Source organism: Thamnophis elegans, chromosome 1, assembly GCF_009769535.1.
Source record: "Thamnophis elegans isolate rThaEle1 chromosome 1, rThaEle1.pri, whole genome shotgun sequence".
Classification (NCBI taxonomy): domain Eukaryota; kingdom Metazoa; phylum Chordata; class Lepidosauria; order Squamata; family Colubridae; genus Thamnophis; species Thamnophis elegans.
In genome coordinates, this window is record NC_045541.1 from 134,853,225 (window position 1) to 134,925,313 (window position 72,089).

Consider the following 72,089-nt stretch of genomic DNA (forward strand, 5'->3'; position numbering starts at 1 on the left):
CTGTTTCTATCTCAGATATACATTATGCTCTGTAATAATTTTGTAGTTTTAAAATTAAATGCCTTTCATATGGGAGGCCAGTTTGCTTTTTCCCATGATTACATTATACAATCTTGTCTTTTGATTGCTCCAGAAGGCATTGTGAGCCCTTCTTTTGACTGAAATTAGAGTAGTAGAAAGGTAAACATAAATAAATGAATAAAAAGGAATAGGAAATTTTTCAGACTTGAACAGCTGTATTTTTAAAATGTTTATTCTTTTAAAAATGTGATGCAACCTTCTATGAAACAAGTGTTAATCCCATCAAATTTGATTGGGAAAAAAATCTAGGGCAGTGTTGTAAGGACGCTGAATATTCCCCTAAGGGTGTGTCTTTGAAGAATAATCAAGCATTTCTATCACAAAGACCACTGTTTTGATTATTACCAGAATTCAGGAATTATCATACACAAGAAATAACCAATGGTCAAATTACTATGGTTACCTGTGATGGACACATTCCATTTTCTGAATGTCAGAAACATTTCTGTAAAACACAAGGTCACATTATTCATTTTATTCCAGGATGATACAATTGGCCATTAATAAGACCACTAATCTATGTTGTTGTTACAGGAAATGCTCGGGTGATTTCACAGTCAAAAATGGTCCCAAAAGATTCTGGAGCCACTGCCCAAAAGGTTAATTAAAAACAATGTATGACGGAACAAGGAGAGAACAAAATATTTACCAAAAACTTGCATAGAAATAATATCTCATAAAATATGTCGACAACAGAAAGACAGCCAATTATTTATGAAACAGAAAGAATTGGACTGGTATATATATTTGTGAATGGAGACCTCTCAGGAACAGTTCCACTGCTGAAATCAAATGAAAATGAGAATGAAAATTACTTTAAGTAGTAATGCTCAAGAATGAGACAGTGTGGTGTGGTGTGGCTGGCCTGTAGACTTTGGTGGTGAATAAAAATGATTTATTCCCTCCCTAGATAGCTCTTCAATTTTTAAAATAGTATATAATTTATCAATTTCTTTTTAAGATATATTTTATTTGTCCCTTGGGGTGAAGGTAGCAGTGGGATTCTCACATTTTAAAATAAGGTTTTGCACACTGCATAGATCCACTCATTTGTTTCCTGTATCTTAATTTCTCCATGTGTGTTTGCTTTGGTTCACTCCTTGTGGCACCTAGAAACAGGAAGATTTTATTTCCTCTTTATCATTCTTTCTTTCCTGGTGCATTTGCCTAACTTCTTACTATACAATTTCTTAATTCCTCAGTGACATTAATGTATGGCTTCTTAATAACTCAGCGACACTGAAAGAAGAATTGGAAAGCTGGGTGTGTTTGTATTTTTTCCACTTGCATCACTACTATGTAGCAGTTATTTGTTTGTTTTAGAAAGAAAGAGAATCCTCCATCATTCCTGTAATGAGAAAATCAGATCCTTTAAGTCACCAGATTTATAATCAAAGGGAGAACACTTAAAAATCAATCAATCAGAATAAAACAGGAAGGGATCTTGGGGATCTTCAAGTCCAACCCTCTGCTTACAATTTAAGACTACTAGCTGTCCAGTCTTGTCTTTAAAAAACCTCAAGTGAAGAAGCACCCACAACTTCTGAAAGTAAGCAGTTCCACAGGTTAATTGTTCTCACTCTTAAGAAGTGTCTCCTTTTCTTTGGTTCCAATTAGCTTAAATTTTAGTGCAGACCGTCTCTCTTTGAGTAATAAAATCAGCTTACCAGTTGAATCCATTCATACCATTCTTAAGGGCAACCTGCAGTTTCGGTCAGCATATAGCTAATCCAAAAGGAGTTGGCAGGAGGGGTTAATTCCACGCCCCCCAGAGACTTGGTGATCGTCTCTGAGGTCACTGGATCTCCCCTCACCTTTCACTGTCTTCTACGGGACAGCTAGGGTCCAATGACCCGTCCAAATTCCTTTGGAATAGGGGAATTTCAGGAATAGCCTGAAACTCCGTCTTCTCACTGCTAAGCCCCGCCTTCTTCCTGTCCTGGGGGGAACAGGAACAGAAGAATCTAGCGGCGAATTGGTCTTTTTTTTTTTAATGGATTTATGGCTGGTGGTTACTCTATTTCTTAAACGCTTTAAGGAATTCTTCAACATCTCCCCCTGACTCTTTCTAAGTGGGCTGTAAAACTAACGATCTGACACTTTTATTGCTTGGCTGTGTTGGTCTAAGATCAGATAAGATCGCACAGTTCCCAGCGTATTTTTACTTGCAAATATCTTAGAGTCTTTAACTACGACACAACATGGCATCGAATTATATTTCCAAGGGCTCGCTTTATACACTTTTTTCTGCATTTCGAAAACTGTTTGATTCTTATCAAAGATTTGAAAAAAAATTGGATTATTTGACATTAAAACTTGAAGGAAAAGGTGAGAACGCTGAATGTTTGGATGTTCCTGAAACACAAATGAAAAATGTGAGAAATGACGTCTGTTCTATCTCGGAGGAAGGAAGAAACGCTATGCTGGAAAGGGGGAGAGCTAAAGAAACTACACTTTATGAAACATCATTGGCAGATTCCATAATTCCACCTTCGAGAATTAAAGTTAATTTGAAAAGTTTAACTAGCTTGGGACAACATTACTATTTCATCAGAGACAATCTGAGCAAAAAGGTGCGAAGATATCCCTGTTTGGACTTGCTTATAAAAGCATTTGGTAAATCTATTCATCGAATGGCAATAGGACTGAGAAGGTTTTGCTATTGAAGAGACATAGGCTGACAGATGGAAGAATACAACTTAAAATTAGGTAAATCTAATTACTTTTATTTGTAATAGATATAGCTGAATAATAACTGATATTGATAGTAATGTATATAATGTGGAGTTGATATGATACATAATAATTGGATATGAGAAAGGAAGGTTAGAAATACTTTTGGACTATATATAAAAGTTATTAACTACAATAATTACCACTATTAAAAAATAAAATAAAATATATACAGTTAAATATTAATTAATATGGGGAAAATGTTATGATATATGATATAACTACATAAAGAAGGGAGAATGATAATAAACTACACTGCATGGAAGATGGACTTTTTGGTATTAAATATTATGGATGCTCAGCTAAAATAGGATATGAGGATTTGATGTTAATAGAGGATTTTGCAAACAAGTAAATGAAATGTCAGCATGTGGTTATGGACTAAATCTTTGGCATAGTTAAGGTTGAAGGATGTTTGAATAACTGTAGTTAACTAAAAGTGGAGGTATAATGATGGCAATATGGTAAACATTTGAGTTAAGATTTTTGAATTAATATGAATTAATGGAAGAGATGCACCAAAACATGTTGTAACCAGCTGATATACATTTTTTTTATATAATATATACCTGTGTTGTTTTTTCTTTTTTTTCCTTTTTTTTGCTTTTTGTTTTTTGTTTTTTCTTCCCTGCCTTGTCCTTTGTTTTTTTGTTTTTTTTTTGTCTTTTTTGTCTTTTTTGTTGGTCTCTTTTTTTTTTCTTTTCCCACTGGTCTGGGCATGTATTGTTTAAGAGTATTATTATTATTAATATTTTAAAATAATAATTACAGTCAAATGAAAATGGATATATGACGATGGTGATATGTATGAATATCTGAGTTAAAACACTTGAGTTAACATGAGTTATGTTTGTTGATTGTGGAGGAGATGTACGAAAGTTTATTTGTGATCGACTGATACACTTTCTATAGCATGTAAAGAAGGATGTTGTACTTGTTTTAAATTAAAAATTAAAAAAAATTAATAATAATAATAAAAAAGAAGTGTCTCCTTAATTGCTTCTTGCCTTGATTATTTCCATCCATTGTTTCTTGTCTTGCCTTCTTGTGCTTTGGAAAATAAGTTGACCCCTTTTTATCAAATATTAGCATACTGCCATCATGTCACCCCTAGCCCTTCTTTTTTCTAAACTAGCCATACCCAATTCCTGCAACCATTATGTTTTATTTTCCAGGCCTTTAAGCATCTTAGTTGCTTTTCTCTGCACTTGAAAAGAGAGAGGTTAGAGCACACATCCCAAACAAGAGAATTAAATGGCCTGTGCACTTCAAGATGATGCAGGGAGCAGGATCATCATACATAGCCACAACACTGCAATGAAATTGAGTCTAATGAAATATTTAGGGATGCATGATAAATAATCCATACAAAGCACTTTATCATAGCATTGGAAAAGAAGAACAGAAAGGAAACATAGGTAAAGGTTCCCCTCGCAAATATGTGCTAGTTGTTCCTGACTTTAGGTGGAGATACTCATCTCTGTTTCAAAGCTGAAGAAAGTTCAAAGTTTCAAAGTTTAATGAATTTATATGCCGCCCAATCCCGAAGGACTCTGGGCGGCTTACATAAAAACAGTTTTAAAAAAATACTAAAAGAAATTAAAATAGAGAGACAAAGCAAGTTAAAAAGATGCTACATGCACTCAACCTTAGTGGGGCTGGACCTCATTCAAGAGGTCAACAGCCCCAGGCCTGCCGGAATAGCCAGGTCTTAGTAGACTTTCGGAAGGCCGAGAGAGTGGGGAGGGTCCGGATCTCTGGGGGTAGATCGTTCCATAGGGCCGGGGCAGCTACAGAGAAGGCCCTCCCTCGAGGAGCTGCCAGACAACATTGTCAAGTCGATGGCACCCGGAGAAGACCCATCCTGTGTGATCTTATCGGACGCTGGGAGGTATGTGGCAGAAGACGGTCTCGTAGATATCCAGGTCCTAGCTATCTGAAGAAGCTATCTGAAGAAGTTTTCCTGGTCATGTGGCCATCATGACTAAACATCAATTGCACACAGAATGCCTTACCTTCCCCACCAAAGATGGTTTCTATTTTTTCTACTTGCATTTTTACATGCTGTCAAACTGCCAGGTTGGCAGAAGCTGGGACAAGTAACAGGAGCTCCCTCCGTTACGCGGGGCTAGAGATTTGAACCACCGAACTTCTGACCTTTCTGATCGACAAACTCAGCATCTTAGCCACTGAGCCACTGCATCCTTAGGAAACATAAAGGAAGACAAATGAATACCCTTCTTAGAAATGCCTGATCAAAATCTTAAAGAAAAAAAGAAAACAGAATTGGTTCTGTAATGCAGTATTTTAAAAAATTGCCAATTTTCTGGGTGCTATACCTGCCTTTCACTTTCAGAAATATTGATCTGAAACTATGACAAAGGTGAGTGACCTTTTTCAGATGAACGTTACTGAATAATTTATAGGAAACTCCAATCCAAAAAAAGCATATACAAATACATATGACATAAGCATACATAAGCATGCTACCCACATGCATCAGACCTAAAAAGGATGTCGCAACCCTTACAACAAGTTTCAGTGGTTCTAAGAAGAGAGAGTCTTCAGGCTACACAATGGTATTTGTGGTTTCTATTTAGACCTGGAGTGTAGTTTGCTCAGCTCTATTAGCATTTAGATCACTACCAAACACGCTTGTAGAAATAGTTAACAACATTGTGATCCTAGATACAGGCAGAATCACTGCTGACATTCCCTATACAGCCAAGTCTCCTTACAGTGAAAATGCCTTTGTTTACAAAGGGAAGCAATATTTTGAAGCAAACACTGTACAACCTGATAGTCGCAGAGCCAAGATGTTACTGCCTTTTGATGCTCATGGGAATCTCTGCACACCATCTGCCTTAACCAGGCTCCCCAGCTCACCCTGTTGCTTTTTCAATGTAGCAATACCTGTTTTAACAACTTTTGTTCATATATTATGCCCACATGGAGGGAATATACAGTGATGTACTTCCCTTAAATAGTCTATTTCTTCTCTCCTTGTACCTGTCTGTTTGCTTGTTCCAGACAAAATTTTAGTTCTACTTTAAAAAAAAGGATTAGGGTTAGAGTTAAGGTTATGCTAGAAAAACAAAATTCTGGCCTAGCATCATCTTAATTTACAAAAATGATCCAAGGCCCTGAATAGCTCTCCACAAGCAGTTTTAGCAATTGAAGGGGGAGAAATCAATAAAGCTTGAGGGGGTGGATTGTTTAGAAAGCATTCTGGGGAGTAGAAAATAGATTCATAAGGGACAAGATGTTGATGGATAGAACTGGAAAAGGAAGACTTGAACAAAAAGCTAGGGAAAATAGAATAAGGACTATTAGAAGAATGAAGATAAGAAATGCAATAAGAATATTTCTTATCCAATTAGATAAGGAACATAACACAGGAACATCGAGGGGTGCAGATAACTAACACTCTGAACTGGTCTCTCCAGAAGTTATCCTTAGTGAAGTGTGCAAACCAGTGCTTCCATTTCTTGCATTGGATGAGACAGCATATCTTTCTCCTTCCGTCCTTTTGGCCACTTTTTACAGAGGCACAATTGAGAGCATTCTGAACAAACTGCATCACTGTTTGGTTTGGTGGTAGCAGTGCCTCAGATAGAAAGTCCATACAGAGAGTGGTGAGGACAGCCAAGAAGATTAGAGGAAGCTTGCTTTACATTATTCAGAATATTGCTTATTAGTGCTATGTGCTTAGAGCTCAAAGCATCGTTAGAGACCCTACACACCCACTTTGCAGTCTGTTTCTATTGCTCTCCTCTGGGAGGAGGTGTTGAAGTATTTCTAGCAGGACTAACAGTTTCAGTAACAGCTTTGTTCCCTATGGCATAAGTCTGATAAACTCACAAGATTAGTTTTTCTTGTATAAATCTGAGCCAGTCTGTGGTGTTATTTATTTTGAGAGCTGTATGCAATAAAATTTCATTTTATTATATGCTGATTGGTGTACATTTAAAGTGATAATAAAGTTATTCTATGTCTAGGTCTAAGTTCTAAATCCTTTCTTTCTTTGACTCCAGCAAAGAAATTCAAATGTTACTGCCCAGTTGAGACAATTTGCAAACCCCAACAATCTGAATGTATCAAAATGTAATATAAAGCTCAGCATCTATCCTCATAGATTGGAGAGTCCCCACAAAACTCTTCGTTGTAATTAAGGGCCCTGTCAATCACTACAATTTCTTCCGGCGTGTCCTGTTTTCAAAGCATATCTTGCTTTGAAGACATGAGAAAGCTTTCAAAGATATAAGCTGTTACTTGTTTGTTCCCATATTTAAATGGCTAGTAAGAGAAACTTGCTTCCAGACATCTGCAAATAACTTTCTGATGCTACTGCTCATTGGCAGCTCTAAGTTTGTCTGTTTGTTTTGCTTTGTGAGAGATTTGCATTCTGAGGAGCCAAAAAAGAAAAGAAAGAAAGAAAAGAAGAAACCCCTTGGGCTGGCTCTCATTTTTGTTATCCACGTTATTTTGAGAACTGTTAATATGTTTATGCTGTAATAAACAGGAAAGAAAAAAGATTTAGGTTTGAAACTCTGAAATCAAACCATCCCAGAGAGCATGTCTTTTGTCTACAACATGCTGTAACATGTCAATTTACCAATCACATAGTCCTGTATGGCACATTTTCCTTAGCCATGCTGAAATAAACATTCTTTCAATCTGCTATGGATATATACAACTGACCATAAAGGGTCCATACTCAAGACAACTCTCCTGAAAGGTGTCATTAATTCCAGTGATTTTCTCCCTGCGGGCAGTGATTCATGTTTCTTCAAGGATTCAGAAGTAGTGGAATTGAGAAGTATCACACTATCATTCAGACCAGTGGTGGGATTCAATTTTTTTTACTACAGGTTCTGTGGGTGTGGCTTGGTGGGCATGGCATGGCTTAGTGGGTATGGCTTGGTTGAGCATGGCAGGGGAAGGATACTGTAAAAGCTCTATTCCCACCCCGCTCCAGGGGAAGGTTACTGCAAAATCCCCATTTCCTCTCGATCAGCTGGGACATGGGAGGCAGAGAATAATGGGTGTGGGACCAGTCAGAGGTGGTATTTACCGGTTCTATGAACTATTCAAATTTCCACTACCAGTTTCCAGAACTGGTCTGAACCTGCTGAATACCACCTCTGGATGCAGTGGATCAGTGGCTTAGATGCTTAGTTTGTCGATCAGAAAGATTTGGTGTGCAGTTCTGGGTCAGCTGAACAAATGGTTGAATGAGTGGATGGATCTTTATAGGTTTCTGTGACTTTGAAGTTTTAACTATTCTGGGGTCTGTGTGCAACGAAGGGGCTTATTTTCTGAATGGGTATTGGGCAATTCCTATTGTGGCTGTCTTTTGTCCTGTGTTGGATCTTGGCTGCTTTTTAGACCTACAATTCATCTAAGGAGTTTTGAAATACCCTGTCTTGAATGGATTTCTGCCTGCTTTGCTTTGTATTTGCTTTGCTTATGAATAGAGCTATCTAGATATGTGTCTTCCTCTTTCAATAAGCTCTTTATCTCTTAACTGCTGGAATCTACTGTAGGCTATTAAGGTGTTGTGTTCTGCCCCCCTAAGTTCAACCTCATTTTCTGGTCAGTAGATCCTCAGAGGCCTGGGCTTTCACATGCTACTGTGAAAGTCTGTAATAAAGCTCAGCCATAAGTGATCATAAATGAGAAGTCTGGTCTATGTGAATCTATCTGTCTGTCTATGCTGCTGATTTGGGAATATTTGCTTTCAATGAAAGTTAATGCAAAAATAAATCAGTTGAGAAATAGTGATTATATAGACTGCAGACCTTAGTTAATTTATTGATCTCTGGGATATGATAATTTAGACCAGACTACAATAAATTTTGTTTATGATACAAGTGAATATGTGCAAAGATCAAAACAGCACTTTTTCAAATGTTTTCCAAAAGTGCTTTGATTTTTATTATTTAATATAATACTAACTAGAGTGATGTTTTCTAATGTTCTTTAAGCAATTTTAATAATGTAATCACCACAAGACAATTTGGCAAATAAATCCTCCCCAGAAGCCATGGGATGGGGTGGGGAGTAGAACTGTAGTCATCTCTGTCCAATTTTTGAGAAGTTTGGATAGTGAAGTTTGAATGGAAAAAGATCTATATTACATATATGTTGCTAGACCTATATGGATATATATATATATCCATTACCTTTTTCTATTACTGAGACAAATTGTACAAAAAAATAAAATAAAGGAGACTTCAAAAAAAGAAAATAGCAGAGTAATAAAAATGAAGGAAGGAAAACTTTCATTTTTATACACAGAAATTGTTTTATCAATTTCTGCTATTTCAATGTTGTAAATGGTAACAATAACATATTTAAATTACGCTTGTAATGGATTTTTCTTTAGAACAAGCACTAAGATTATGACATTTAAGTTATAATTTCATGGTTATTTGGTTAAGAAAGAATTGTAGACACCAGGACTTTTGAGATGATTAAGTGTTACAGGGAAATCAATAAAGGGGGTTATGGAACTATGAAGAGTAACAAATATAATTATACCTTAAATCAGTCTTGCCTACTCTGGTATTTTTGAGATGGCCTAGGTCATGTTAATTGGGATTATAGGGCTTGTTGTCCAACTATATCCAACATAATTTTTAAGTTTATATTATAATAATTTTTCTTCATTTATTTCCTTATGTTGCCTTATTTATTAAAACTAATAATATAGTTTTAAAATATGTAGTATATTAAAGCTAATCTCAAAGAAGAATGCAATCAAACAAACAAACAGGGCTACACAGCAGTAATAAGAATTTGTCATGTTCATTAAAATGATGAAAGTAATGCCATAACATTATTTCTCAAGCTCTGTCCCTTTTGTATACTTGTTATGTCATGGCCTACATAGGAAAGGAGTAGAGCTTTCATTGTGAGTAACAAACTTTAAACAGAACCATAACAATAACAACATGCTACTCAAATGACCAAGCTCAAATACTTTAGATACATGCAGTATTCAAAGACCTAACTTTCTAAAGAAGGCTATAATGATAGGTAAAGTGAATGGAAAAAGAAGATGATTACCAGCAAGGCATATGGTCTTAATTACTTGGGGGGCACGGTGGTGGTGGTGAATGCACCAATGAAAACCTGAAGGGACAGATCATCCTGGAGAACATCTGTCTATGTAGTGCTAAAAAGTTGGTGTCCATTTGATATATTTTTTAAATCACAATATTTTGCTTTCAGCAGTCTAGATGTATGATTTTCCATTATCTACTGTTTCTAGATTAGAAGGTTGCTGTGGCTCAACCTTGAGATTATGAGTTTATGCATCTCTATGCCTAGACTGCCCTGTACAAGGAGGAAATATTGTAGCTGGCAATCAAGACTGACTTTGAGAAAGACATACAATAAATGTAGAAGTTCTTAAGCAGCCGTGGGACTCTTTTGCTTTCTCTACAGGATTGCATTCTCATCGGCCAAGCCTATACATGTCTGCTGAGGAATAAGTTGCAAGGTTCATTCCTTTTGTCCATTTAACATGGAATGAATTCTCTGTGATATGCCATCAATCTGGAGTGAGTAAATATGCTGATGATGATGTGAGGTGGTAGCCAAAAGTAATATTATTTATTATTACTCTGACTTTCTGGAATGTGTTTCCCCAAAATCCAGGTAACCCCTATTATAATCACCTTTCAGAGTTATGAATTGCATTGAAAATGCAATTTATTTTCTTTAAAATATTTCTAGGTTACCTTTCAGAACTATTGTTTCTCAGGGCAGATTCACTTCATAATCTAGACCAAATAAATGTAAATGAAGGATACACTTTAAAAAGATGTAACCCAGTATCTGCAAGGGAGAGGTCAAAAAACATGAATTGACCGTTATAGTGACAGTGCAGTTAAAACATAGCAGATAAAGTTGACATAAGTACGACAAGGCAGGGCTTTGAACTTACTGTGGTGCCTGCTGATGACCATTTTGACACATGCCACCTCAACAGATATGGAAGCTGCCACTGCAGCACAGGAAAGTTAAGGATAAAGTACAAAAAGTCCCAGGAGAACAAAAACATCTTTGCCTGGTGCCAAAAAGATAATTGAGACAATGTCCACCGGTGACAGATTTTCTGCTGGAGGATCTCTACAAGCCTCTGGTAGACTAACAAATAGCAAACAGTGGACATTGTCTGACGAAGTGAACTGTAGCTCATGAAAGTTTATGACTTTTAATAAAATGTGTTAGTTTGAAAAGGTACTACATGACTTCACCTAATTTGGGAGAACCATAAACTCACACAGCTCTTCTCATACAATGCCCACAAGTAGGATTACCAATTTAGAATGGGAGCAGAGTAGAAAACCTGATGACTATGATGAGTAGATTCTTCTCCCTTCCTGACAGCACTGATGAGTCCAGGCAACATAGCCATTCATTATTTATATCTGTCAGAGACATATCAACTCTCACCAGCTGTCATGGCCTCTTTCTCATTGTCCTTTTCCTCCCATCTTCTCCAGCCATTGGTAAGACAATCTGTCTTAAAAGGTAACAAGGCCATTTCAATAGAGCTCATGTCTGGTGATTATATTTAATTAAAGACTTATTGTTGATTTAATAGATTGTGAGTGACACCTGATTGTAGCTGAGACAATTTAAAAAGGGGTACCTGACTTTCTACGTATCTGTCAAGTGGACTGATTTATCTCATTAACCATAAGTGAGCATCTGAGGTAATTTAATGACAGCTTAATAAGAGGAGGCTTGATAAAATAACAGCAGATGGTATTATGGGTAATGATCCAGCCCATAATGATTTTAGTAATGACTTGTCTTATCTACTTACCTGGCCTGGAACAAAGCACACTAACAAAGGAAAAATTAAAGAGTTCAATTGGATTAGGTTGTCCCAGAGACAGAAGAATTTAAATCACTGAAGCACTCCATTTGCTTCTGCTGCAAAATAAAATGTGAAATTGATTAAAACCCTTAAAGTTTTACCCTTGAGGGGCCAGCCAGCTGCTTTTGCAAGAAGGCAAGTGGGTTTTTCATTTTCTCTACTATGGATATCTTAAAGCCCTGCAGCCTTAATGAAGTAGGGACTGTGGGAGAAATAGTTAAGCAACTAAGTGCCAAACTATGAAGTGGCCACTGAATGGGTGAGGCACAAATCTTTCAGAGAAACATAATCTAGTTATCTGACTTTTGCTTTGCCCAGTTCTAATGTTTTTTAAAAATGGAGAAATTCTAGCTGGCTGCTACTATTAAAAGTATATACGGCATTGTATTTAAAAAGCCAATTGCTGGATTCTATCTTGCTTGGTACTGCATATCCATTTAAAAACTAAAAAACAAGGATAAAGTTAATCTTACCATCTGAACCTCTGGAATCTGGTCTATGCCAAGTTACCTTCAGAGACAACCTGGAAGCTACAGCTGGGATAAATATGGCAGCCAGTATCCTGGTGGAATAACCTACCAGTAAATTATACATATATTAAAGTCATTGCATGGGTTTCTAGACACAGTTCAAAAAGCTGGCTATTATCCAGACAACTCTAAAAAGTACGGCATTAGGATATATCAGAGAATACTTCATCAATGTCAGATCTGCTCTTCTGGACCAGTCATTCACAGAGGGCCTTTTGTAACTCCCCCTATCCTATTGTAGTACCTAGATATGGCTGAGATGGCAAGATTTATAGAGTATCTTCTCCCAGAACTGAATGCCCACTACTTTGCTAATGTTTTGGACATAACTCAGTGTAATTCTATTCCAATGAGTCTTTGGCCTGGTTAACCAACTGTGGGGCACCGATCTTGAGTTTTGCCTTGTGAAGGAGATTTGTATTGTATTTGTAATTGTTAGGAGGATTGCATATGCTTTCTATGTATTTATTGTATATGGCAAGAGACCAGTTTATACATATTTGGAATAGTTTATACATATTGTGAATACATATTGGTGTTTGAACTAGCTCAGTGCAGCTGAACAGAGAACTTGAGGGATTGAGCACCTGCCCCATTTTTCTTATTCTGCTCCTCAGGGTGCAAACTTGAGTTGGGGACTCTGCAATCCGTTGGCAGTTATGTGAAGAAAGAATAGAAGCTGGAGACACCAAAAGAGATGCTGAAATGCTACTTGGTAATATTTGGTTTATCAATAAAAAAGGGGAAAGAATGGTCATAAGTATTGCTTTGTGTTTTGATGACTTGCAGAGATATGAAAGAGGAGTGGCTTCCTTGGGTCATAGAGTCAGGAAGGCTGTAGAAGCTTGTATTAATAAAAGCAAATTATTTTATAAAAACTGCAGGTTTGCTGGAGTCTTCAATCAATCAGCTAACAATACATAGGTAGGAGCAGTGTGAAGGCTGTTCTACACCCACAGTCTTGAAAAGAAAAGGAATCTCTTAATCACAGGAGAAGTGAATACAGCCCCTTATATTTCCAGTAACCAAAGTGTTTTTCCTCTTGCAACTCCAAAAAGAGTGACTTAAATAGAAGTGCAGATTTAAGCATTTATCAGAAGCACTGGGATTACAAAATTTTTGTACTGAAGGTTTTTAATCTTATGGAAGCTTTCCTGGTCAGATTTGCAAGATTGGTGGCCATACAGTTTGGCTGAATGAATAGATGCATGTAAAATTGGTACACTTTCAAAATATATTATATTGCACTGTAAAGATTCAAAAGACTCACTTTTGTGAATCAAAATATAGTATGCTTTTTTTGTGTCAGACTCTTTGCAACCCCATGGAGCATAGCACATCAATCCCAAACATCAAAATATAGTATTTGAGACAGTAAATTTTAAGTCAAGTATAAAAAGCCAAAAATATTATTTCATTTGTTCACTGTGTTCAAGAGAACACAATGAATATGATCCTGTGCATGATAAACTGATGAGACATTAAATTGTGATGGGGTTTATAAGCCCCATGCCTCAAACTTTAGAAAGTCTTCATTTAAATAAGAGCTTAGTGCTAAAAAATCAGCTATGATACATCTTCTCCCATGCTGACATAATTTGACATCCTGTGGAATCCTATATCCATGAGGTGGAGTTGAAGGGCTTTAATCAAGCTATTTATGCATCCAACTTCTAAAACTAATATTAGTGGGCCAGTTATCTGTTCTGTAGAGGTGCTGTGTGGTCAAGCAACTGAAGGCAAATGTAGGACAAACTAACAGAGTAAGTTGATAGATTGATACATTCACACCTTAGTTTTAGACAGATCTCTGAAACAAACCTAGGCTCCTTGAAGTTTCAATCAAACCATCAGACCAATTTATAGAGTCCAATTTAAAAGATAAGCCATCTTGGCAGAAGAATTTTATGTCCTTTGCTTTGCCCTCACCCCGGTTCACAGGGAAATCTGGAACCAGCCTCAGCTGAGGAAGGGTTAATTGTTCTTTTTTTTTTTACTGTAGACAGTTTTTTTCCTTGCACTTGATGTTTGTTTCTGAGGGAACAGCTTGACTCTCAGTTGTATTCAGGGAAGCCCCTGGTTAAAAAAAAAACCCTTCTCACGATTTTAATATGTTTGATTGAACTCATGAGAAGGTTTTTTTTACCAGCCACTTCCTTGAGCACAATGGCGAGGAACGTGATAGAGCTGGAAAGGTAAAAGGCGTGCCTCGCTTCTCACCTGCCCCAGAAAATAATAAGCCCTCCCCTATAATAAGCCCAAGGCCATATTTCATGGGGCAAAAGAAGATGTCTTATTTTGGGGAAAACACGATAGAATTTGTTTTATTAAGAAAGCAAGAGATGATACTTATCCATCTATTACTCCTTTATTCATTAATGTATCAATGAATAAAATATTAAGATCAATTTGATCCATACTTAAATTAACTGAATGAGCTAGTGGCCAATAGGATCACTACCTGATTTCTCAAAAGTATTTAGCTGACAGGAAAAAAAAATCCTAATGAACATCTAATGTAGGTTGGCAGCATTTATATCCTCTTATTTGCTCCTTATTCATTTACATGAACCTTCATCTCCAGTAATAATGAATGATGGTACTCAGTATTAAGCTTCCTTTGATTTTCTGTCTTTGTGCCAAGGTAAGGAAGTTCAGTGGAATTTATTTTTGTATACTTAAGTACATCTAATTGAATTAAGAAATCTGGTACCTTTTTCATTTGAGGGGAGGAGAGAAGGAGGTGGAATAGTATATTCAAAGTGCAGCATAGCTATATTACATATAAGCCACTAGATTAAACTGCATGGTTGTTTAAAAGTCACTTGTGCTGGATATCATGGTTCAACCAATTTAAAACATTTTATGCTTTATTGGTTGCAATTGGAGTATTAAACATGTGCTTAAATCTCTCCCAGCAGAATCAGTGATACTGAAAATGTAATGGGCTTGGTGTCAGTATGTATCATGGAAAGCCCAAGCATTTGATACTGAACTTCCCATTTAATAACAACAACAACATTTTATGCTCTAGTATCACCCAGAATTTTAGTTTAGGTCCATGATGGCGAACCTTTGGCACATGGAGCCCTCTCTGTGGGCACATGAGCTGTCACCCAGTTCAACTTCACCATGCATGCGCACATGCCTTCCGCTGGCCAACTGATTTTCAGGTCTCTGCCATGCATGTGGGAGGTGCATGTGCATGTATGGATGGTGGGGGAAGCACGTGGGTGTGGCACACCCCCTGTGCCCCGTTTTTAGTTTCAGGGAGGGAGGCCTGCTAGACCCTAAAAGGGCACCAGGGGGTGTCACACACATGTGGGGGGGATATGCATGGGTTGTGCACATGTATGAGGGGTGGGGGAGTGCAGGGAGATCATGCATACATGTTCAGGGTGCAGAGTGCATTGCATTATGGGTGTGGGCTGGCACATATGTGATTTTGGCACACAAGGAGAAAAAGGTTAGCCATCACTGGCCTAGGTAATTGCTCCCATTATGATCACAGGCCTTGGGGTCATTCATGTTGCCTTAGGGATCAAACCCAAATGCATTATAGATAGAAACAATAGTGGTTGTTACTGATACTCCTAGACTCATAATACTAAACTAAGGAAAGATTGAGTAGCCAAATTTATATTTGAAAGATCACCAATCTCCTCTGCTGTCTTCTTGTCCCTCTAGCCCAGTGTTTCTCAACCTTGGTGACTTTAAGTCCTGTGGACTTAAAGCTGGCTGGGGAATTCTGGGAGTTGAAGTCCACAGGACTTAAAGTTGCCAAGGTTGAGAAACACTGCGTCTAGCCCTTGATAGAGACATGTAAAGCCCTGTCCCCCTCTACTCACATCAATTTACCCACTATGGCTCCAATCTTGATTATTAAATCTGAACGAATTGGCCTTCAGCCAACTTTATATTTTCTTTTTTCATTTACATTAAATGAATCTATAATACCACTTTTGGATCATCCCAAATCAGGTTACTGCAAAACTTTTCATCTTGTCTTCAGAAACACATCTCCTACAATAATTTTAAAAAGGAGAGAGACAGCATGTATTGTTTTTCTTCCACTTTTATTAAAATACAAGGAGAAAAAAACAGTTCTATAAAGTATATGGTCCACACAGCACCAATATTGTAACATGTTTTGCTCATTTTTCTACAAAGAGTATTTATGACATTTAAGAATAAAACAAGCATACTCATAAACAAATATTCTCCACCATATTGACCCAGGACTCATATCAAATGGATTTCAAACTCATCCACATTTCTAAACCCAGAAATATAAGAAGAAAAAAGAAATGCCAGTATAGAAAGCATCTGATCACCAACTGAGCATGGTGCTCTTTTGTTAGTGGTCTTCATGAAAACACCAGCATCTCTGTTTCATCCAAACTTCTGCTCTTTGCAAACCAAATCTTGGGTCCAGATAAAATTTGGTCAATATGGATTCAGAATTGATTATGGTAAAGAAATGAATATGACTGGCCTGTATTCCCTACCTGATACATCTTTTATTGCTTTGGTTATATTATTGAATGTAGATTTTAAAGATCTAAAGCCAACATCTGCCAACACAAAAGATCACACAGAATACCAAATAAGCTCACAAAAATGTACTTTACCAGATACCCTTCATATAAGTGATCTCACCTTAAGCCTTCTCACAGATTTATAGTATATTTTATTTAAAAAAATAGTATGAATCTGATTCACTGAAGTGCCTTGTCGTAAAATATAAGCAAAGTATACTGCTAGTCTAATGTTAAGATGCATGAAATCCATTTTACAGAGTTTATATTTTCACAGAGCTCAAAATACAAGACAAAACAGAGCTGGTTTTCTAAGTGGCATCTAAGACTAAGTACTAGATCTGCCATTGTGTAGAATGGTTTGGATCTAGCTCTGATCATACTTGATTTCAAGTCAGACTCTTCTGGATAAGACTGGGGTCTCATCTACACACTTTTCCTGTCTCAACATTGAGATGGCCTGTTAACTATATATTGAGGACATGTCCTCCCAATGGAATCTCCATCTTGGTGTCAGACTGAGACTGAGACAGACTGAAACTGGATCAGTGATCTGACAGAGAAGACATCTTTTCCATTGGAAAATGCAATGCAATTTCCCAAGTGAACATTCTGATTTTAGCAGGAGGAGCCTGAGAAAATTTGACAACTTGCATGGCTCTAATAGGTCCACTGCAGGAGAGCCCTGTCCTATCCAAACACAGAGCCTTGTGCTTCATTGGCCATGTCTACTGTAGCTATGGAGGGAAAATAACTTCCCATCAGCCCACACTTGTTTTTTTTTCTTTTTTCCTAGCTTGAATCAGTATAGCGATCTGGAAGGCATCCCAGAAGGTCAGAATTCCTACCTATATTTTTTACTTGCTGGAAAGGAAAAAAAATCTAAGGAGACAGAGATCCTTTCACCTTCCCTCTTTCCTGCACTTATTCCTATCACCATGTTTTTCCCATATTAGCTCCCACAGCCACATGTGAAGGCAGCCACTCATTTTGGAAGTATGGAGGTAGTGATTTTTCCAAAGAGACATGTTTTCCTCCCTTCCTGTGGCCAGAAGGAAAACACATCACTGTAGGGTGTGGAAAAGAACTAAATCTCCTTGGACTACACTGATCTTTTAAAGATTGGCCAAGCTCAATGCCAACTTTGAGTACAAACTTGTAGCTTTGCAAGTTTTTGATGAGGTGAAGGTAAGTCCCATAGTGATGTCTGGGAGGTTCTTTGAACCCAATTGAATAATGAAATGGAATGCAGGAACACCATTCTATGCCTACCCTGCTTATACATATGTTGTTTGAGAAACATTTAAAGCACATGTTAAAGTTTAACTGTCTAAACTTTGAGAGCTGTATATTTTATTTTAAAGTCATGATAATCCAAGGGCTACTTTTTTTCAATGTGGGTCTAAACCCCTCAGTATTTCATTCATTAATAGCTTTGTCTGGGATAGAAATATATTTTCCCTTTCTTTTTCACAGGGAAGGGAAGAAAAGAAAGTGCTAGAAAACACAGAGCTTTAAAATATTAGTTCTAGGTTGCTAATTAAGGAGAGAAGCAAACTAGAATCAAGGAGATAAATTTTCTGACAGTTAGAACAATTAGTCAGTGGAACAACTTGCCTCCAAAAATCATGAGTGCTCCAACACTGGAAGTTTTAAGGAAGAGAATGGATAACTATTTGTCTAAATGGTATATGGTTTCCTGCCTGAGCAGGGGGTTGGACCAGAAGCCCTCCAAGGTCCCTTCCATCACTGTTATTCTGTATCTTTATCACAATTATGGTACTGATTGATATACCAAATCATAATTTCTGAATGTTTTTAAATGTGCTAAATTGTATTAAAAGTTAGTCATTTTCAGCCCTTTTGAGTTAAGGCATATTCCAGGAATCAAAAAAAAATGTTTTGGTCTTTCTGTCTTATCAAACTCTCATATAAAAGAGAGTTAATGGGGAGGAAGATAAAAGTTTGCAGTGCTCAAAAAGAAAAAAAAAACATTTTGCAATAAATAATGAATACAAAGAAGAACATAAAAATTAAACTGCTTTTTGTCTCTATCCAAACAGTGCTTTCGGTTTTGCTTATTTCATTTCCATCCCAGGTTTGAAAACAAAGCATATATACTGGGTATGTATATGAATAATTTGAATCATTATTCAAAAACAGAATGATTTACATGAACAATAAGGTTTAAATGGTATAAATCCATGGAAAAATGACATGTGCACTTAATGTCTTCTTTTTCTTAAAAAGATGGCAACATTCTATAATATAGTTAATATAGATGTAATCAAATAAATAATTTGGGTTTTCTCAGACTACTGTATCAATTGATCGGAGAGGTACTTGCCATTTTGAGATGTGTAAATGCAGCATCAATAAACATAGTAAATATGCAAAGAATGGGATTTCAGAAGCAACCAGGAGTCTTATGGCACCTGGATGACTAACAAATAAATTCAGTTCAAGCTCTAAATTGCCATTCTGGTTTAAAAGTTAATTATTATCAGACATACAGGAGGGGAAACATTTACATAATTGTATTTTGGGCATTGGGGAATTTGCCTGCATTATGACCATTTGTCCCACCATCACGCAACTGTGATTTATACATTTTTTTTGGCCAGAAATCAGCATTTACGACTGGTTTCCAGCAAAAAAAAAAAAAAAAAAAAACCCTGCCCATTGCAATGGTTCACCTAACAACTATGGCATCCACATACTAATTGTAGCATTCACTTAATGGTTTCAGAGTTTGTATTATGACCACCACATTTACTTAATTACTGCCACAAAAATGGTGTTAAAATTGGCTCTGTTCTATGGTGACCTTGACTTACAATCAACATGTCATATTGCAAAAATTCCAGACTCCATTACAGTCATAAATCAAGACTGTATGTATGTCATAATGGCAAAGTAAGGAGAAGTTTAAAAAAAACAATTTAAGACAAACAAATTATTTGCTAATAAATGTTTTGCATCCCTGCCAACAGGTTACTATTTGAAAAGATGAGCACTTCACTTATATTAATAATTGCTTATTTCATATTTTATCAATGCTCCCCCATCCTAAATTAAAATACTACTTTCCTGCAACTGTCTGCCTCTATACCTTCCCCAAGTCCTTAAATTTTTCAAACTGTAGCAACATATGCCACCTCCTCACCCTCCGTCAGCTTTTTAGTACATTCATTCTCAACTCCTCTGACATCTTTCTGTATAATTGTGTGCCCATGTGTTGTATACCTGTAAAAGAGAAGCAAAGAAAAAAGTGGACATAGAAAGAATAGCTTTCATAACCCACTGTCAAGTTTGTATCATTTCATTGGAGGGGAACATAATCTAAAATATGTGTTGAGTATGAGAAAAGTCTTAACCAATATCAGAAAAATGGTTCCTTAAGGAAGCAGTGAAAACTTAAAGGAATTTTAAGTCTTTGTGGAATTTAATTGGTTGTTAATGCTTTCTTGCCCTTCTCTGAGTTTTGTCCTACTCACTGTGCTTGTTTCAATGCATTTTGTACAGAACATCTTTCAGGAAAATACCACCCAGCCTTTCTCTCAAAACCATTCCACTTTGTGTTCTTCTTTCAAATTCAAACATCCCAACCATTTCATTAAAACTTCTTCCATTTTTGTCACCCATTTAATGGGTGGGGTAGAGAGACAGGCGGATGAAGAGGGATGGTAGCTATGATGCCAGAATTAATATTTAAGAGGAAATTATTATTATTTTTAAAAAAATGGAAATTGGACAAAGGATTTGGCTTTCTACTGCTTTTCAGGTCATCGGTTCTAAAGCTGAAATCTGTTTCACATTAAATTAATGTGAGTAAAAGCTAATTTCAGGTTATTGGGTAGAAGGGCAAACAATGCATCAACAAGAATTGTATCTAGCAATTTATGAGTAAAATCTCAGTCCCAATAAAGTAGTATGTCTTCCCCTTTTCATTTTCTCTTCTTTATCTTCACAGAACGATACACCACTTGCACTATTTTCAAATGCAATAAATTATTTTTTTAAAAAAAATAACAGCTAATATTAACTGCACTGTTGTTGAATTTGTTTTTCAAACAAAGGCAAGTAAACCTGATAGTTTCCATCCATGCATCCAGGCTTAACATAAAATAAGTTTGTTTCTATATTGGATATGATTCTGGGCATTCTCCCATCAATGTTCCCAAAAGATTGTGATACACACAATATTTTTTTTTCTTACACAGAGATAACCTTGCAATACATTGCTCAGACATTACTTCAGTGCAGAAAGAATGCGAGGTAATCTTCTCATGATTGTTCCTTATGTGATCCAATACCAAGTACCAACCCATGCCACTTCCAGGATCCCAACCACTTTTCCCACATGTAAGGATCCACCAGTTGAAAGCTTCATGTGAGATCAGCAAAGGATGAAGATTTACAGGTAGTTTGCACCTTCTGAAATCCTTGTGTTTTCCCCCCAAAATAATGTGATAATGAGAAATGAGTTGCCATGAGATGAGTCTTAAAAGGCTAAGTTTAAGTTGAAAGAAAATACTTCAAGTGTTAATGTTTTTCACCTGAAGAGCTTGCTTTCAAAAATTAGTTTATGCTGGCAGAAAGCGCAGGTTTGTTTGGGGTTTTTTTTGCAATAAGTGATATTTACTGGAGCATGCTTTTCACAAAACAGTTATAGGAATTGGATAGGAGAAATCAATTGCACACCTGATTGCATAACTCTCCTGGATATATCCAGGGTCAGACATAATAAGTCTAACAGTGAATTTTCACAACAAAATTCTGAGAATTGGGTTTAGGGCAGACAAAAGAAACTGTCAGTTGATTGAGACAAGTTTTTCAACATAAATTATTTCTTTTATAGACAACGAATGGTAGAAATCCATTAGATGCTGGATTCTCTGAATTGGCTCAAAACACAATAGTCTTCACTACTTCAAAATTATTAAGAAATTCACTTTGGGGGATATAAACTAAGATTCAGAACGGCCCAAGTAATTTCTATGATGATTGTTGCTAGGAGATGTTTCAGCTTAATCATGCAATGCAGAGTTAGGGTATAACCTGTTCTTGCAGAATTCTTTATCTTTGAAGCACTAAAAGAGTTAGAATCAAAGTAAAAGATTTCCAAATTGCAAGCTATACTACATTGCAAAAACAAAAAGCATTAAAGCAAAGTGAATACCAGTTCTTATTTTCAGCAATTAAGAAGGCAATTAACTATCCAATTTATAGAAGATGCTGGAATCTGGAATATCTACCAAATGGTACCTCACTATAACAAGCTAAAATAATTATTTCATGATAACTGGCAAGCTTTAGATTCTGAACATGCTATGATGGAATGTAACAGGATGATTTCTGAAGGACAAAGTGATTTTTATCTCAGGGTGTGATGTATCATTCATAAACCTTATGGAAATAATGGTTTTGGGTGCTTCTACTATCTCATGGCACAAAAATCTCAGAATTCTTATTCTATGAAAAGAAAAAAATCTCAGCTCCTTTTGCAGAGAGCTACTGAGAATTCATTGTTGTTTGCAACCACTTTGTGCATTTAAACTTTTTACTAGGCCTGTTTTGTCCCAAAAGGCAGAAAAATCCTATTCAAACAAAATGTGACTTGTTTTCTTTTTAAATTATTTTAAAAGGACAGTCCTCTTGAATTATCTGGTACATTTGGATTTCATCTTTTCCTGAAGTTTTGCTCCAGCCAAAGTCGAACCTCTTGAAGATTGTAGAAAAAAGGGCCTTTCCCCCCCAGGTAAGCAATTTTTTGTCTTTGTATAATGCATACACGCTCAAAAGAAACCCCATAAGCCACATTGGCATTATTGTCCATGCAATCAGCCACTATCTGGCACTGTGGTGGCAAAGAAAACTTCTTTAGAAGCTGGTGAGCAGCAGCACATCTGTCTTCTTGGTTCCTATGTTTCTTGACTTCAAATGAAGATGAGATACCAGGAGCAGCCCAGCCATCTGATGGGTGAGCCTCATCAATGTAGACTAACAGAAAGTCAGCCACACTAGAGAACTCTTCCACCAACTTGCCAAAGGCAGACAGCTGGTTTGTGAAGGGAGGTCAGGTAGCTGACCCAAAGTTGATTACAAGTGGACGGTCTGATTTCGCAAAGTCTAAGAGATGGCATTCACTACCATATTTTCCCATGGAGCTTTTCCATCTGCAGTTGCTGCTGCTTTCGGCAGTGCCATTAGGTATGTGGATGACATTGGAATTAGGAGCATCTCCACCCAATTTCACCTATTAATTAAAACAAAAATATAATCAATTATTATGACTTGCTGCCATTTACCTTGCATTGTCCCCCTTATTAAACAAAAACTGTTAGCTTCTCCACCTCTGAGCCCATTCAGAAATAAATTCTAGCACTTCCTGTCTTCCATTAGTTATGACAATAATTATACTGTACTGTTGCATAGATATTAATATCAATAATAGATTAAGAATCAGACTTTAAAAAAAGTAAGTCTAGTATTTCCAAGACGTCTAATTGGAACATTTCATTTCTTGGCTTTAAAAAAAATCAACTATTGATGCTGACTAGGGTGGATAATATCCATAAAATTATTTGCAGTATGGGCTCCACCAGTCCACTGTCAGGCAGCTCAAGCACAAATCATTTTTCTCAATAAATAAATTGTGATGGTATTGAGTATTTCACATTATAGTAGGTATTAATGAGCAAATAAAAATGAAGTATAATGTTTTTGATTCATATGCTTAATTGGGTCTTCTTTTTCTAGTTTTAGAACTTGTGTGGAGGACATGACACATTTTGGGCCACATTAATGTAAAAATATTGAAAACTCACATGTGGTCCTAATAGAATCTGTTTTTAATCATTTTTAATGGAATTATATAAAACAGAGTGTGACTACTCTTTTCATTTACGACTGCTATCATGAATCCCCTTAGTTTTCTGAAGACTAAATACTTTCATTTCTTTAATTCCCTCCCTAGGGTTGAGTTTCTAACTCCCCAATTATTTTCTTTGCCTTTCTTTGGTCCCATTTTAATTTGTCTGAATCTTCTTAAAGTATATTCAAAACTGGACTGTATAGGTGAGGTGAGGTGTGACTAATTCAAAATAAAATAGAAAGATTATCATGATTAATGTATTGTACTTCTATTGATGCAGCCTGAAATGTATGCATATATTTATTTATTTTGCAGACACTTTACACTGCTGACTCACATTTAGGTTATGATAATCTACAATCTCAAGGTTGTTTGGAAATGGACTGCTGCCAGGCCAGGTATCCGTGATCTTATTGCTGTGCATTGATTTCATTTTCCTAGGTTAAAAAAAAACCTTTCCCTTTTTGGTCTATTTTTTAAAATCTATTTTTCTCAGTTCTATCAAGATCAATTTGAACTTCATATCTCTTCAAGGGTTTTAATTATCCTATCCAATTATGTGTCATAGTCATATTTAATAAGTATTTTCACCACCTTGTCATTCAAGTCATTAATAAAACTGGTAGAAAGTATCTGGTCCAGGACTGCACTCCTTGCCATCTCATTTAAAACTTCCCTCTAATTTGATGAGGATATGACAAACATTTTAAAGTATCCTTTGCAAACCAGCTGTGGATCCACTTAATAGATGTATCATTCAGCTCATACTTAACTAGCATGCTAATTAGAACATTGATGTATTCTCTCTCTTTCTCTCTGTAGTATATATATGGCTAAAATGAAGATACTATTATCCATATGAAATTCAGCTCTATATTCTGGCAAAGCTATTGATATTTAACATATCTTGTTTATTTTATTGATTTCTATTGAGCTTTTTGCTCAAAATACCGTATATACTGTAGTTTCCTTCTATTTTCCCCCACAACTTTGTTGTGGCTAAAGAAAACCTATTGAACCTAAGTCATCCTGTGAGCTTCTATACCAGGGCTGTCAAATTTCTGGCCATGCATCATGCTCTGGCTATGCCCATGCCCGGTTTGGGGGGGAAAGTTTCAATACATCATGTTACACCGCCAGGACGACGTGAGTTTGACACCCTGGTTCTAGACCATGCTACATGGATATCCAAGACAATATACCACTCCATGCAATCAAAACCAGAATTGTTCTATAGTTATTTCTTTATTTTTATCCCACCTTTATTATTTTTATTACTAACTCAAGACAGCAAACCACAGATGAGTTCCTACTGGTTCGGACTGGTTCGGCTGAGTAGGTAATAACTTGGCCTGCCATGCCCCGAAACAATTTCTATCGGAGGCACCATAGGCACAGTCATCTTGTTCTTTGTTTCTGCACATGTGCAGAAGCATTTTTTACTAATGCACATGCGTGTGTAGCGCACATCATGCAAAACACATCCCTGAGTCAACCAGCAGTAGCAGAAGCCAGAACCAATCCCTGCAGCAAACATAACTAATATTCCTTCCTCCTATTTTCTACACAACAACAACATTGTGAGGTGAGTTGGCTGAGAGACTAACTGGTCCAAAGTCACCCAACCAGCTTTCATGCCTCAGGCAGGAGTGGAACTCACAGTCTTCCTGTTTCTAGCCTGGTGCTTTAATCAGTAGAACAAACCGATAAAACTAGTTTTGTCAGTTGTGACTTCCTGTTTGTTTTTCCAAATTATAAAAAGCAAGATTTGTATGATAGTACTACCCTGTTGAAGGTTTCCCTAAGCAATATTTAATGCCATTCTTTAAAAATTGGGAACTTAAAATATGGAAGAAGAAAAAGAAGGAAAACCCCTATATCCAGGATTTTTGCTATTATTGTTCTTTCATTTATCAAACCCTCTTAGTGCCGAGACATTGGTTTAATTAAGTTCTAACAAAGGAATATTTAACAAGTGCCTTCCAATCAAGGGCTCACAACTGACTCAGGAATTAAATAATACTAGTTTTACGTCATCACATATCTGGAAAGAAACCAGGACATCCCCCAGTATGGATTGCATCACTGAGTTTCCCACATCAGCAAAAGAAATCTTGTGGCCACAGGTTATCATATTATTTATTTTTTTTGCTGTTAGAAGTCCTTGTGTTTGTTTGGAAAAATTGTCCTTAATGAGACAGGCTTGCCAAACAAGCATTCACAAGGCCTCCTCTGCTCTTGCAACAGAGTAATTAGGTCGGTGCCTTGTTCTGTGCTAGCATTAGCCACTCCAAAAAGCCAATCCTGACTAGTAGTTAATGCTTAGACACAACTGGCTGCATCTCCTGCTAATTGGTCTTGATGAAGCTGTAACATTCCCAAAGGTCATCTTTATTCTAGCAGGTTGAGAGATGGGATTGACATCCATTTCGAGGGACTGTTTGGTTTCTTTGTTGTTGTCATTCATTACTGAAGAGGGTGGAATTAACTCTTGGAAAAATACCTACAACGCGCCGCAGTGAAATGTCATCCAAAATAAATAAATTAAAAAAAATATTTCTCTGCCAAACTTCTTTTGAAATTACAGACAAGGCAGCAAGAGAGCAGTTTGGAGAAGGAAACCCAGGAAATTTTACTCACACGCAATATTTCTGGCTCCGGCTTTCTTTTCCTATACCATGGACTTCTTTTCTAACAAGCTAGTTCCATAGTCTACCATGGAGCTCTATGAAAATGGGATTGAATTTCTGTCTGACCAAGTTCTCCTCTGTAGGGAATATAGGATGCTGCTCTTCCACCACTAGCTCTGTTGAACTGAAAGCAGCAGTTATCCATGCTTTCTTTGACTTCTCTCCTTCTGTCCACTGAAGATTGTACAGTGAAAAGGATGAATGCATAATTGATTTATTGATTTTATTGCTTCAAGGTGAGCTGTGGTCACATCGTTTAAAATTGTACTGGGACACATTTAGCTTATACTGACAGCTTCTGGTAAATTGCTCATTTTTTTCATACATCTAAATATCATCAGATCTAGTGGCAGTGAATTCTATAAGCCAATTACACATCAATGAAGTCACACTATCATTTATTTGTCTCAGGACTAATTCAATTCATATCAAACCCCAGTGAATCTTACCTATTAGCAGTGGATAATTTCCCTGCCTAAATCTAAGTTTTCCAATCTTGGCAACTTGAAGACACATGGACTTTAAACTTCAGAATTCCCCAACCAGTTGGTTGGGAAATTCTGGGAGTTTAAAGTTCATGTGTCTTCAAGTTCAGTGGTAGGACTTGAATAACTTAACTACTGGTTTTCTAGTTGGGTAGGTGTGGCTGGTTGGTCATGTGACTGGGGCGTAACATCACTCATCATACCCAGCCCCATCACCCAGTCACTCACCTCAAAGGGAGAGGTAGGATTCAGCCGGTTGGGGCTAATGCCACCACTGGCTGGCTCTACCCCGCCCATTTTTTAGCCTGGGTTTTTTTGCCATTTTGGGCTGTTTTCAGGTGGTTTCCAGGCCATTTGAGGGGCTGTTTTCTGGACCATTTTGGGGCCGTTTTCTGGGCCATTTTAGGCTATTTGTTGGGCTACTTTTGACTCGAAAATCTGCCCAAAATGTCCACAAAATGGCCCAGAAAACAGTCCTAAAAATGAGTGAGGGTAGGACCAGCCAGTGGTGGGCTTTGCATAGAATTTAACTACCGGTTCGCCAAGACCAGTGTGAACCAGCAACAGCCCACCTCTGTTCAAGTTGCCAAGATTGGGAACTTCTGGCATAGGTCATTGTCATTACCTTCCTAGATGAAAGTTGTTTTGTAAATACAGTTCAATATGCAGTTTTATTTAATACTCTAAGTCTAAGGAATCCCTCTTTAATATTATATTCAGGAACAAGACCATGATTGGCTTGCTTATGCAGGCAAAGTGAAAAATGAGGTGTCAAAGGCAGGAGACAAGAGTCTGATTCATAAATCACTGACTGGAATTAGAATTACCAGCATAGCATCATGAACAAAATATTCTACCCTTTGCACAATTTTCTCCCTCTTTAAGGAGCAACTTTAAGTCTTTTCAAATTCTCCATAGGGGTTAGACTGTCAGACTGTGTCAGTTCCTTGCAGAAAAGAGATGTTGCCAAATAATCAATGGGCTCAGGCACCAGTCATTTAAACCCAGACATAATATATTAGAGTTATATTCAGAATTCCTTTGAGCAGTCAGAAATATTTGAAGATTTACTCTTTTTATTTTGTTCCATTCACAGACATCCAAAATTCTTAGTAGTCTGTCATTTCACAATGATTCATCCAAATCTTCACAGCCACTGCCACGAGAACAGTTCATAGCTGCTATTGTATTGTTGTTTTTCTCTGACAGGACCCACAATTTTGCTGTGCTCTTCAGTGGCCCTATTCATTATATACAGTTCCTGGAAAGCCACACCTCTAAAGCGCCAGATGCTGGAAATATACTTTTTCCAAAATGGCATTTCCTTGATCTTACCAGTGCTGGAATCAGTCCATCTCTTTTTCCCCCACCCACAACTGACACTTCCCAGTGGTTCAAATAATTCATTATGGTAAACACTTAGTGGCCCTAAATGCTAACGTTTCTTATGCTTCATCTAGAAGAGCAAACGGTTTTATGAAGATTTCAGAACTTTCTTGACTCAAATCAGAGAGGGATATTTTTTAATGGCCAGAAGCTGCAGCTAACATTTTTATAGAGGATGAGGGCTTAAGTGTAAAGAGATGGTGAAGTTTGGAGTTTGGGGACATTTAAATAAAATTAAGACTATCTCAGAATCTTTACAGCAGTTTCTGAATTTTTCTTGCTTCCAAATGATGGGGAATTTTTCTATTGTTTTTGGTACCTGACTGAAAATTGCATTGAGGATTTTAAAAGACCAGGAAGCACTGGAACTTCAGGTTTTTGATTCCTGGCTTAGATATAATAATTATTTATTCATAGATTCAATAATTATATCAGCGAAAAATGAGGTTGAAATGGGCACTGTCATTTTTAAGTTAGGAATTACATTATTTTGTCAAAAACAGTATCAAAGAAACTCAAGCAAGTTGTGAATTATTTGAAATGACATTAACTGATCCCCTTCTACATCAAAGTAACATGAAAAACAATCTGAGATCTTGTTTTTCAGAAACAGTTTGTGCAAATTTTCACCTGAATATTCTACTAAGATCAATTCTCATGCAATATACATTGTTCATGACTCTAAATGTCATTTGTTTAAAAGTTAGCCACTATCAACTAAGCATCCAAATATGGCTATTTTGGACTTAGAACTATTGGAGCAGATTTTTTAAAAATAGAGAGTTTTTTTCATAAGTTTCTCTCATGAAATGCAAGGAAAGATACTTCTTTGAATTCCATGCCAAAATAAGCAAAGATGATGAAATCAAATGGGTATAGGCTGAAAGGCTATGTTCTACTACCCCAAAAACCTGCCAAAATATCTCTGACCAGTATGTCAAACAGACGTGTTAAAAAAAATCCCACCCACTCTTCTTTACAATATTTCTTCTGTCTTTATACATATTGCTTCTACAATGATTCCATAATATTTCATATTAGTGAGATTTAGTGAGATGTCATTTAGGAAAGTATTGCAGAGACATTCACTGTAAAAAGCAAATCATGAATAGACATTAACCAAGAACTATTTCTCAGACTTGTACATTCATACAGACTTTCCAAAAGTACAAACTTACACAGAACCTCATGTGAATACATGGTTATGATCATATATCAATTTAAGGTACTGAAATGCTTTACATTTCATTTAAAAACATAGAAAGTGTTGCACAGGGGAGAAGTTCTACAAGGTTAACATTGACAGCTGAAATGATCCTTCCCCCACTGTTGGAATAATTTACTGATTTTATTTACAGTTCCTTAAATACTTCCCAAGTTCCAGAGACCACTCTTTTCTGAAAGCAGCAGTTATGGATTGTTGAACTGAAAGAGGTAAGGGGACTGCTAAATTAGATTATAAAAACATGTTGGCTTGCCCCCCTGCCCACCTCCAACAACATTCTTTACATATACCAGCACCTGGAACAAGAGTTGCCCTTTGACAATTTGATGGGGATGTTCCAAACCAGGGCAATTGCTCTTGGCTGCTGGATTTTTCTTCTGTTCTGATTCATAGAGAGTAAGTGCCTTGAATAGCTATGCCAATTGACACAAAAGAAAAGATCTAAGGGAAATAGAGTTCAGAGTAGAGTAGAACTCCTGTTACTAGGAGTTAATGTTTTCTCCTGATGTGGAGAACACACATACTTGATGTGTACAAATATATTATTGTCTTTTGGACCTTCAGACATTTTTCTCATAAGAACGTCCTGATCTGAAATACAGGTTAGTATTAATCAGTAGTATCTGAAATACTGGAAGCCTTACAAACCATGAAAGAAAAAAGTACACCCATTTAAGTAAATTTTGCTGCAACCTTTCACTGACTTAATGCCCTTTAGGTTAAATTTCAGTAAAAGGCTTCTTTGTACCTTGAGAACAGAATGCAAAATGATTCAATTCCTGATCTATAAAGATGAGACTTTGGTCAACTTGATCTTGTGCTAACAAGCCCTCAAGTAGCATTTCTGTCTCTGATCTCAGAGATTGTTTGAGGTATCTTCAATCATTGTAAGGCTTTCAGTAAACCATGAAAAGCTGTAAGAAGAGTCATAGTAACCTCTAATCATATATAAACAAAGACATACACTGCATATACTGCACTTTCTCTTCACCCAGCTGCATCAGGTTTCTTGACCTCTGGCTCTGGTTCTTAAAATAAAACTATAATTTAAGATATCACTTTTTACTTCAGAAATCCTCAGAACCTTTGCACTGACCCACAAATGTCATCGACTGCCATTTGAGAGCTAGTCTGGTATAGTCATTAGTGTGCTGAAGTTGTAACAGAGAGCTACATTCTACTCCACCATCAGCCATGGAAGTTCACCTTTGGGTCAGTCATATTTTCCCAGCTCAATCTACCTATTGTTGTGGGGAAAATAGCTTTATGTACAATGCCATAACAAAATATAAATTTAACAAATACCATAATTTCTAGTTAAGTTAATTAGTGCTCCCTCTGACTAATATGGAACCATTAAAAAGTGGCATCTAGCTAGTGCCTATCTTCAATTACTCCAGCACAACAAATTAATAAATATAGTGGAGCTTTTTCTCTTTTAAAAGCCTTGATATGTGATATGGTGCAATGGCACCTTAATTTGAAACTCTGGATGATAAGAGAATGCTAATGCCCATCCCCATGTTCCTGGGTTTCCTCTACAATGATTTACAATAATTCCTTGTTTACTTTAGCCCTCCGCAGTATCACTGAACCAGAAATAAAGTGACTGTACTGCCAGATATTGCCATGGGACCATAGTATTGATTAAAATCTATTAAAATTTGTTGTGTAGTTGCAGTATATAGCACATGCTTTGCAAGCAGAAAATCATGGGTTCAATTTCTGTTACTGTGCTTCTACTTTCAACTACAAAGTCAGCTTCTGATGTCATGCTGACCTTTACAGAATAGTAATATAGCCAGAGTCCTATTTTTCTACTTTTATGACTCGAACACTAGTTGCTCAGAGATGAGAAAGACAAAGAGCTTTGACTTCTCTTCTCTTTGGTGGATTTCCCAGAGATCCCTGACCAAATAGGGCACTAGAATAGATAGGCCTTTTATCTGGTCCAGAAAAAAAGATCATATTTTATATTTCATATTTATATGAAATTACAATTTAAGCCTGAGTGACCCTTTCTTTGCAAAGGAGCAAAAAAATATGTTTGGGACTTCAGGAAAATTCATACAGACCTGAGATCAAACAAAGGAGATTTCAATGTACTGTATATTGCATGAACCTTTGGATTCCTTCCATTTTCTACTAAGAATCACATCCTTCCCATAATAATAAACTCATCCTATACTTTTATTTTTTAACCTCCCACTTAGCGGAGAAATCTGCTTTGCAAGTAAAAACTGCCTTATAAAAAAATTATAAAACTGGACATTTATATGTGCCAAACTATTTATGCAATCGCGGAAGGATATCCCTGAAAATGAAGTTTTGCTGAATATTATTCCTATCTTTATTCCTGGAATTTATAAAGTGAGATTCCAGGCAAGGTTGAAGCTCTGTCTTATGAAAAGGGTGGCATTACCTCATCTACACCTCCCACAAAAGTCCAGCAATGACTTGAATATTGTTTGTATAGTTTCTATACATATATTCTACATACAGGTCAAACATGGTGGCACTAAGCCTGTATTGGATGACCTATAGAAATGACAACAAGTCATTTGCACATACATTAGCTGGGGTGGGGTGGGAAGCATTATGTTTTCATAATATATGATGAAATAGAACTGCTTTTTCCATTCTAATAGTTAAGTACCTTTTGGAGCAAGTATATGAAGTGCTCTCAGAAAAAAAAGCTTTTTCTTTGACCTCTTCTTCTAAAGTGTGAAGTGACCCAGTGTTATAAACCCTATCAACTCTATTAGCCCTCATTATGATAATTAGCCTTGTTATAAAGAACTGATCTATGCAACATAGGGTGTGCTTGCCTCCTGGGGCTGCTTTTCAAATGACAAGGAGGAAACAGTGCAAAACAGAACCCCATTGAACCTGGCAGGTGTTCAAAACTGAAAAGCAAAGTTCAACAAAGTTCGATGTAGAAAGTACTTACTAAAGCTGGATACCCAAAGCAAAAAAAATGAGCAAATAAAAGGGAATCATCAGTAACTCTATCTAAAGAAACATAATCTGTAACTAGCAGTTTTAACAACAAATTGCTCCATATTATATTGGCCAGTAAGCAAATTTATTGTACTTTGAATTTTAATTTCAGCATGGCTTTTAACAGAGTTTGTCCACTATGCCAGCTTTCTAACAACACAACTAAGTTCCTTCCTTCTGCTCCTGGCAGTGATAGCCTGCTGAAGAGAAGGCGAAGAGGCAAGTGCTCAACTCAGAACAGGTGCAATGTTAATTACCCATCACTCAATATAGTCTGAACGTCCACTCAATTGCTTTTAGTTATTTGGCTTTGTTATTCCAAATCATATTCATACACATTCTAGGATGCTCCAGTGCAAAATGAGATGTATAAAGTATTGATTTATTTTAAAGCTTTTAGTCTTTCTTTCTTGGTACCCTTCCCTCACAAGGGAGTTAACAAGACAATATAATCAAATGAATAAAATATAGCAGTAGATAAGCATTTTGATATTAAGTCTAAAACGTGGAACAGAACAAGTATTTAAAGATTACAGTGATAGGAAAAGATTTCCGAAAGCATAGGGTCACCTATGAAAGAAAAGGCCCTATCTTGGATGTCTACTACCAAGGGATGTTATGATGGATCGGAGTATAATAATTAATGCTGATTTTAATGCTGCTAGGGATTGAAATAAATACAGACCATCTTTCAATTTACATGATCTGAAATATATTTTTAAAGAAAACCATGCATCAGGTCTGGAGGCAAACAGGTCTCTGATATAACCCCTGTTGAAAAATATAATAAAATCTGAGTAACTGGCACCCACAAACATTCTTCCTGCCAATTGTAGCTTTTAAACTAACTTTAAGAACAGTTCATTATGTATCATATTACAGCAACCTTATGTAGACATTACAAATACATATGTCACTATAGTTAAATCAGCTTTCTCTAGATAGGATAGTCAAGTTTCTTTAACCTAATATAATTTTTTATCATCATTTCAATATCAGATCCAAGAGTATTTCAAAACTGGGTACCTGGTCCTTTAATAAGGAAGATGATTCCATTTGGTGCATGAAATATCTAATTTATAGTATTTTGACATAGATTGCTGCATATATTTTTTAGACTGGAGCAGGACAAGCAACCAACATCTACAATATGGCTGCAAGAAACTTTCAAATGCAAAGATTCTGCAGAGCCAGAGGAAATACAATTGGCTTCTTCCACTGGCCAGCTAATTGGCACGATCTATTGACAACCTGAAAACAAATTCTTGGTGTTCTGATGCCATTAGTGGTGGAGACAAAGCATTTTTTTCTGACAGGCAACAGAATAGTCTGACTATGGTGACTATGGGATAGGTTAGCTGGGCTTTGCTCAAATACATTAGTGATGCAGTTGAGTAAAAATGGAATCACTTTATGAAAATGAGACTCAAGCATAGTACATCATCCTTTTTCTCTTTATTGTTGTATAGGGAAAATACAGTCATCCCTTTGTAATATGTATGTTCTTTTCATACAAACTTCACTGGGAGTTATTAAATTAAATTATTTGCTCATCTTGTCTAGTATAAAGCTTTGTTTTGTTCTCCCATAAGCATCTTGCAGAATAGTATGACCTTCAAAGAAATATCACCTCCAGTACTTCTATGAATGATAGTCTTTGTGTCTGGTGCAGAAATGGTTATCCTTTGTAGGGGTAAAAAATGAAATAAAAGAAATTGAATGGTGGGGGGGGGCATAGGTTGATTTAGAATGTGCAGTGTCAAAGAAAATACTTTTCATATGTTCATCTATGTATAAAAGTTGGGTATTAATCAAAATATTGTTTGAATAATTGTTTTTTGGTGGAATGCTTGAAATGTTCAGATGCAAAAAAAATGCTTCAAAGAATGCATTGATGAACAGGTGTTTATAAATATATTACAGAGTAGGAGCAGGAAGAACTGAGAACTGGGGCAGAAGAGTTTTAATAACATAATAGCGAAAATGCTATTATTTGCCTAAGGGAAATATTTGCTTGTTTGCCCGTCTACTGGAACTGTTAGTAGTTAAGAAACCTAGGCTGCATTTCTTGTACACTACATTGGAGGAAGGGATTCAGGATTACAAAATATATTTTACAGGTTATTGTATTAAAGCCAGTATGATATATTGCATAATTCTCTTCAGCAGAATGATGAGCATCTGATACCAAAGGAGTATGTCATTCAAGTGCACAGATCAAAACAGTCAGGATTATACTACTTCAAAAGTGTTGTGGTATGTAGTTCTTCAAACAAGACAAATACTGTATGGGTTTTGTTTTTTTTTACTACTCCCGGCAAAATTTTAATATAGGTCAAGATATTAAAACGTCCCCAAATAAATTCATGTTTGCAATTTTAAATAGTCATAAAATATGATTCTCTGATTCTTTTTTAGCACCAATACTTTCTGTCTTTTGGGGGGAAAATGTCAGCTCAGTGAATCCACCAAATATTAATGTTTCAAGCCTTTTTTTCCCCTTGGGAAGAAAGTTAAAACAAAGCAACTGACTGAAATCTGGGCACAACATTCACTATTGTATATAATAGCATATAGGTCTGCATCTACACTATTGCCTTAAAGAATGTCTACACTTCTGTACAAATTCTGCAGTGAAAGAATTTCAATATTGCCAAACTTCAAGATACCAATAACATTCTGGCAAAATATTTCCTACCACAGGATCTACAGAAGCGGAAAAATGTTTCTACAGAAATGTAAAAAATCTTTTGTTTATCTAGAAACATTTATTGAACATTGTGAGAGTTATTTTATTAAAGAACAATTCTACCTATTAAGCGGAAACATATGCAGAGAGTTATCCCTGGGTACCTAAGACTCCAATTTACTCTTGATGATACTATCATGGGAGCTCTCCATGGTGCAAGAGATCCCTCAGAAGTATATATATATATATATACTACAGAAAAGGCTAAAATGGAAAAATCTGTTGAATAACTTTTTTGGCAAAAATAGAAAGCACCTTTGATACCAACCAAAAGCAAGTGTCTTCCTATCTAATGAAAAGGTTGGATTTATCTATCTCAGGTAACATAACCAAGGCTTCTTTGAATTTGGTATTCAAATTCTCTATTGTATGCTCACCCTAGCTGAAAGATAGCTATTATTCTTTCAGATGTTTTTTTTTTCTTTTTCAGAAAATCAATTTTTAGGAATTTAAGTTTTCTGCTTTGTCAGCAACTGGGGAAATACCAAGCCATAAAATGATGTCAATAGGACAAGTTCCCCCCAATGATGATTTGGAGGGGGGGTCAGCCAATCAGTTAATTAACCACAAGTATTGACAATCTTTGTATTCTTCTGAAAAATTTTGTGCTCCTCTTGCAAAATGCAAGAACAACCTGCAGTTTCTTGCAAGGGATATATGCATTAGTTCAAAAACTGACAATTACCTTCCCCACTTCACTGTTTCCATCTGCAAAATGGAAATTGGGCCAGAAAAACTGTGTATGGCTACTTTTGCAGATGGAAATAGGTGAGGTGAAGAAGAATAGGTGAGATGAAGGCAATTTCCTATTAATTCTGCCTACCATTTTAAATGGTGACAATACATATATTCTCAGGATTGCTTAAGTTTAGTAGCTGGCAGTATGAGAAATTTGTCTGTTATGTCTGAAGTTCTACATATCTTTGGACTCATCTAACTTTACCATTATATTCACAAAGGAAAGAGAGGGGAATTTGTCACTCACTCTGTGTCTGTCTGCATGTGTGTGTTTATATGCACCAGAAAAGAAGAGTTTGGAAGGCACAAAGAAAATCACCAATAAGGGCAATAGTGCAATCTCTGCTTAGACCTTAATATAGTGGTATTAATTACTCAGGAAGTGAACTCTACAGAAAAGGTTTTAAAAACAGAATAGCTATACCCAAGCAAGGAAATTAGAATATGAAAGTATATCTCTTAATAAAACAACACTGACACAAATGAGATGGTACCAAAATTAGATAGATTAGATTACCAAATTAATACATTATGCACTAAATGCCTAGGGATAGTAATATTTACAATTTTGTCTTCATTTAGTAAATGTTATATCAACTTCACACACATGCTGTCTTAATACCTCTTCCTCTCTGCAGTGGAGCCCAAGGACTCTCTTCAGATGTTTGGTCTTCAGACCATGCCTGTCCACACACACCTACCTGCTTGTAGGCATCTAGGAGAAAGCTATTCCAGACGCAGCGCAAGCCCTCTGATGTGAGCATCCTTCGCCATTCACCACGTGCAGCTTTGGAGCAACTCAGAAGAAGCACCATGTGCTTCAAGAGGACCACCGAGTCATAGAGGGCGAGGAAAAGGCAGTTGGAGAAAAAAACCGGCAGGATCTGAAGTGTGATCAACAGGTCAATGCTCAACAAACCCATCTTGCTTGCTCCTCTTCTTCAAAGGGTTCTCGGAGTTCCCTTTTCATACCCTGTGTGCCCTCATGAAAAATAATAATAAAAATAATGAAACATAAGGGTCTTTTTAAAAATTCATAGTGCTCCGTTAGCTCTCTTTCAATGTTGGCTCAGTTCTTACTTCAGTAGAGCTGCTTAAAAGAAAAAGGGAAGCACCACGCCAACATGAACGTTTTTCCACCCTGAGCTGCTTTTAATTTTTAAAAAACTCTAACTCAAACTACTGTTGTTTTTACTTAGCCAGAAGCCCTTTGCAGTCCTCTAAACAGAGAGGGGGGGGGGAGAGAGAGAGACGGGCTGCCAATTCCCTGTAATTCTAAAATTGAAACGAAACAGGCTAACTTTCCTCTAATTTTCTCCTATTTCAGTAGTTTTCCTCATTCTTTTATTACCGGAGCTACCAGGTGAAATACTTCTTTTCCCTGTCAAGGGAGGGCTCTAGAGGAAAGTCTTTGCACACAAACTTTCTGCTCTTCCCCTCGCTAGCTGGGCTGGCTCTGCTCAGCCTCTCTCCCTGCCACTCTTCCGTCTCTCTGCCTCTCACTATCTGCCTGTGGTACAAAGTGCTTTTCCTCTGGAGTCCTCGCTTGGTTCCCTCAAGCCTTTTATACATTCCCTGGCTAATTGCTGCAATAGAGAAATGAAACCCTAATCTTAGTAAAGATCTTGACGTCAATGTAAAAGAGGGCTTTACTTTGGCCAGGACTACAGTGAATAGAAAAGTAAAATTCTCAAAACTTTCTTTCTCTCTCTCCCTCCCTCCCTCTCTCTCTTTTAGAACAAGAAGGGAGGGGGAGGGAAGAATGTTTCTTTGTTGTTCAAAAAAAAAATCCACAAACTAGATACCTCAGATGCACATTTCTCGGTCTTTTACACATGCTTTCAAACTTTGGGAAAGCATGTTCAAATGACAGAGAGTGACACAGAAAAGGGGGATACTATTATCTAGAATTTCTCTCTCTCTCTTTCTCTTTTATGGCTTTCCCCCATTATTATTTTGCCCTTTGTATTTTCCAGGAAGGTGTAAGGACTGATACATTCTAGTAAAGGGCACATTTTGGTGCATTTCCCTCCCACAACTATCAACTACATCAGTGTGAGCTGTTTTAAATATCTTTTGTTGTCTTCTTGGTATTTAAAGAAACACAAAAAGCACCCAGTCTGACTTCATCTGTTAAAGTAAGAGAATAAAAGAACAGGAAAGAGAAGAGCAAATTTAAACTGAGCATTGACTAATACTTTATTCAAAGGCAGCACTGTCACTCCTTCTAGATTAAATGCTTCAAAACTGCTCTTTTATAATTTTTTAATTTATCTTCACCAAGGCTATTTCCTTCTTTACTTAAAAAACCAACAAACTTACAGAGCTAGTGTCTCTGGAAAAGTGACCTGTGGAACTCAGATTATTTTGGATTTCTCTTGCATCAGGATAAAATCTGTTAGCGGAATCCTCCTCAGTGTAGCTGTGGAAACCTGGCTTTAGGTATCTGACAGTGTCAGATAAGAGTTGGCTCCACAAACATACATCCCAAAGGTTTTGTTATAGTGAATTGCCTTCTTCTCTGAAGGAATAGAATGGCCTTTTTTTTTTTTTTTTTACTAAACCCATATATAAAGGGTGGAATGAATTCTCTTTTTCTCCCATGCATCCCTGGGTGGTACATCTGAAAAGGCATAAGCTAATATTACTTTTCCCTTCATCATTCATCTCTTAGATCTATATATTATTATACTTTCTTATGGCTGTTCTTCTGTATACGCTAAACAAGTAGTTTTATGCCACATGTAGCCCTGTAGCATTCTCAGAAAATTAACATTAAAACAAGATTGTGTTGATACCTAGAGACTGAAAGGCAATTAGATCTGTACATTCACTATGAAACTATGACATGGACAATACAACCATTCTCATGCACCAGCCCATCCAAATGTTCATAAAACTGAACAGTATTTCAATATCTATAAGAATCAAATACGAAATTCACCAAAATGCTAAACATAAAATACAAAATGCATTCCCTGCCACAAATATCACTGCATATTCCCAGGAGTGTTTGTGAGATGCTTCCTCTTGAAAATTACATTTGAATAAACATAATTTAATTATAATTGAATAAAGATCATTTCAATCTGATACTGAAAGGGAATCTAGAACAAAACAACATCAAAGAGGCTTGGCATACTTTATCAGATTAAACTGAGTCTCTCCCTTCATATGCCTCTCAAACCACAAACATTCTGACCAATTGAACATATGAGGGAAATGTTTATTGGTGAAAAGGAGTAACAAGTTTGCTTAATTTCCAGTACTGTTAAGATACTTAGTCAGAAGAACATTGGACAAATGACTCTAGAGTGCACAAATGATATCTCTTTGCCTCAAAACCAGGGTGGGCTTCAAAGTTTTTAGCAAGGGGTTCTCTGCCCCATTGCTGGGTGGATGTGGCCATGGTGGGCATGGTTTGGTCAGCCTTCTGAACCATAGCAGAGGGTGTCTTTGCCCTCCCAGGCTCCAGAGGCTTTCCTCAAGCCTCTGGGTAGGTGAAAACGGGAGGGGAGGGGGGCTGGATCAGCCAGGAGTGGGATTTGAGGATTCTACAAACTGCACAGAATCTTAGCTAGAGGTTCTCCCAAACTCCTGTGAAACCCCAGTAGCCCATCCCTGCCCAAAACCTATGGGTATCCCTATGCCAGTCACTACCTTTCTCTACAACACTTTACTGTTGTGACAATAATCCATAGGAAAAGATAACATTATATATGATGTCTTGAGCAATTTGGGATATAAAATCCACCCATCGATGAATCTAAATCAAATCAGTTAATCAGTATTAAATAAAAGCTAAGAGAGATTCCAGATGAAAGACTCACTGTAGCTGTTTAGCTTTTGAGATGTTGAAAGGCTAACAGAATGTTTGCTACCTTAATCCATGTCAGTCATTCTTTGTTTTTTTCCCATCCACAGGCCAAATAAGCAGGAATGTGAAGAGGGAACCAAAATATTGAAATAAGCCTTGGGTTTTTCTTTAATTGTTTTTATTACTTTGAATGACAGTGATCTTTCTTATTCAAATATTTTACCATACTTTGGACAGGATCCCTTCCACTTGTGGGCCTGGGGAAATTGCTTTCAATTTTCTCTTCAGACTCTGCCTGAAAGTAAGGAGTAAAATTGTGATTTCTTTTTCCAATCATACTTGATTCCTGGCAATATCATGGTAATATATGAAAATGATTTGCCACTTTTTCTTTGGTTTTTTTCCCTTCAAATCCCCAGTGTAATCTACAGTTTTAAGATATCTTGGTGGGTCCTCCAGCATCCTACCCTGCTTAGTTTTCAAGATCAGCCGTGATTCATAGATACTGTCACCTGATTGGGTCAAAAGAAAAAAATGACCCAAAATCAATTTTTAATTCCTATCTTAATATTTTTTTGAGTTTTGCAGCTTCAACTCAATAAGAAGGGACTCCAGAGATCATGTAAAGAAGATAATTTTTTTCTTTAAAAGGTTTATAAATAATGGATCTGGTCACTTCAAATTCCTTCATTTTTTTAAACTTCATTTGACTGTTAAATATTGTATAGTTTTAATTTGCCATATTTCAATTTATTATAGAAAAAAACCTTTAAAGTACAAAGATATAGGGGACGGAAGGCACACAATGCAATAACCAGGGTCCTCTTCCCTTTAAAATATCTGCATCTGTATTCTAAATCTGTCAATTTTTCACTAACATAATTTTCTAGACTTTTTTGTTTTTCTTTAAAGAGGTTTTGCTTCTCCTCCAAAAAGCTTCTTCAGCTCTCATGTGAGTAGTGCTACAACTCACTTACATCGCCCTACCATTTTAATTTGCAAAGCACTCCGTCAATTTTGAGTCATGTTAGAAGATATCAAAGAGTAGGAATAAAAAAATCTTTTAAAAATCTAATTTTTTAAATGTATAATCTTTTCTCAACACATCTTTGTCAAGTGGGTAGCCATGATTTTGGAAGAGCAGGAGGAAAGGAAGAAGGAAAGAAAGGAAGGAAATGGTATAGTCACTAAATGTTCCTACTGAGTGTCCAGTGAAGCCAAAATCATAGAATATCCATTTTTATTTCCATCTTATTTATTTTACTTATTTGTAACCAGCCCCTATGAAACATAGCAATGTGATATAAAATAACAATTAAAAAAACAAATGGAATTGTCTTGGATTATGATCTTCAAATAACCTCATATTGACAATACATAAGAGCAAAGGTGGTCCAGTGGTTAGAGTGCAGTACTGCAGGCTATTTCAGCTGGCTGCTAACTGCAGTTCGGCAGTTCGAATCTCGCCAGGCTCAAGGTTGACTCAGCCTTCCATCATTCCGAGGTGGGTAAAATGAGGATCCAGATTGTTTGAGGCAATATGCTGATTGTAAACCACTTAGAGAGGGCTGTAAAAGCACTATGAAGCGGTATATATGTCTAAGTGCTAGTGCTTTACCAATTAAACAAAACTTTGCTATCTTTCTCCACATCTCCTTTTAAGAGTCTGAAATTTATAATGGACAACTTTAATTTATGACCAATTAGCACAGTGAGTGGTAAGTACAATAGAGGAAACAAGATAAGTAATGGATTGCATGGCAGCCTCTGAGCAAATATAGAAATGTTCCACATAAGAAAAATTCCTTCACTAGCATCAAGACTAAGGCACTGAATCTTGCTATCATGAGAGTTCTTCTTTATGCAAAGAAACAGATGTATTTACTTGACAGAATAAAGATCTTTGTTTTCCTGGGCCTATAAAGTTCATTTTCCATCATAGGATTGTGTGTGTGTTTATGCATGGTTAGAAAGCATGGGTCACCTTGTGTTATGGATACAGAAACATTGTCAACTTAGAAAGGGGACTTTTATGAGCCAAAAACACCAGTGAGAACTAAACTGAAATCTCTGGATTCCAGTGGATACAACCTACAATGAACTTTTCTTCTACTTTTGGGAAAGACAGAAACTCCCTGAGATTGAGACATTGTACGAAATGTACCTTCACAAAGGACACCATATTCTGTGAAAATTCACTCTGCAAAATTTTAGTAGAGAGTTGAGAAATGTGGCCCTTCCCATCTGTACTGCTGAGGAGATTGGATTTGCTCTGCTATTTTATGTTTCTGGTTTATTTGTGATGTTTTATTGTATTGTGTTTGCTACTTGAGGGTTGGGGGGGGGGTTGGAGCTGGTAAGATTTGGGCTGGGTGTAGGGTCTATTAATGCTATGAAATAAATAAACAAACAAATGAAATGCAACAATAAAATAGTATATAGTAGATCTCTGCTGTAAATATTATTTGTCTTGCATTGCAATTGCAATCTTCGGACCTGGGCAGCCTGCTTTATGTGACTTTGCCCTCTGTGATTCATCAAGCAGAAGAGATCTTAAGCACTCTCCTTCATTCCATCTGGCTTATTTATTAGTTCTGTCTTTTAGAAAATTAAAAAGAAAATGCTGAAATTATTCTCAATGATATGCTAACTTTCTCCTCAAACATAAAAGAATCAAAAACATTGCTTTTATTCCTGTAAAATTAAATTCTTAAAATTATTCTTAAAAATTTAGAACTGTGGTGGCACAGTGGTTAGAATTCAGTACTGCAGGTAACTCATTGCTCTCCCCCGGAGGTCAGTTCTGAGTGGTTCAAGGTTGACTCAGCCTTCCATCTATCCAGGGTTGGTAAAATGAGGACCCAGATTGTTGGGGGCAATAGGCTGACTCTGTAAAATGCTTAGAGATGGCTGTAAAGCACTGTGCAGTGGTCTATAAATTTAAGTGCTATTGCTATAAAATATGCTTGAAGATCTTTTCTTCTTTCTGCTAATTTAAGTAACCTCCAAAGAGTAAGGATTAACTTAATAGGATGGTCTTCAAAACCAGGGCCTTTTCATGAATGAATGGAATATAATTTTCTTCCTTGTCATAAAAAAGATCATCTGCTTTGAAGCACACAGGCCTGGCAATGTATTTTTAAATTAATATTCTTGTATACGTATATTCTTTATTTATATAGCATTATAATACATACAAGAGTGTTATCCTCAGGTAAAATCATGGTTTTACTTAAATTCATATTTCTGTGCAAAATATTCCTGAGAAAATTCCTTTACACCTTCTCTTTGTGCTTTTTTCCTATTAGTTTCTACTAATGGGGAGAAGCAGACAACAATTTCTCCTTCTATCAGCAAAATGTGCTCTGAAGCCAACAATGGCATGCTCCCTCCTCTAGGGGTCACACATTTCACTGTAAGAGTGTGAGAATATGCTTCCAGCAGATAATATTATTCATATGCCTTTGTGCAGGAACTTGCTTGTCCTATAATAAACTTGGGAAGGAGAAATGCATTAAAAGCATTTGGGCCCTAATTATAATATCACTTATATCTTTTGGGTCCCGTTTGTAGCCAAACAAGATGTGACAATTTGTTGTGCTTCTGGGTCCTCAAAACAAATATGTTCATTTGACATGAAGTTCATCTGTTTAATCTTAATGACACAGAGAGCTCTGTATCTTGGACAAAGTTGTATATAATACTAACATGAAGAATGTGAAAGTTACATGGAAGAATGTATATGATAATTATACGCATTGAAGCATTTTAAGCCTATACAGTAACTTCATTGAAACTGGGTACATTGGCATAGTTCCTGGCCTTTTAAAATCCATCCGGCACACTAAAATTTAACAAATGAATTTGTTAGCTGGTTTTCTTGCTTTGGCTTTCTGGCAAAACTAGATTATTGAATGACCAGCTGCTATTAAACACAGAATTTTTAGTTTCTTAAAACGTTAGTAAACAGAAAAAAATGTACGCACAGATTTAAATATTTGAAATAGATTTGTAAAATGTAAATAATAAGCTCTTGGAATAGATAAAGTGGATTATGAAAAATGAAGTGGGGAAATATTTCCCAACTGTTCATAGAGGGAAGCATCCAAATGATTTTCAGACCAAGTTACTATTATAGCCAAGAAAGCAGGGGTGAAATTGTTGGGGAACAATGATATATGACCACTGAACACAGACTTTGCACATTAAACAAGAAAGGCCAATATATAAGCTAAGAATATTAACAAAAAGAAGAAAGTAACAAGAAAAGTAACCTGAGGTATTTTTAAGAAAAATCAGAAATCATATGAAATGTTACACAATATAGGACTAGTCAAGAATAATCATGGAAGAGGTCTAACAAAACTAAATTAGGTTAAATAAGAGTGGAAGACTATCTGAAATGAAACAAAATAAACAATTGTAGGGATAAACTATTTGTGGGAAAAGTGTAATGCAAAGGCATAGAAATACTGATAAGAGGCTGTTAAACAGCAGTTAAAGTGCTAATAGTTCTGTCAATAAATATGAGAATGATGTGTGTGTGTGTGTGTGTGTGTGTGTGTATAAAAAAATCAATGTATGTAAAGGATTAATGCAAAACTGCCTATACCAAACAAGACAGATGCAAGAGATTGTGCATCACAGTAATTCCTCACAGCAAATTTTTGGCTAAAGTTTTATATAAAGAAATAGCAATGCTATATAAACAAGCAAGTTTCAGTAAAGATAAAAGTACAACAAATTGGATAACTAACACAAGATGGGTAATGGTGAAAATAGGAGAACTTGAGAAGGAAATTTACTTACAGAATATGTAATGAATATGTAATTATTGAATATGTAATTATTTTTCTGGGAAGTGTTACAACTGAGAAGGAACTACTATTATAAGAAATATGTTTGAAAACATTGGTTTAAAAATGGAAATGGGACAGGAATGTATCTGTTTAAACTGTGAAGATAATGTAATATAAAAATGACAAGACTGGAAGAAATGACATTTGGAATCATAACTGGAGCAAGAAAAACTAGCTACCTGAAATGTACAAATGATGCTACTTTGTTAGCTGAAAATAAAGAAGGCTTTAAAAACTCAGTAGCAAAATGTAAATAGTGTAAAATATGGGTTATCGTTAATATTAAGACATCAAAGACTATGTCAACCAGCATTTTTATCAGATTTTTAAAATCCTTCTTTTATTACTTTATTTGTAACTCAAGGTAGCAAATATTCCTTCCTCCTCTTATTTACCCCACTACAACAACCCTTCAAGTAGGTTGAACTGAGAGAGAGTAACTGGCCCAAAGTCCCCCAGCTCTCATGGCTAGAATTCACAGCTTCCTGGTTTCTAGGTCACCACCTTAATCACTCTTGATGAACTCAAACTTAATAGTAAAGAAATAAAAACAGGAAATAATTTTCATCATCTTGAGTATTGAATAAGCAAAGAGGAAATTAATTCTAGCGAAGACAGGAACGACAATTAATTTGAAATCATGAAGGCTAAGGATATTTCTGTGACAACAAATATCAGAATAATTGAAAGAAATCAGAACTTGATATAATGGATTTCAAACACAATAGAGCAGATTTCTGCAATTATTTACTTAGTTAAAATATTTTGCAAATGATGCAAATTACATCATTTCTGTCAATTGGTCACTTGCATACTGATTTCATTACGCAAATAATATAAAAGTATGCAAATAGCACAATTTGTGTCATTTGTGGAATGCCATCATTGTGTAAACTATGTGAGTTGACTCAAATAACATAATTTGTAGAATTATATTTTTAAGCAAATTCTTAAAAATTCTTATTTGATGTACTTTTGTATTAAATAGACATCAATGAATAAAAGACATCTCTTCTGATTAATCCATTAAAATAGATTTGATTGTAGTAATGAATGGCTTGGAAAAAAAATAAAGTTAAAGATTCCCCTCGTTCCCAACTCTAAGGGGTGGTGCTCATCTCCATTTAAAAGCTGAAGAGCCAGTGCTGTCCGAAGAAGTCTCCGTGGTCATGTGGCCAGCATGACTAAATACCGAAGGTGCACGGAACACTGTTACCTTCCCACCAAAGATGGTTCCTATTTTTCTACTTGCATTTTTACATGCTTTCGAACTCCTAGGTTGGCAGATGTTGGGACAAGTAATGGGAGCTCTCTCCGTTACGTGGAACTAGGGATTCAAACTGCCGAACTGCCGACCTTTCTGATCAATAAACTTAGAGTCTTAGCCACTGAGCCACCACATCCCTACTAAAAAGAAAGTACCTTTAAAAAGAAAGTAGACCCATTCAAGTTATGAATTTGGAAAAATTCATAGAATAACATGCATTACAAAAAGAGGTCAAATAAATGGACCAAATAAAAGATGACTGCTCTCTGATGTGACGGCCACCAAACAGAAATTCATATAGTTTGTTTATATGTGTGTGGATAATAGATGAGAAAAATACTATGTGAGGCAACTTTCAGGGAAATGAAAGAGAACTGATAAGATGCATGAAGAGGATTAAGATCACTAGAATGTCCTTGAAGGGTTGATAATTGCAAGAGATAAATATGCATTCTGTCAACAAGGCAAGGCCCATTTGATAGTGCCTCATAAACTAAAAGACTGAAATTATGTAATCCCAACTTTAGTCAATGATTCACTGAAAGCTAATTGTATAATATTATTTGGGTTCCATTAGGGAATAACCTTTATCTATAAAGCCCTACCACCGCAATGACATCTTCAAGAATTCTCTGAGACAGAAATTTTGCATCCTAGGAAAAGTATTGTACAAATGTAGTGATGGCATGACATGTTGACAATGTACTCATTAGGCAGATCTTCTTGATCAAAATAGCAGAGATGACAACTCCTTTTGAATTGTGGTGCTTGGAATGGCCTTTCACAACCTTGGTATTCCAAATGTTGCATAATTTCTCTTTCTCTTAAGATTAAGTATATCCTACTGTCTCTGTACCAAATCATGGGAATATGTGACCACTCAAAGTCACTTCCACACAATTCAGAACCTTTATTTTCAGTTTTTTTAAAAAAAAACAGTCTTTTTTGACTATCTTTTAAAGTGCAGCATTAAGCAGATATGGAAAATTTTCAGCCAATTAAACTTCTCTGCATCATCACGGTTTTAAAAAAAGGTAAAGGAGTTCCTGTGGATTTTAATATGCTAGTCGTGGCTGACTATATGTAATTTTCATAATGGTTAATTGCAATTGAAAAATTTCAATCAATAAGCAAATGCACAAGAGTCTAAAATACTATAGCAATTCAAATGCAAATTTTTTGAATTGTTGATACTATTGCTAGAAATCGTGAAGAGTATTCGTTCAACCTTATTTTCTTGGTATCTCAGGCCAGGCATAAGCAATTCCAAGTAGTGACAATCATTAGCAAATGCTGGTATTTTTTTGGTGGGGGGGGAATCATACAATCAGTTTCTTACTTTAAGCATTTGGCCTGAGTTTTCCCCCCCAAAGACTGAGAGCCTCTGCTGCAACTTATAAACATATGTTCCAAAATGAACGAATAAAATAATTTCGCAGAAGCAAACTAGTATTGTGCTTAGCTTGCACCACAAATAAGTGTTTAAGAAAAAGCTACAAAAATTGAGCGATTGAGATATATGGAAACAATGCTTTTGAGACTATTTTCAGTCAATGTCACTATACTAAAGGAGAAAAACCAGTTGCTGATGTAACAGCTAATCAAGACAGCTGCTCTGAAAAAAAACAAGTGTCAAGCAATATTGTTCAGATAAAAAATTACAGTGAGTAGCTTTACATATTCTGGTGCAATTTGGCACCTGGTCACATGTGAGAACAGAAGTTTAAGAAAAGCAACCTATGACTCTAGATATTACGAAAGTACAGTGCCTTGGAAATAAGGCCAAAAGGTTGCTTTGGAACAGATGCTTATATAGCACCTGTCTGCAATTTCTCTTCAATGCACATTTTGGGAAATAATTATGTGCAGGCTCCTACATGTTCTGAAGCATTTTTTTTTTTGCCTTTGGATCCCAAAGTGCTGCAGAGCTAGTGCAGATGGAAGGAATGAAATCCACAATTATTTTCAGAGCCTAAAACTAAGGTAAGACCATTGGTGGGTTTCAACCAATATGGAGCGGTATGGGCGTACCGGATGGAGAAATTTAGCATGCCTTCCCATACCCGTTGTTCAGGAGGCCCCGTAGCAGAATGCTCCCTCCCTCGTTCGCTCTTTCATTCGCCCCATGCAACCTTAACAGGCTGCCAAAAAGTTCTCAGAAGAAGAACGAGAAGAAGAAAGAACTGGGTGGATGGGGGGGAGGATGTTGGGGAAAAGGGAAGAGGCAGAGGGGCTACTAGAAGAGTGTGTGTGTGTCTGTGCACAGGCTGTGAGTTTTAAAAATGTCTGAGTGAATCCAGGAAGAGGGAAGAGGCAGAGGGGCTGGAAGTGTATGCGTGTGCACAGACTGTGGGTTTTTAAAAACTTCTGAGTAAATCAAGGAAGAGGGAAGAGGCAGAGGGGCTGGATGTGTATGTGTAAGGTGGTCAGTAATGTTGAAGACCGGCAAGGACAGCCACATTTCCTCTGTAAGTAGTTGTTTTATTGTTTTGTATACTTATTCTTATTTAAGTAGTAAGTGCACAAAATAATAAATTTCCTTTTTTTATACCTTCTCTTTGTAGGTCATTCTTTGGGGCAAAGAATTCAGTGACATCGACTTGACCACTCCCACTCAGTCACACAACTGCCCAGCTACTCCCACCTGGTCACATAATTACCAAGCCACTCCCACAAAACAGGCCACACCTACAGAATAGGTTCTAAAAATTTTTGAAACCCACCACTGAGTCAGACATAGTTAAAAGGCAAACGAGAGCACCTGCAGGGATAGATTTTAAAAAATCAAAATAATGGCCAAGACCATGTGACGAAACCCCTGCCCCTGTTTACTATGTGGCACCTGAAAACAGTGACAGGACTTTGATTACATGATCCTGGCTGATCAAGTACTACATGGTGATGGCTGCCATCTTGACATTTGGCGGTTGCACCTTAAGATAAAATAAACAGAAGCAAAAACATGATCTATATAGAGGAGGTAAAGGAAAAAGTAAGAATTTGAAGCTCATTCATTTCATTCCTGGTGAATGCTGAATGAAAAATCTGCCATTCTTACGGCTCTATCAGATCAGTTGCTATGGAAGAGAAACATTAGTATTTTAGTGATATCATGATTGCTGGAATCTGTTTATTAAAAAGAAAAAGCCACTAGCTGATTTGCATTTGAAAGTGGCAGGTGAAAAACTGCAAAGGACATTCCTCCTCTCTGACAGATCCCATACTCCTATACTGTATGCAAAATAAGTCTACTAATAAACTGCCTTTAAATCAGTATTTGACTCCTGGTGGATTGCCTGGACCAGTTCCTGAAGCTGTATTTGCAAGATTTAAGAAGTGGCTGGCCTTTGTCTGCTTCCTAAGATTGAGACGGAGCCCAAAGTCACCCAGCTGACACACCTAAAATGAGACTAGAACTCACAGTCTCCCAGTTTCTAATCTCATGATTTAATCTCTACACCAAACTGGCTTTGTATGTAAGAAAGAACTACATTTATCTTAGTAAAAAATAATACGAACAAACAATAAAACACATCTCAATAAGTCAGAACATATTGTAACACACAAACTAAGCATCCTGCCCAACCCAATAGTTATTCAGTTTATAAAAATAATAAAACTGGGTTATAAATAAACCACTTAAAATGATGGACATATATAATATTCTTCTTATTTGTTGCATAAGAACCCTGTGAGGTGGGTTGGGGAGAGAGGGGGGAAGGGGAGGGAAGGAGAGAGGGGGAGGGAGAGAGAGAGGGAGAGAGAGGGAGGGAGGGAGGGAGGGAGGGAGGGAGGGAGGGAGAGAGAGAGAGAGAGAGAGAGAGGAGAGAGAGAGAGAGAGAGAGAGAGAGAGAGAGAGAGAATGGTCCAAAGTCATCCAGCCAGCTTGTATGTCTAAGGTGGGACTAGAATTCACAGATACTAGTTTCTAGTCTGATGCTTTAACCACAAGACCAAATAAAACAGTTTCATTCCAGAAACTGGGAATATGTTTCTCATTATTGGAGTCTGGGGAAAAATATCTCCAGATGAAATCAATAATGCAATAAAATCCATTGTGGTTGTAGAAAGCAGCAGTTAAAAGCCCATCAGGAAACACCTATAGGTGTGTATAAATGTCTTATAACTGTTTCCTTTATATGATGAAGATGGATATTTTATCTGCCTGTCAATTATTCTCAAGTAATTTTCTTTGTCCTCCTTCAGACAAGCACATTAAATAACAGGTTATGGACATTGGTGCTTCTGACATTTATGTCATGGAGTAAGGTTAGCTGAGCTTTAGCTAAAGAGTCAGGGTTACAGTGGAAGGTCACAGAGAGGATCAGTTCATGTTGATTATCTAATATTTCAATTAGAATAAGATTATCTAAGCCCCGAGGTTACTCTTATCTGTGAAGACAATTGCGCTGCTTGTGGAAATATGATTAAACTTTTAGAGTGAACATTCTGTGTGGGATGAAAGGTTTAGAGACCGATGCATTTCAAAACTAGGTGAATTGGCTACTCAGAAGTGGACTGGCCTTTTATTGAAGATTAACTAGGCACAGAGGGATCTTCCAAATAAAGCCACAGTTCCAGTTATAAGATAAGATGAATCCCACACTGATCGCACAACATCATTATTGGGAGCTTGTTATCATGAGCAACTTTGTTAGTGATACTCCATTCATGGTATAGAAAATCCTTATCAAAGCACCAAATACCCGAAATGGCAGTGTATTGATAAGCATAACATCACACTGCAAGCCACACTGCAAGCTTATGTATTCATGTGAGAAACTAAGACACTGGAATACAAGTACAAAAGATCAGGATTTATATTTTGATCTCACGTGTTTTTACCATTTCCACATAACTGGGCACCAGATGCCTATGTTCTTAACAGAAAGGATTCTTGGATTTTAGGATTCGATCATAGAGACTACTGTGATTTGATAATCATTTGCAAACACTAGCAATTTATTCCTCCTTATATCTATGATAGCAGATGGGAAAGTATGTTTAGACATGATGGAAGGTTAGGATGCAATATTCATTAACTGGACAGAAATAAACACTGATTGGTTAGCAGTTTTCTGTGTTTTACTATTGATCAAAAAGAGAAAGTCCAGACTGGCTGATAGTTTTTCATGAGCTGCAAACTTGGAAAGTCATAAGTAGAAATCTGTTTATCTTAATGAGATCATTCAGGTCAACATCCAAGCAACCTGAAAGAGTATAGTATTTTCTTCTGGGTAATGCAATACCATGGTGTATCTGTTGAAGCTCTCTCCTCGTATTGCTCCTGTACATTTGTTTTATACGTCTATGCACTTGGAGATTGCACATGCAATCCATGTTGGATTGTGTGATTAGGAAGAAGGAAGAACAGAAGCATATAATGTCAACAGTCAACAGTCCTTGAGCAAGTTCAGGCTCAAAGTTCCTTTTGCCAGCTTCTCTTACCATATCAAATTTGGTTCCATTCCCTTCTGTTTTCAAAGAATTATCCTGTTGATGGAGGCCAAAGCCTCTTTAAATATTCTTTCCAACATTCCATTAGATTGGAAAACATAACAAGGTTGAGAAAATATGAGGAGCATGATTTCTGGGATTCTTTCCAATGCCTTCATACACGCTCTGTCCTGGGTCACATGGCCAGAACAAAGAGGGGGGATTCAGAATGGAGCAGCAAACAACATTCCGAGCTGCTGCTCATTGACTTCCCCTATAGGGAGGCACTGAATGAATTTCTTCAGAAATTTTTACCTCCAGCTTGATCCAGATTATTTTCAAACAGTCTTTCTTTTGCTGGCTTCTCCCAATACACAACATTTGGTCTTGTTCTGTTTTTGTTGGATGGTTATACCATTAAAGTAGTCCTTCCCAAGCACCTCAACAGAATGTCTTTGCAACATTTTTTTTGGATAGTAAAAAATAATCTCCTATTAATTCTGTAATTAACTTCCTGTAAAATTCCTGTAATAGAGTAGCCCCATGGTGAGATAGGCAGCAAATAAATTAAACAAATTAATGTTCATAGCTATCCACATGGAGATTTTTTTAATGAATTGCCCATTTGGGTCATCACAACATAAAGCCTTCCCTTTCTTTTTTTTCCTTTTCTTGTAATAGATATTTAAAAATATAACCCAAGAAAAAGAACAAAAAAGTGATAGAAATTAAATTTACGATTTGAATAAGTTTTGTATTTGCATTCCCAGTCCTTATGGTTAAGTTAGGTAAGAATGACAAGGCTGGATTGGGATAATAATCTTCCTGCTCCACAGATGATTTGAAGAACATCAACTTCAATGCCAATTGTGGTCAGAGGAGTGACCCTATGTAGGAGATTAATTACAGTAGCTCACTGGGATGGACATGTATTCTGAAGAAATCTGGTGGAACACCTTTGAAATCATAACATGTTATCTATTGCTTGGATCAGTTGCATAATTTATGAACACATGGGGTGTGGTCCACCAGGTGGATTCATCATGGATATCAACATATGGCAGGCCAGTCTAGAATACAAGATAGCTGAATTGGCACCTTTGTGAAATCAACATAGTAGTCTTGCTTCATTGCTAAATTACCTGCCTCCCACTAAATTGGCATACAATTGCCTACAATTGCCTAAGCAACAAAGGCAGGTTTCTGGTGCCTGCTCAGTCTGAGTTAATCCAACAGATTAATTTTAGCAATATGTCATTGGGGAAGAAACATGCTATACAGGTAGTCCTCAACTTATGACCACAATTGAGCCCAAAATTTCTGTTGTTAAGAGAGACATTTGTTAAGTATATTTTGCCCCCTTTTATAATCTTTCTTATCACAGTTGTTAAGTGAATCAATGCAGTTGACAAGTTAGTAACCCAGTTATAAAGTGAATCTGCGTTCTTCATTGATTTTGCATGTGAGAAGGTTGCAGAAGGTGTTCACATGACCTTGGGATGGAGCAATGGTCATAAATTTAAACCAGTTGTAAACATCTGAATTTTGATCACCTAATCATAGGATGCTGCAAAGGTTGTAAATGTTTGTGGGAAATGGTCATAAGTCATATTTTTCAGTGCCATTGTAACTTTGAACACTCACTAAATGAACTGTTGTAAATCGAGGACTACCTATATATCAATATAGTATCCTTGTTGACCTGTGTATGGAAAAGCATTTGAATTAATGCTTAATTTTCATCTCTCTGTAGTTTATTATTTATTCAATTATGCCTATTCCATTTTGGAATCTTCAAGGAAGCAAGAACATATAATTTGTTTTCCAAGGTACACCTACCTATAAAATTAGAATATTTTGATTAATATATTTTTATTCATTCCAACTGAATGGAACATTGTAAAGAAATTAAATAAAGGGGCTGTGTCCATCAGCAAGATAATGCTCTGAAAACAGAACAAAATAGGGCCAGATGTGGTGCTGGGGGAGAAGCTGCTGAAAGAAAACTTGAATCCAAAAATCTTTAAAGAAAAACATTTCTAGGAAAAAAATCTCTCAAAGCATTTCTTTGGAAGAGGCACTTGGACAGCAGTTCAGAATACTGCTGACTGATCCAATCTAAGCTGCCCTCCTTCATTTTCATCACCTGATCAAGCATTGAGTATATGCAGCTTGCTGTGAACTTTCCAATTCAGGAAAACCCAGACGCAACACAAGGCAGAAATGCACAGAGAGGCAATGCGTATGCACCCAACCTAGCTAGACTCTCACCGAGGTATAGACAGGCACACACTTACAGAGGCAACATCCTTACACTTACAGAGAATATCCTTTGCTGTACTGTACAAATATACTTGGATAATTGGATACACTTGGATAATCGGATATACTGGATAATTGAATATACTGTACATAAGAAACCACTACTACTAATAAAGAAGTGGGGGGGGAGAGAGAGAGACAAATATTCCAGAAGCAATGTTCTCTGTGTTTTCCATACTTTCTTAGATATAATGCATTATTTAAGTCATGGACAAAAACAAACACCAGAAGCAAGGCAGCATTATGAGGTGCCCTATTTGATGATCTAGCATTTGTCTGGACTTCAAAACTGGCATGATACAAAATGTGGTAATAGTCTCAATTGGAACATAGTGGAATGGCTTGATGAGAAACTGCCCTATAACTGGCTACAGACTCTACCTTTGGAAGACTAGTCTAACATTCTACAGCCCTATGGTCATAGAACAATACATCAATCCTTCACTGTGAATCTGATCTACCATTCTTAGTCATATTTAATGCATACAGTTAAAGATCAATACAACCTGTATATATGACCCCAACACACCTAGTTAAACAAATTCTCCAGACATATTTTGGTTCATCCCACCTTTATGACACTTCATAAACCAAATTTTCTGAAAAGGTCTGTGATAGACTTAGAGTGTATTTAGTCCAAATGGAATAAGAAGTTTAAACTAACATTAGAACAATTGCAATGGAAATTTGTTTTGGCAATATAACATGACTTTGACTTATCTTTGAAGATCATGGAAGAGAAGATACTCTTCAGAATACTCTTAATGTCTGCTGGTTCTCTCAAATGAGCATCCAAAGAGATATCTATTACTAATTTCTCAGTAATCATAATCCCTAATTTTTCCTTTTTTGCACTCTTTTACCTATCCAATTTCTACTAAGCAATCACTTATTCTCTGGACAAACATAGGAAATTGCATAAGTGTTTTGGGATAAAGGAAAACTATTTCACTGATGATGTGCCTTCTGGTGCACAGATACATTTAATATAGTTAAAAACACAGAATTTAATACATGTTAGTAAACCATGAGTAACAAGAGGAAACTATGTGAAATTGATCTTTATAAATGTCCTGTTTTTTTCTATTGTATACTTTAGAAATATTTTTTGCTGTAAAACGCAAAAAAAATTATTTTATTTTTTAAATCCCCCACTATATAGAGTTACTAAGAAGAAACAGACATTACTTATAACTGAAAAAGGAAACTGATTGTCAGGCTTGAGATAATTTTACTGATTAGGTAATGGTTTTGATAATATTTTAGGAGGGGAAAAAGATCTGTTCAATTGTAAAACCTATGGACTCCATAAACAGGAACAATATAAGAATATTTAACAGCCTCTGGTATACCTCCTGAGATGGTAACCCTTACCTAGACTGATTGATCCGAAAAGCTATGCAGCTTAATATTTGGATAGGGGGCCATAAGAAAAGTTACACTAGAAGAAGACAACAGCAAATCAATTTCGTAACATTGCCAAGGAAACAACATTGATGCAGTCACACATAATTGAATGAGACTTAAACTGTATTGTCTTTACTAGCTTGAGACAGCAATCATCTAAAATGAAACAATGATTGTGCTGGGTTTGCTTACACAAATTAATTTTAAGAACATACAGTATTTCAATTATTGTAATATTGCTTATATACTGAACTATTACTTTTCTAGACACCATATAATTTGCTAAGGTTTTCATTGCTTATCACTGGATGTTACCTCATGAAGGCCAAAGTAATCTAGATTTGCTGCTCCATTATTATTATAAGTATAAATAAAATGTTGACTTTGTGCAAACTAAGATAATAACTCACTACTAGCAGAAGATAGTAATTTACTACTACTATGCTACTATTGTTTCTAGCCTCCTACTAATAGGAAGGATCCCAATCTAATGAAAAATTTGTTCCTATGCAATTTGTAATAGTGGCCACCTCAAATTTATCTTGCAGAAAGTAAGGCAGTCAGTACTGTGAATTTGCAGCAGATTCCCCCCCCCCCAAAAAAAAAAATCTGGGCAGGGATCTCTTTGCCAGTGCTCCATTTATCCTCCTTCTACAGTTTGCCTTAAAATGTTCAACAGGCAACAGTTTTTTAGATGGAAATATATCTTACTTTCTACAATTTTATTCCTGATTACGATTCAAGATGAGTCCTTTTTCCCCCATTCCTAAATAAAACATCAAGGCTTACACTTTTTTATTACATGGTTCTAAATAGGCTCTATTTTCATACCAAATGAAAAAGAAGTTAAAATTGGCACCGACCTTCCACAAAATTGGATCTGTGTAGTAACATCAACACAAATAGCCCCAATTCAGCAAGCAAGTTAACCACATGACTAAATTAAACCTGAGAATCATCTCAGTGGTTGCCGGAGAGTTTCTTTAGCAGTGAACTCACATGTGGCATCCAATAAGTAATAAAATATAATCATTTCACCATTACTCTTTTGCAGCAATTTGTTTTTAAATGCCAGCATGATTTTCTTGCACTGTTGGGCACCAAAGGGCTAAATGTTCAGCATCATTGAACTTTATGGAAGGAATAAAAAAGTAGTAATGAACTTAATATTACCACTAGTAATAATTATGTAACACTACACTATTCTGCAGTGACCTACCAATGTTGAATTGATCCAAACTAAATAAAGGGGCCTTGAGGTTTTTAAAGGTATATTGAATTTAGGAGAAACATTTCTCCTTTAACTTATTGATCCTTTTGGAAGAATTGGTGTTAGGAATGTTTAAAGGTTGACCTTCAAGTACTCCGGGAAATAAGACATGTACATTAAAAACAAAATACACCGGAGCATGCTTTTTAGGATCAATCTTACTGAAGATAATAAGATTGGATCCAAGATATCAATCATGTTTAATTGCCTCCAAGACAGCTATTTTATGCCATGAAATTCTCAAAATTTATCGGTGCCATATACAGTGTGTGTGTGTGTGTGTATATACATACACACATACATACATACACACACACATACACATACTGTATACACATATACACACACATATGGTGCAATTATTCTGTTTGACTTATCAATTGTTCTTACCCAGCATTCTCTTATTTTTATAATATAATTATTCATATTGTATTTATTTGATACTTTCCAAAACCATGCATAAATAACTAATCTGTTACTGTGTGTGGCATAATTGGCACATTTATAATGGTTATAATAATGATTCTAAGATAAAACATGGATAGATTTTGGGGGGCTTGAGGTTACCTTTGTGTGAAAAACAATTTTATGATTATATTCAAGATGAGTCTAATTTTTTACAGTTCATATTGCTTTTGCTAAGATTATGCCATATTTTGGTACAGCTCTCAACACCATTACTCACTCTTGAACACAAAGAAAAATTAACATGTTAATTTACCAAAATAGTGAAGGCTATAAAAACAAGTGGGGAAGCAACATTATATGCTTGGAAAGAAGAACACATCCACTTCCTATGGATGTGACTCAGAGTCAGAGACAGCGCAAAGCATAGCATAGTATAGCTTGACTGACTGACTATCCCTCCATATTAGACAAGAGAACTTGAGTACTTGGTACGGAACTGTGTTAAAAAAAAACCATTGAATTCAGTACTCATTGCATGTTGACACTAAAATTTTGTCCTGGTATTTATCATTTGTTTTGTACTCAGTGCACAAGCTAGATCTTGTTGGTGTTGCCTGCCTTGTGACTCACTACATTATTCTTTATGGGAACTCATTACTTTTGGTACTCATTGCACATCCTGGCATGAATTAATGATGGATACTGAGGTACCACTGTGTTTCCTATTCAGGAAATGTCTTATCCCTGAGCATCTGGACAGTAGAATATAATCAACCAGTCAAAGTCAAGAACACACTAAACACAAAAGAAAATATCTAGCAAAAAATAGTCAAAATCAAATCCAGAGATCAAAAGTTGCAGAAAAGGTATATTAAATTCAACAGATTAGGCATACAACAAAGTCAAGGGTAAAGCTAAGGTTCAGAAGTCCAGATATATAAGCTGAGCCAAAGCATTGGTTACACAAGACAAGAGTAGAACAAACATTGTTTGCAGTACAAAACTCTTCTAATAGACAGTTTTCTGAACTAGAGCTCTGAAGTTTCCACCAGATGGTTTTGTATCACTTATTTAGAAATGCCAGCTGCATATTTGCAGTTAAGATATAATACGAGTGTCTGGAAAAATAAGATAGGGATGACATAATAAGAATTTATAAAATGAAGCATGATTTTCATGTTCTTTCATACTAAAAAAAAAACCTGAGCATCAGATAACATTGAATGGTGAGAATTCAAAACTCTTACTCTTGGGGAAATTTAACTTTAGATGAATTTAAATCTCTTGGACCTCTTTTATTATATCCTAGGATAAAAAAGGACCGTGCTGATTGTCTGGCTAGACATTTATGTATTATGTATGAGAAATCTTGGAAATTCAGAGAAATGCCAGATGGGAAGGGGCTGAATATCATATTTTCAAAAAAGAGGAAAGATGAGAATCCGGAGAAATAAAAGCCACATCAATACTTGAGAAGATTTTAAAGCAAATTATTTTTAAAAAAAACCATTGATAGTAAACAATACAGTATTTGCCAGAATCAATTTGTCAAGGACAAGACATGTAAAATCATAGCTATTTCTCTTAATTGGAGAGCCTCCTTATCAGCTTGTTGGGAATGCTATGGGGTATAAGATATTTTAATTTCAACAAAACATTTGACAATGTGTCCCATGACATTTTGATTAGCAAGCTAGTTAAATGTGGATTGGATGCTTTGACAATAAAATGACTGCACAGCTTACTTGAAAATCATACTCAAAAAGTCTGCAAAAAGTCTTCATCTGACTGGAAAGTCATTATCAAGTGGGCTGCTCTAAAGTTCAATTGTCTTCAGCAGTTTTATTAATTAATTCAATATGGAGGTTAGAAGAAAGGCTTATTATCAGCTGATGTGAAATTGGATGGAATAGCTAATAAACTGGAAGAAGGAAGAAAAGTTAACATGTTGTTTGCAGGTAATAAATATCAACTGACAATAATAAAATGAGAAATGGAGGATTTAATTTCAATCAAAATCAAATTCACAAGTATAGGAAGTTTGTATGGGGATCTGTAATTTGGTAATAAGCAACTCAGAACAGTTATTTCAGATACTGCAGTTTTTTGAAGTTTCTGGTTCAATTTTCAGCTCAAAATTAACTACAAAACATACATATATTATTAAAAGTTGCATACCTCTTAACTGAATGAAAAATATCTACATGCTGGGAATTTTGTTCAGTAATAATACAGGATTCCTTTATAATTTTATTTTTATGTTGAATACATGTGAAATTGCCTCAGATTAGAAATTGGGTTGCTTTTATTCCATCTCACTGCAATACTATGTTATGGTCTCCTCCATTCCATATATTTGGATTCAGGTTTGGGCCTAGTATAGCAATAGCATTGATCACTCTTGATAATACTTTCTGCTGGAGGTTGAGGATGGTGTAATATTTTGGTTCTGCATTTAATGCCATCAATCATGGTACTCTTCTGGACCAGCTAAACAGATAGGAACTGGGAAGCACAGTGTTGCACTGATTCTCCTTTTTTCATTGTGGGCCTTTTCAAATGGTATTAGTGGAGGTGAGAGATTCAGTCCAAGACCTCTGGTTTGAACCCCTCTAATCTCTCTTCTTTAATCTTTATATAAAACTGATCGGTGAGGTCATTCAGTGGCATTGATTCAGAAATTAGTAAGATGTCAAGCAACATCATCAAAGTGTTATCAACACTTAGATAACAGGAAGGGGAGAAATGAAATGAAATTCAAGCCAGGCAAGACCAAATGGCTTAGGTACATTGATAATCTGGTTTCTGAGCATTTACCAACTTTAGCTGTGGGGAGCGCCACTTCTCTACATAGAGCTAGCAGGAATATTTTTGAGTTTTTCTGGACTTAGATCACCCATTTTGAAGAGTTGGTAGCAATTATGCCTTTCTTGGATCTAGAAGTGCTCTCTCTCTCTCTACTTGTGACCATTCATGCCTTAGTCACTACACATGTGGATTGTTGTGTGCACTCCACAAAGAGCTGACCTTAAAGGCTGATCCTCAATTGCAACTGATCCAAAATTTGCAGCAGCACAAGCAGTTAGGAGTAAGTTTCAGTATGTCCATACAATATTGCTGCTGTGCAATCTGTATTGGTTACATGTTGACTTATAGATGCAACTTCAGGTGCTGATTGTCATTTGTAAAGCCCAACATGGTATGGGATCTGGATGTTAGTAAAACTATTAAATCTCCAATTGGGTCTGCCTATAAGAAAAGATCTGACAGACTGGGTGTGACTCACGTCTTGTCTGTTAAGTAATATCAACTTACAGGAGCCAACAAGCATGGCTTCTCTAGTGCCATACCTGTCCTCTGGAACAACATTTGCCCCAAGAAACACTCAGCCCTAAAATGTTTGTACCTTTAAAAAAAAAACCTCTTTCCCCAGGCATTAGGCTAGAACAGTATTGGCGAACCTTTCCAGCACTGAGTGCCGAAACTCGCACATGTGTGGGAATGCCAGAAACTGGAAGAGCAGCTCCCCGATGAGCATACATGGGAGCGCCGGAAACCGGAAGAGCAGTTCCCTAATGCGTATGCATGCCCCGAGAAGCTGGCATGTGCATGTGCACTGGTGACCTGGTCTTCCGGTTTCTGGCATGCATGCACATGCAAAGACCAGCTGGCCGGTGCACATATGTGCACTGGAACCCAGAAGAGCAACAAATGATGGCTGGGGTGCCCATAGAGATGACTGTGTGTACCACTTCTGGCATGCATGCCATAGGTTTGCCATCTCGAGGCTAAAATATTTAGACTGCTGATCATTAGGTTGAACATTCTTGGAATTATTATTTTCTTGTTTGGCCATTGGAATTCTGTTTCAATGATAAACAAAATTCATAAAGTCTGTGCACTTTATATTAACAAAGTCCTGCATGTTTCTTTGTTCCGCTTAAAGGCATTTCTAGGAAACTTTAATTTCCAAGGAACTTTAACTTTCGTGAAGAAAGGGGAGAGGAGATCATCAAAATGCACAAGGTAAATGAAGTATATTACATTTCACTATGCACTTGTTGATACCAGTAACTTAGTTAACAAAAAGGTACAAATCATACCATCAAAGAGCTGGAAGAGTTGAGATTATTAACACTAACCTATAGTTAATGCAGAAAATAGAATAAATTATCCTGACAGATAGCTGATCACATTCTGCTAGTTAAAAGAGCTAACTACTAGATAGTAGATTTTGTGGTTAAAGCTTTTTATAACAATCAATCCAAAAACCACTTCATATAAATCAACACTATTTTTACACTGAATAATTAGGAACAAAGCTAGACTGAACGGTGGAGCTCTTTGTTCATTCTTAATTATGACCTTTGTAGAATCACTTGTTGTGCATTAGAATTGTTTCTTTAAGTTACGGCTCAGTTAACTGGTGACTCTCTAACATAATTAAAGTATTATGAACTACTGATATGGTTAAGTCAAATTCATAGCACTATATCTGTCTGCTCAGAAATAAACCCGTCTTTATTCAACAATACTTATTCCTATGTAAAAATACGATAGAGCAAAATTACAAACTGTCTGGTCTAATCTTATTCACAGTCAGGAATTCATATAGATTCTACAATCCAACAGATGAAACCAACACTTTTGTTCAAGAGCATGGGTACTGTTAAATGAAACATAAAAGAAAACACAAAAAGGAAAAATTGTTCTTCAAACACAGCATTTCCTAGAATTGTTTCATTATTACTTACATACTTTTTCTTCAATGACAATTCATCATTAGAAGTTCTCATTTATTTTGAGCTTGCTTAGTTGGTTATGGATAAGTCACCTGGATAAAATCTGATAATAGCAAAATTGACATTTTAAAGAATATGCATGCATGGAATAGGATCGCAGTAACAGGCAAGACCAATACAATGTCTAGATTGACTAGTGCTTTGTGCCATACATGGGATCATCTTTCAAAATTACCTGGAAGCAGAGGTGGTATTCAGCAGGTTCTGACCAGTTCTGGAGAACCAGTAGCAGAAACTTTGAGTAGTTTGGAGAACCGATAAATACCATCTCTGACTGTCCCTGCCCCCATCCATTCTCTGCCTCCCGAGTCCCAGCTGATAGGGAGGGAATGGAGATTTTGCAGTAACCTCTTCCTGGAGTGGGGTAGGAACTGGCCACGCCCACCAAGCCACACCCACAGAAACAGTAGTAAAACTTTTTGAAGTTTTGTACCTGCCTGGAAGTTACAGATAGTACAGATTAAGTGCAAGTAGTTTCAGACCACTTCTTCTGGTAAATAAAACTAATCCATCTGGTTCATTCTCCCACTGTGGGAAGTGAGGAATCCTTGCTTACATGAGCTTTAGATATGGAGGGAGAGGGAAGGAGACAATATTTAAAAACTTTGTTTTAACCCATGGGGATGAAAGTCTGAAGGATATTCTTGATTATGATCAGAAAGGCAGTAAAAACAAGCTTCTTTTGTGAAGCCATTAATATGGAAGATAGCTGTGGGGCTAATAGATGTTGGGTGATGGTAATAGATACACTTTTAATTATTTTATGTTGATGTTTTTATTGATTTTATATGATGATATTGTAAACTCCTCGCCCGGTCCTTATTATAATTAAAGGGAATAATGCAGCTGTCCTTTCCTCCACATATATTCAATAAATATCTGAAGGGAGCTTGACATTGACCAATAAATTTGTTTAGAAGAATATTTATATATCATCTCTTAGCTTTTTTTCAAATACAGCTTCTATTGAAACATTTAAACAAGATAAAAGCCAACACAAAATAATATAAAATAGGGAAAAGGAAGAAAAAGAAATCAAAGAAAAAGGCAAAAGTGCAAAAAAAGAGAAATGTTTAAGAAAAATTGAAAAGAAAGATAAAAAATGCAGGCTCTTGTAATATGTTCTTTATGGTTTTGTTTGGGATTGTATAAATACAGAAGGCATCACAGCAGAATGAAATGAGTTTGTGTCACTGCATCAGCTTTTGTTGTCAGTTGTCAGTGAAAGGGCTAAAAGAGAAGTTCTGAGATTATGCCATTTGATGGCAAAAGGAAGGTTGACAAATACACTGATAAAACAATATAAATCCATAAAAGCTATTCTAAGATCACAATGCAAACATATCCCTAATATAATGTGTCCAAGGTCTTATCTGACTATTCGGCAGTAATACAGCTTGGGTAGGCCTTAATTTCATAGTAGTAAATTCCTGCTCTATTTCCTCAAAAGAAGGAGAACTGGACATTTAACAATGGATGACTCCCCCCTGCACTTAGCACAGGTAGAGTCTTTAATTATAAGAATGTATTTAGAATACATTTTAAAGGAAAACTCTTTATTGTACCTGCTCAGTCAATACTATGTCTTGGAGCGCTACAGTCAACGTATGAACAGGAAAGTAAAGTATGTAGAGCAAGAATATTGTGTTTTCTTAGACTTTGGCCAGCCTATTCTGGATCTTCCTGGTTAGGACAGGATGTCTTTAATCATTCTGGGTCTTCCAGATCATGTTATTGCCAAATTCAAACATAAAAAGATACCAGAGCAATTTTGGCCACTTGGATTATAACAAGCACTTTTAGCCTAGAAAGCTACTCAAATATATTTCCCTATTGCCAAGTCAGCAACTAGTATGACAAGCTAAATTTAATTTTTCTACATAGGCTTATGAAACCCATAAATGAATGATGTACCATAGATCTGCAGATCTGAAGCCAATGCAGATGCCTTTTCCTTAATCTCTATGCAATGTGGATGGAAAAGGGGCTTTTGAAAAAGCCAAGGAAAGGTAAAGTAGTTAAAGAAATTATATCTTGTTACAAGACAGCAGGTTTAATAGTTTCTGCTTTAATATGCTATTGTGATAAACGTATGACTACTTTTTCTTTTTCTTTCTTTTTCTTTTTTCTTTTCCCCTAATTACTTGCATTGGGATTATTCTTTTTACTATTTATGTTGTCGTATTTATTGTCATGTGATTGCACCAATGAGGCTAAAACCAATTTTGTTGTATTTATTTTGTACAATGACAATAAAGGCTATACTATTTGATAACTTATACTACTTTGTCTCTATTTTAAAGCACATCCATTCTATCATTTAGTATGCATTGCTAAAAATTATTCTTATCATATAAATCAATAAACACTAGTAATAAATAGCACACTCTTTACTTGCTCATCCCAAGCCACCCATTGATTTCTCAGTGCAGGAAATGTTGACATCATTGTCATCTTCCTAGTATTCTTATCTCATTGCAAGTCCTCCCAACAACCCCCAACAACTCTCCCATTGCAACTGCTCTGAAGAACTGTTTTTTTCCAGTTTCAAACCAAAACTACTATTTTCTGTCGTAACATCTTCAGATCTTTCTAGTACTTAGTTCCACTCTAGTGGCAGCTATAGCTCTTATTTGTCTGGCATGTTTCATCCCCTTTAGAAGATAGTCATTGTTCTATGAAGCCATTTCATCTGGAGCTACTGGATTGCTATATTCTTTGTTTTAAATGCCAGCGGCTGACTAGCAAAGTAAACCAAAAACACCTTGATTGGATACAACGATGATCCATCAAATCATTTTCTCATCTCACTCTTTCCAGTTGACTCCTTTCAACTGTTACATCTCCCAGAAGGCACCTTTTTGGTTCATCCCAAGCTGAATGAAATATGTGATCCTTGTTTTCACAATCTGTGCCCACAGAATTTCAAAGCTTTCCTTCCCTTCAAAAAAAAAAGGCTTAAATTGCTAGTTTTTTCCATGAAACTGAATCAACAGTTCTTCCTTGCTACAAAATTTATTATTGTAACATCAGGGCAACTGAATGTTGACATATGGTGTCACCATGCAGTTTTCTCAGCAAGATTTTTCAGAAGTGGTTTGACATTGATTTTTTTTTTCTAGGGCTGAGAAAAAGAAACTGGCTCAAGGTCATCCATCTGGCTTTGTGCCTAAAGTAGAACTAGAACTCATAGTCTCCCTGTTTCTAATCTGGTTCCTTACCATCTGTGCTGTGCTATGCTATGTTGTATACTATAAATGGTATATTCAACTTAGCCTCCAAGGTTGATTTTTTTTAAAAAAATGCTGGAATGTACTATTTCCACATTAGAATATTATTTGCCACTCCTGAATGGCAAAAACATCTTTGATTTAAATGACTGAACAATAAGGACGTCATGAGATTCAAAGATTTATGTGGGCGCAGAAATATTTCAGAAGTGGCATAATTAGCCTGACAGATGAAAGTACATCTTTAATGGTTCTGGACTGAATAATGAAAAGTATGAAAAATAATTTTTAAAATGGCATTATTTATTCCAAATATTCCACTTGGCTTGTAAAGATTATGTCCAAGTGGTACATAGTATTATTTTTATTTATAGCACAATAAAATGGCATACACAGAAGTAAAAGAACAGGCGTAAAAGAGCAAGGCCTTTCAAAAATTCCTTACAAATGATAGATCAAAAGGTCAAATTTCCTCTCTCCCTCGCTTTCTGTCAACCAAAACATGTTTGGCAAAACTTCTGTTTGCAGCTTCTGGTGACATATGTGAACCTGTTTTAAATTTTAAAAATCCTTTTTAGACATTCAAAAATAGATTAAAGGAGCCTGAAAATTAAATCCTGAAGTGAGGTATGAGAGCAATTCAGGATTGTCAGACAAAAGAAAAACTTGACCTATTTTGTGTTACCCTAGAGATCAGGATTCAGTTTAATGGATTTAAGTTACAGAAAAGCAAATTCTGGCTAAAAGTTAAGGAAAACAATGTAATAAGGAAAGCTGCCAGTAAAATCAAGTATCAAAGGAAGTTATAGGTTCCGTGTTACTGATATATTCAGATAGAGAATGGAACTTTTGTTAGATATGCTTCAGTTTGGACTCCTTTCCTAAAGTGCGATGTTATCTAAATTCCAAGGTTTGAGAGTGTACATGAAGATTTTGAGATGTGAACTTGAAATATAGAGAGGTTCCACTACCAATCTGTATTACAGTCACAGATATTCAAAGTTTTTCTATCAAGGCCATGGATAAAAATGATGCTAATAAGGTTTTCTCTGAACAGCCATTGCTATCCTAGATATTAACTAAAGTTGTTCTTGAATCTATTTCCTGAAACCTATTTACCTAATCCATGTGCTTATAATTCATATATTTAATTCGTATGTATGTATGTATGTATGTATGTATGTATGTATGTATGTATGTATGTATGTATGCACCTACCTTATTTTTTGAATTATAAGACACACCCTTTTCCCCAAAAAAGAGGATGATAATCTGGGTGTGTCTTATACATTGAATACAGCATTTTTGGCCTACCAAAACCCCGCCCCCTTTGCAAAAATTGATGTGCAGAGGGTTTGCAAAGTACTCCTGTGGGCTGGGGAGTGCAAAAAGGAGCAAAAAAATGATTTGTTTTTGCTTGTTTTTGCCCCGCTCAGCCCCCAGAAGCACTTTACAAGCCTCGCAAAGCCTCTGCATGCTTTTTTTTTTTTTTTTTTGCAAAAAATGAGGCATGCAGAGGGTTTGGGACGCCTGCAGAGTTCAAACACTTCTTGTTTTTAATTTACCTCTTCAAAATCATGGCGCGTCTTATACTCCAATGCATCTTATAGTCCGAAAAATACAGTATGTATGTATGTGTATATTGATGTCAATGGTAATGGAGCCAACGCAATAGTTCATGTCTTCCTCAGGTCCCGATGCCGGCTGGGATAAGTAGGTCTTGAGAGATCTTTGGAAACCTAAAATCAATGAGCCTTCTACATATTGAATAAGTAGCCATCATTTAGTTATGCTCCTCAAATGTATTGTTTATAGCCAGGGAACAGAACAGAACACCAATACCTGTGGATGGTTCCAACATACTGTATTTATGCTAAATAGTCTAGCTTATGTTTTATAATTTGCCAGTCTCTGTATTCCATCTGTTAAATTCATTCACATTGATCTTGTGTGGTCAAGAATGTGTGGCTTGTTCTTTCAATTTATATAATTCCCAAGGCAGCTAGCAACAATAATAAAGCACTGTTTAAAAAGTGGTAATATTTTAAGTCAATAATCAGTCAGATAAAAAGAGAGCATATGATTCTAGGCAAATATATCATGTTAAATCTTTCTATAGCTTTTTAATCCTAGCTATAAATAATTTTTAAAAAATCAGGGCAGCTTGATTATTCAAAAGGCTTAAGGGGGGGGGGGGAGTCAGTCCAAAAAAAGTCAATGCTACAGATAGATATTTGTTTAGGACTTTTTTAGCTTGAACCATCACTCTAAATTGTGTTCAGTTAAGAGCCAGTTTATGAAATATGGAGGTCACATGTCTTATATAATGAACAGTACTATGCTTGCACCATTCTGGATTGGATAAAGTTTGTGAATGCATTTCAAAGGCATCCCTTTGTAGAATTGGATTAGGATGATTAAAATAAGAAGCAATTTAAGCATGTCTCTGTGTGGAAAAGCAGGCTGCAGAGAAAATTGCTGTCACCTGGGTTGCCTTCCTTCCATCCTATCTTAACCATCTCACCAGCACAGCAGAGCTTGCTATAAAAGCTGCAACCTTGAAAAACAAAAGTATGGAAGGAGATGGAGTTTGGAAACTGTACAGGAAGCAACAGAGAACAACTAAGTAAAAGATAGTAGTTTCCCTCACAAAGACTGAATCAGAGGTGGTATTCAGTCAGTTCTGACAGGTTCTGGAGAACTGGCAGCAGAAATTTTGAGTAGTTTGGAAAAGAAGAAAATAGGATGGCCCCTCCCCGCTGCCCCCCTCCCCAGTCTCCCAACTGATCTTTTTTTGTTGCCCTGAACAGGAGAATGGAACTGGAAAGTAGGTTGGTGGGGTGGGGAGGAAATGGGGATTTTGCAGTATCCTTCCCCTAGCCCACAAAGCTATGCTCACAAAGCCATACCATGCCCACAAAGCCATGCCCACAGAACCGGTAGTAAAAAAAAAAATGAATCCTATCACTGGACTGAACAATCCATAGGAAAAAGAAGAAGAAGAACCACAAAGCTGAGCACAATATAAAAAATGTGCTTTACATGCTGCCCATTAATAAAGAAGGGGAAAAGTAGAAGGAATCACAGAGAAAAGGGGATTAAAGACAGACCAGTGTGTCTCTATGGAACAATAGTAACAGTATAAAAGTAATACTATAGAATAGTAGAACACAGAGTAAAAAAAAATGTAATTATGTAGACGCAATAATAATAATAAAGTACAGATGGTCCTTGGTTTATGACCACAAAGGAGCCCAAAATTTCTTTCGCTGAGCAAAACAATTGTTAAATCAGTTGTACCTCATTTTATCACGTTTTTGCCATAGTTGCTAAGTGAAGCATGTGGTCAGTAAGTAAATCTAGCTTCCCCCATTGACTTTGTTTGTCAGAAGCCAGCTGAGAAGATTACAAATGTTGATCACATGACCCTGGGACATTGAATTTGACTTTTGAATTTTGAATTTGAATTTTATTTATAGGCCGCCCTTTTCCCTGGGGGGACTCAGGGCGGCTCACAACTCATGGGGAGGGGGGGATACAAACAATAACAAACAATAACACATAAGAGCAATACATAATTAAAAATAGAGCACACCATTCATACCATTCGGGTGGGGGTGAGTTACATTCTTTAACCCCAGGCCTGACGGGATAGCCAGATTTTAAGGGCTGTGCAGAAGGTCTGGAGGGTGGTGAGGGTACGAATCTCCACGGGGAGATCGTTCCAAAGGGTCGGAGCTACTACTGAGAAGGCTCTCCTCCGCGTAGTTGCCAGTCGACACTGACTGGCAGATGGAACTCGGAGGAGGCCTAATCTGTGTGATCTAATAGGTCGCAAGGAGGTAATTGGCAGGAGGCGGTCTCTCAAGTAACTGTCATAAACACACTCCAGTTGTCAAGCACCAGAATTTTGATTACATAACCATGGGGATGGTACAATAGTCATAAGTATAAAAATAGGTCATAAGTTTCTTTTTTCCAGTGCTGTTGTAATTTCAGTCATTAAATGAATGTTGTAAGTCGAGGAATACGGTATAGGATGAGATAAAAGCAATAGAAAATACTCATGTATGTTTATATATTTCATTTTTGTATCTTGGTTTTTTTTTTCTTTTCAAAATAAAACACCACCTCAACCCTTATAGGGAGGTATAAAAATTCAGCTGCCCAAAGTCCAGTGCTTTTGTGGATCTTTTGAGTCTGCATCAGTCAAATTGGATACACACTGTGACACTAACCCTGGCCAGATTTATTAGTACCAATAATTTAATTTAACCACCTATTAGATAATTAAGGAACCTTATGCATTGCTAAGATCTGGATAGTCAGGCTTAAGACAGGATCTAGCAAAAAAATCAAGAGGAGAAGACAAGAATAGATCTTCCCACTCTAATCTTTTGTAGTACTGACTTGGCAATACTTTTGTTTTGTCTGGATTAAGCTTGGTCTCTTCACTTTCCAAAAACAAATGCTGGTCCAGAAATTTAAAATTTCTTTAACCGAGACAGAAAAGCGAAATATAAGTGAGCAGGATTTGTATGCTACTAACAGGGAATACCAGAACTCCAGACTATTCAAGCAGTTTTATGAAAATGCTAAAAAAATTGAAGAAAAAATAAACTCCTCTGTGATATCAATGGTTGAAGCATTGCATGTTACCTTCCCATCATCACCACCTGAAGATGTCTTACCTTCCTATCAGGAAGGCTCAAAGCATCAAATTTATTGTGTCGAAACTCATAATCCAGGATATAATTATAATAATAAAAAAATGATGACAAGTCCAATAGAACCAATAGAGATATATTTTCGTGGTCTTTTGGTTTATGATGCAGATGACCACCAAGGCATATCATAACCATTTGGACTGAATTGGATTGAGATGGATTCTTCATGCAACAAGATAATTCAAGTATTTAAATTTGTATTTTCTTATTCATGATGGTTTGATTGAGGCAAATTAAAATGTTTCAAAGGCAGGGTAAGATTTCTGCAACTGTTTCCTTTTGCATTCTCCAGGAGAACATAATCAAATATGTGTTTTACCACTCTACGGATATCTTACATTTTTTGGTTTGCTGACTTTCAAATAATCCATTGAAATCCATTAAATTCATCAGCATATAAATGAAACATCTAAGATGTACTTACTGAATTGCTTTTCAAATAATGAATTATGTCTACAAAACTACTTCCACAATATGGAAATGACTCAACCAATTCATTTCCATATATGTTCATTAAGTTGAAACAGGCACTCAGTGGGTTTTCTCCATAATACAGCATTTCTTATCTAGACTTTTGTGGATATTGACTCTTATTACCATCAATTGAGAAAAGTTTTGGGTTCTGGTCAACTTTCTTCAGCATAACATCCACTAGATGTGCTGAACTAGAAATCACAGAATTTTAAGATTCATGTTGGCTATAAATGTTGACAGTTGACATCTCGATAGCTCACATGTTTTGACACCCTGGCTACAAATTTCAACAACACTTCTGAAAAGCACCAAGCTAAAAAAGGTATCATAACTGTGCAATGGATTACCATCCTATATATGTTGTCCTATATAAGGTTCCAAAAATAGCAAAAAGAATCCTTTATGATTTCTTTCTTTCTTTTATGCAGGTTTTTCCCCCCCCAATGATTAGGAGAGGCAGTAAAATGCAAGAGGAACTATATTTATTCAGTAACCATTTAAGAAAAACTCTAGACTTGTAAGAATCACAACTATAAGATTCCATACTTGTAAAAGGTATTTATATTTTAAAATGTGAGTTAAAAATAAGAACCTATTAATTTGAAGAATTCATTTCATTAATCAATAATATGTTTCATTAATCAAAATAATGAAACCAGTTTTGGACAAAAAAACACCCCACCATTGATTATTTTTTCCATTTTCTTTTATTGTTGTTAATATTATTAAATGATACCAAGAGATCCAAAATAATTACTGTATTTAATTCCTTCAGTGTTTTCACATAGTTAATCCAACAGTGTAGTCACAGCAGAAGTGGTATTCAGCAGGTTCTGAACAGTTCTGGAGAACCGGTAGCGGAAAATTTGAGTAGTTTGGAGAACTGGTAAATGCCACCTCTGACTGGCCTCAGCCCCATCTATTCTCTGCCTCACGAGTCCCAGCTAATCAAGAGGAAATGGGGATTTTGCAGTAACCTTCCCTTGGAGTGGGGAGGGAATGGCAATTTTACAGTATCCTTCCCCTGCCACACCCACCAAGCCACACTCACCAAGCCCATGCCCACCAGAACTGATAGTAAAAAGATTTTTGAATCCCACCACTGAGTCACAGCATTCTCAGTTCTATAGATGAGCTGAAATAAAATTTAATCTGCTCCAATATTTTAAATTGGTAAATGAATGTTTCTTAAATCTCTTCATGAAAATACATTTAAATATTTTGGTGATATAAAAATAGTATTCATAGTCTTGAACTTCAGAAGTGATTAGTCATCATCAATGACCCCTAATCAATAATTGAGAATTCTGTAGTCTAATACTAAATAGATCATTGGTGGTGAAAATAAAAGAATCAAATTCAGCAGCTGGATAAACGTTTGAAAAGACCCATGTTCCCCTTCCTCTCAAATGTCATGTAATTAGGAAACAACACTGACCTCTCTCAGGGTTCTAATATTTCAGAAACATTTTTTCTTTCTTTTGTGACATTTCTGTAAGGAACAGAAGTCAACACAATTAAATGCCATTAAAAAGTCAGTCTTTGGATTTCTCAGCAGGATAAAATCAGGAGACTGGAACGTAATTCAAGGTCTTGATCTTATGGACAGTGTGTTCCTTTAGTACTTTCTGAACCTCATCTGGTTTTGATCCCATAAAGCTCAGATTATTTCAAGGAGTTCATGAACCTGTTATGGAAACGAGACTTTTAGCAACAGATTTTAGCAATTTGTCTCCAACTATAAATGTCCCAATTTCCTTGCAACCCCAAATGCTTTACAGACACTTAACACTGTATAGAAGTACTGCCACTGGAGATATAGCTGAATTACTTTTCAGGTCTTCAAATTTTGATAGTTCATTTAGTACAAAGGTGACTGAACATGAATGTGAAAATAACAAGTTTCATTTTGGATATTATAAGTAATTGCGTTGAAAACAAAATTGCCAATTTTTAAATGGCTTTATTGCCATCACACCTGGAATTTAATGCAGATTTACAGTCACAAACTCTCAATTCATTATGTAGATTTTAAAAAGAGTAGTAAAGATGGCAACCAGAATGATCAAATTATTAAATCAGGGTTTTTTTCCCAATAAAAAGTTATAATTTCCAATGGGGTGGGCATGGGGTATTAATAGA

General features: G+C 36.3%; 1 protein-coding gene and 1 long non-coding RNA gene across 3 annotated transcripts in view; one reads left to right on the forward strand and one right to left on the reverse strand.

Moving 5' to 3' along the window:
* LOC116518823 overlaps positions 1-679 on the forward strand; it is a 21,511-nt gene extending 20,832 nt beyond the window's left edge. Inside the window, exon 4 of the long non-coding RNA XR_004256586.1 lies at positions 616-679. This is a non-coding gene — a long non-coding RNA (uncharacterized LOC116518823). The remainder of the gene's footprint in view (positions 1-615) is intronic.
* A 17,974-nt stretch (positions 680-18,653) lies between these two features.
* DIO2 (iodothyronine deiodinase 2) lies at positions 18,654-37,483 on the reverse strand. Of its 2 annotated transcripts, none has more exons than XM_032232381.1 (2): positions 36,630-37,480; positions 18,654-23,037 (listed from the first exon to the last, which is right to left on the reverse strand). In XM_032232381.1, the coding sequence occupies exons 1-2, from the start codon at positions 36,849-36,851 to the stop codon at positions 22,420-22,422; spliced, it is 840 nt and encodes a 279-aa protein (XP_032088272.1). In that variant the 5' UTR covers positions 36,852-37,480; the 3' UTR covers positions 18,654-22,419. The 2 variants fall into 2 exon arrangements, with proteins under 2 accessions (XP_032088272.1, XP_032088280.1); XM_032232389.1 differs by having other exon boundaries at positions 22,462-23,037; positions 36,630-37,483.
* Between the last annotated feature and the right edge of the window lie 34,606 nt (positions 37,484-72,089).